At 44.7% G+C, this 66,020-nt stretch overlaps 1 protein-coding gene and 1 long non-coding RNA gene across 3 annotated transcripts; both read left to right on the plus strand.

The window, feature by feature from the left end:
- The first annotated feature begins 3,888 nt into the window (after positions 1-3,888).
- Positions 3,889-13,884, plus strand: LOC126534528 (uncharacterized). The gene is made up of 3 exons (XR_008612927.1): positions 3,889-3,944; positions 9,058-9,117; positions 13,689-13,884. It is a non-coding gene; the product is annotated as an uncharacterized lncRNA (long non-coding RNA).
- Positions 13,885-31,583: 17,699 nt separating this feature from the next.
- Positions 31,584-58,879, plus strand: LOC126533807 (cystatin-1-like). Of its 2 annotated transcripts, none has more exons than XM_055072399.2 (3): positions 31,584-32,258; positions 54,159-54,263; positions 58,678-58,879. In XM_055072399.2, the coding sequence occupies exons 1-3, from the start codon at positions 32,034-32,036 to the stop codon at positions 58,759-58,761; spliced, it is 414 nt and encodes a 137-aa protein (XP_054928374.1). In that variant the 5' UTR covers positions 31,584-32,033; the 3' UTR covers positions 58,762-58,879. The 2 variants fall into 2 exon arrangements, with proteins under 2 accessions (XP_054928374.1, XP_050036968.2); XM_050181011.3 differs by lacking the exon at positions 31,584-32,258 and adding an exon at positions 49,819-52,610.
- The last annotated feature ends 7,141 nt before the right edge of the window (positions 58,880-66,020 follow it).

The following is a 66,020-nucleotide window of genomic DNA, read 5'->3' on the forward strand; positions in this document are numbered from 1 at the left end:
GAATAACAGCAGGAAAAAAATTCGGGCACAACCATTCATATGGTGGCGCATTAACCAGCGAAGCTGTTGACGGCACACCAAGCAACTATGCCCAAACTCTGCGTCCAGAAGGATTCTCTTGGATGTTGAATTCGCCCCGGTCAAACTAGAAGGAGGTGTGCACTCACGCTTCTGCCGCTTGGACGCAGACTCGAACGACCTAGCCTAACGGTTACAAGCGGCTTCCAGTGCGCGATCTTTATCGGTAGCTTTCACTCGACGGCGACGATTAGACTCTCGCATCTGCTCTCGCTGACGTTCTTCAAGAAAGCAAAGTCACTGGCCGCATTCTCCGCTTTCGCACGGGCACTTTGTCGTTGCTGATAGCCGCGTCTCTGCTGTCGACGGCTCTCCTCGTATTCGGCTTCTTCTTCGGCCGTGCGCACAATACTCGGTCTTCCCCTTTCCCCATTTCTGTTGGAGTTGCAGCTTTTGGAATTGTATAATTCTGCAATGCACAACGCGCTTCTCACACACCGCGGCGGCGGCCGCGGCGCACATCGCGGTGTCTTCCCTCCACAAGTACGGTGCCGTTGTATTCAGGGCCGACGGTAGCAGACGCGGCCGGCAGCAACAACGGCCAGCGCGGTTGCACTCGCCGATTGCGCAGGTGTGGCGCGAAGGTGAAATCACGTGTCTTTTCTTTTTGCTGTGCCATAATATAGCTTGTTAAATTTTCCGTTCACTTTACAGACGTTAGCCATCCCCAAATCCCCTTGAGAGACCCCGCCACGACTCATTCATACAGGTCCGTCAGGTAAACAGCTTCGATGTAAAAATATCTTTTCCATGAGTATGCCTGATGGCGCATAAGCTTAAAAACGTGGGTAGCAGGCGCTGTCTAGAAGTAGTTATTTAGGCACCTAACAATATCGGCAACATATTTGCTGCATTGGATGGCGGTCTCCCATCAACACAAAAAAAAGAGATTTGTGTGCATGCTTAAGGATGCGTGGCCCTTGTGTTGTGTGGTTCACCTGTTGTACATGGCCTGCCCCTATCTTGTGGAAGAGCATACATTTGCCAAATGGATCCGTGTGTGAACACAAGACACTTGGAACACAGAAGGTCAACTGCGGCAAAGATTATATTCTCACATTAAAGGACATCGTTTACAATGTAGGTGCTTGCTGCTTTTCAGGGACACCACTGTTCTTTTTTATCACAAGGATCACCTGACCAGGAAAATAATAAAATGTTTCCACATTAACGAAAGAAATAGGGCTGTATGAGTAAACAATCTGTTCTGCGGCTTTGTGAGAAGGCCTCTTTTAAATAACAGTAGCATAAGTTTATGCTTGATAAAAATAAATGCGAGAATATTTCAGCAATTTTTTATATGTAGCCTCTATTTGACACCCGAGACAGCGTGGTGATAAAAATGTGAAGTTTGTTCTTGAATAAAGTACTTGCAAGTTTTTCACTACGTTCTGTCCTTTTCAGTGCGCTGCTTCATCTACTGGGTATGATGATTAGTGAGGAACTCGACACGTTTCCCGCATTACTCTTATCGGCTCATTATTGCTACAACATTGTCGACATTTTGAGATTGTTTTGCAGGTGCCTCGTGGTATTATATGTGTAACCAAAAGTAATATAAATGCAGATACGGCTTTTGCCATGTTTTTACGAGTAGATATCAAGCCTATTATGCATATTTTTCGTTTAGAAAGTTTAAACACTCAAGGAAATGACGCCATCCGTGCATAAAGAAGAACATATGTAGGCCATTAAATAAAATAAGTTGTACAGTTCATTCATACAACCTAAATTTATGAACGAACTTAGAACATTTAAGGATTACTAGAATTACGTTCCAAACAGTGATGTTTCCTAAAGAAACAGTATCACTTTATTGTGTTTAAATCATCGACAGGCCACCCGATATAATTCCCAAGGCGATTGCCTCGTTAACTAGGGCCACGCTGTAAATACGTCTACACTATTCAAACACGTCGTTGAACTAACGGAGTTCATCTTGCTAATGCTTTTATGGTGTATTTCTGTGTCGTAGTCAACGTGATATATTGTCATCCACCCATACATCAACGCCGCAAGTAGTTATTCGAAACACTTCAGGGGTGGCAGTTATTAGACTTGAGGAGTGCTACAAAAGAGGAATGTATTGCATATATGCCGGTAAGTAATATCATAGCTATTGATGCATATGGTAGTCAAGCAGCATCAGTGAAAAATTTTATTGGAAGAATTTCCACTTGCACGGAGTACGTGCTTAATATATGTTTGTCAGGTATCTTCCAGCGTAGTAGGTAAATGGCTAAGCTTAAAATAATATTTCAAAAAGACAAAAAGAATAATAACTCGAGTTACCACCCTGTGTCAGTGCCACATGTTTGGCCAAAAGGCACGGTCAAAATGACTCTAACACAGATCTCTTTATTCAATCATTCGTTTGTTGTCCTACCTTCGCGGAATATGGTTTTCACGACGTCGATATAGTTATACCTTCTGACCAAAAAAGAATATATATTACGAGGAATTGGGGAGAAACAAATGATACTAGGAATTTTCACGTTTTTTTAAGGCATTCGATCTAATTATTCATAACGTTTTAAATAATAGCATAGATAGTCACCGTATTGAAGGCGCAGCCCTTCCTCTCTTGAAGCATTACATGACACATGGGCGTCACTTCGTAATTTTAGCACGATTCTGAGGTAAAACTGGCAGAAACGGGCGTTGCGCCGGGTGAGCATATAGTGTTTGTATATTTTCATAATATACATGCATGAAACAGCCAATATTAATTAAATTACGGCCAGTATATATATATATATGTACTGATTCGAATATTTAAGCAGACTCTCTGTTTTTTTTATTTCCCAAATGTCAGCAACGATTGCAGAGATACGTACATGTCCGGTAAACATTTCTCTTCAGCTTAACGTAGAAAAAACACAGGGAGTATAGTTTCATCCCCGTAGCCAACATTTTCGACTATTCCACATTTCAGCAATACCGTAAAAATGTACCATTATTCAAATTACTTGGCGTATATTTTTCCGAAACTACGACAAAAAACTGCCACATAGATAATTTGTATACTGTCTAGAGCCATAGTAACTATTCGTCGCCAGGGTAATCATCTTCCAAGAATCATTATATCAGTCCATATAAATTAGTATTTTTTGCGATAGCAATTATATGGACATTGAAGGAGCATTTCTACCGTGAGCGTCGCCGTCGCCGTGCAGTTCTGGCAATGAAAAGGTCGCCGCACGCCGACTGCTGCACACTGAAGTGAAAGAGTGCGATGGTGAGCCTTCGAAAACGGCTTCATGTAGCGTGTGCGAGAGAGGAAGGCAGGCCGGAATCACGCCCTCTCGTGTCGCGCGAGGCACAGGGGTGAGGCGAGGCATCGGGGGGCGTCCTAAAAGAAGTGCTCCGCTTTTCGTAATTTGTGATCTTTAATTTCATAATTTGCCATTTTTTTGCACTTTGACTCAATTAGGCTGTTAGATCTGCAGTCCATCCTCTTTCCCCGCGAAGTGCTGTATATTTGCTTCTATTTTGTTCCTGGGTGTGTTTCCTACAATATTTATAGATTACTTTTCAACATTAGTGACCCTAATAGTACTTTCTGCCACGTCAGAAATATAAAAGTTGCCGCACGTATACTGAGCAGCTACAGCGTCTACATACGCATGCTTAGTGCACCTGTAGTTGGAGCCCTGGCATGCGGCCTTTCACTCATCACTCAGCTTCTTTCTCCCTACAGTCATGTGCACATTCCTCTGCGTCATTAAAGACCTCTGCTACGCTGTGTATTCAATATCCCTCTCTCCCACAATGGCATTCCCTTGTATATATGTGCCGGAAGGTGGGCACTTTTTCAGTACACGAAGAAGTCGCTTTTCGATGCACTGAAAGGCACTCAAGAGCAGGTAAGACTTCTTCCTTGCACTGCGGGTGGTTTATTCTTTAGCTGGGATAAATAACAACGGTAACTTTGCCACAATATGGCCACACGGCCCAGCTAAAGCTATGAGTAGGCTGAGCTGTACAGAAGCTGATAGAAAAGTTTCAGGACATCCATATTATTGTGAGGATCGGCCTGTTGAACATCATGTTTAAGCTGTCTCTCTGTTTCACCAAAAAGAAGCAATGCAACTGATTGAGGAATGTTGGAGTCGGTTGAGAGATATGCTCCATAATGCAGATGTTTCCCTCACGCGTTGACACGGGAACCTTCCAATGAACATTAGCCGTAACTTTCAAACTTGATGCTAAAGCACAATAAAAAATTTTGTAAACCTCTATCAGAGCTAAGGCACTAAGACCTTGATATGATATGATATGAATTTGTTATGATATTCCGAAAGCTCTGTTAATAGCTTTCTCTGCTGTCATTTGGTATTTTTCTATAAAACTGACAAAATAATCATATGCAGCAATCCTAAAATTCAGATTCTGCACCTGATCTGAAGGAGTTCGCGTTTGGGCTTGGTTACGTTATAAACGATATTCTTACATCCAACCCCAGAGCACCGATGAGAGCGGTTCCGTGCCCTTCACATTGTATTCGCTCTATCTATGCTGTTTTTGCTCAACGCGCGGTGCTGCAGCCAGCCAAAGAGCACATAAAAATTCCTAGCTTTATTCAAGAAAAATCGCCTTTCTACAGTTAGCCTTCAATTAGCAAGCGCAACACATGAAACAATGGGCACAGCAGAGCTATTTGTTAGTTTGCCGCCATCTTCCATGTTTGCAAGGTAATAAAGGTGTAAATTTTTCCACCACGTAGAAGAACTCTTTAATGGTCGCCTTTTCTTTCGGTGGAAAGGCAGATCGTTTCCTTACTAACCGCAGTTCTTCAGTGACTATCTCGTTAAGCTGGTGAGCATGGTGTCATTGAATAACTTCCTGGCCGTGGGAGCCGTATCGTGAAGAAAGCCTCATGCGAGAGAGCTCATATAGTTCGATCTAATAAACATTGATGAAACCGGAGTTGTGAATACTATTGCTGTAGACGATCCAGACGCGATCACATCGACGGCCTACTCCCCGCTCTTTCTTACATTACAAGGGGTAGTCATCGACGCTCGCAGGTGTGAACACTCGACGCGACTACCCATGCCCAATCAAACCACCAGATCATTGCTGGAATCAGAACCGAGCAAGCTGTAGCCGAGGCAGGCCTCCTGTCCCACTACTGCTGCGCAGAATCCTTGGATGATGCAACGGAGAGCATAAAAGCGTGCTTCACATTTCGCCAGAGCCATTGCTGTGGGCGATCCAGGCACAATCACATCGATGGCCAACTCACCTTACTTTTGCGCATTACAGGTGTGCAAAACAACTTCATTACCTAAATGTTAGCTTCGTGCCTGACTCGTTCTCCAGCTATGGGCGATGATGGATCTGATGCGGGTACCAAAAATACTGGCGAAACAGTATTCGAAAGAAGGCCCACGACAGTGAAAGAACTTGCTGCCTTGTTTTTGAAGCTGAGTACTCAGATTGATAACATGGGTAAGAACGTAAGCAGTGAGCTTGTTTCCCTTAAGAAGTCTACAGATTTTATGAGCGAAAGCTTCGATGAGTTTAAGAAAGAGCTTGGTAATGTGCAGAGGGAATTAGGCAAAGTGAATTCGGAACAAAGACGACTTAAAAGTGAGAACAGCCGCCTCAGTAAAGAGTTACCGGCTACTAAACATGAACCGATGGAACTGCAGCAATACAGTTGCAGAAGAAATCTTGAAGTGAAAGGTATCCCCAGAGTGCCTAAGGAGTCACTGTCGGCAGTTGTTACCACCCTGGCAGCAAAGGTTGCTGCGCAGGTGACAATGGCTGATATTGATGTCGTACACCGCGTTCCAACAAAAAACAAAAATCAACCAAACATTATTATCAAATTAAAGTCCTGCGCACCCCGTGACAACTTGCTTCAATCTGAAAAAAAAGAAGCCCGTCTTACTGCAGCCGATTTTCACCTGACAGAACGTACACAGGGTTCATAAATGAGCACTTGTGCACTAAGTACAAACTTTTGCTCGCAATGGCGATTGACGCAAAAAGCAACACAACTGGAAGTATGCTTGGGTATCAAGAAGACGAATATTAATGAGGAAAGCGGAGAATTCCGATGTCCTCCACATCTTCATGGAGGCTGACCTAGACCGTGTGGCATAATATCCGCAATATCCTGACGACATCTTCTGTAGATAACTTAACAGATTACATAGACCACACTCACTGCTTCAATGAAATGTGAGAAGCTTAGAAAAAGTTTTTAATGCTCTTCTGACGCTGGTGGCACAGTAGATACCACGTATTACGTCATAGGAGTCACGGAAACTTAGCTAAAGCCTTGTGAAAGTTACAACATTCAAAATCACGTTTTTCTCCCGTGTCCTAGAATGGCTGCAAACAGGGGAGGAGGGGTCGCATTCTATTTTGAAAGCTTACTCGGGTGCAGGCTTTATTCTTCTTTGAATGGACCTACTAGCGGACACTCACTCATGAAACGCAAAAATTGCACTTCAGTTGACTCAACAGCATGATTTTTATATAATAGCGGCAGTGATGACAGAAACTTCGGTCAGGTTGAGTGAATTGTTGTTCATTTAGCTTTAGCGTGGTGTCAGACATCGGTAGATGCACAGGAGGGCATGTGGTTTTATGATTGCGTCCCAGTAATATCAAGTGCGGCGTTATCTTTAACCCCTAGAGCTTCTTTAATCCGCCGGACTTTCGGCAGCGTATGTAAAACTTTTTCAACCAGTCGTTATCATCATGTGAAATTTTCACTTCCACAAGAGCGCGCAGTCAATTTCAGAGAGACCTTTAGCAAGAATTTACTAGCAGCGTAATCTATGACCTAAGAAATACCGCCTGTGAAAATGCCATTTTTAAAGACCTTGCAATATTGTGCAACACGGCGCATTACTGCCCAGTACTGTATAAGTACTCTACGAAGCATGTGACAGTTTAATGTCAGTCAAAGGCCCATGATCAGACCACCTTTGAGTAATAGAGTAATCAACTGTGACGAGGCTTGTGCATGCTCTGCAACTTCACAACCACTATTTCGAGAGTGGAAGCAATGAAGTTAAAAAGTTCTTGGTGCAGTACACAAAACGAAATGTTGCCTGTCACGCACGTGCCTACCTTTAACCACATTTATGAAGCCATGGTTGTATTGCATAGCATGGGAATCACCATGGCTAATACTGATGTCAACAAATCCACATGACAATCTTTGGGTGGTCTAATTTGCAGAAGATGGTAACAAGACTCCAGGCGCATATTTCTTATATTTCAAGTTTTTTACTCTCAATTATTTCACTGGAAATAAGAAATTATTACTTCTGTTCATGTTTGTTGAGGCAGCCTGTTTGAAATTCTACATAATCATTATCAAAAACTCTGCGAGCAATAAGGTCGGCTTTACTTCCATTAAAACACCCATGAACATGATACAGTCTAATATACCATGGCATGCGTTGCGACTAGTACGCCTTGAAATATAACGGTGAAACATAAAAGCACCAAAAATGAGACGCATCTCTAGTGGTAAAGAAAGAGATAACAAAGGCAAGGAACACAAGAATCTCCAGAACAATAGATCAGAGTCTTGGGAGCACCTACCACTACTGTAGTACCAAGTCAGGCAGGACACACCCCTGGCGCCTGCCTATGTTTTCTCAATCTTCGAGAGGTGCACTGAAACATGACGAAACGCACGTATAATGTGCAGGTATTAATAGATTAAAACGTGTCCATGGTTTCGCAACCTTGCATGATGGCGCAAACTATTGGTCTGTGCATGGTGAAGTAAGAACCGTGCTTAGGGGTCAATGTTTACAACTTCTCTAGGGAACACGGGTTGGACATGTCCTTCTAATTGCGACGTAGGTGTCGCTTCGACGAACATTGTCAAGCAGTCAAAAAACGCTGCGGTTCTGGTACTGCTGAAAGACCCCAAAAATTTCCAGCCAAATGTATCTGTGTGCTACATATGTACCGCGTAACTTTAGGAAACAGGTAGAGCAATGTGGTGCAGAGGACAAACGGGTATAACCAATATTCTAGTTTGGGTTAAAGTGAAAAAATGGAGCCGCGCTAGCAATGTAATGTTTAGGGCAGCTAACTTGTGGACCATTAGAGTGGCATAATATGTGTGGAGGAAAGGGAAGCGTAGTTAAGGACGGCACAAAATTAGGTATGTTGATGAAATTAGGAAGTAGTATCGCCACTCAGCTTCAGCTGAAGCGGGACAGGGGTATTTGGAGATTGCCACGAGATGCCTTCATCCTGCAGTAGACACAAAAATATGCTGCATCTCCTCCTCCTGATGATTATTATGACGATGCATCGCTTGTCAGTATGCCCATGCTTCATAAGTCAAGTGAGTGATCTAAGAACACATTAGCGTACAAACTTTCATCAAAAGTCACAGTCGACCACGGCCGATTCATGAGAGTTCAGGGTGCATAAAAGCACGGGATATATGGCAGTAATGTGGCAATATAGAAGCCCATACAAGACTCCTTACATTGTTTATTGTTTACATTCTTCTTACATTGCTTACATTGTTAATTTTATAAGTCTAGAATGTGCCGCTTGCGGTCATTGCGCACCTGCAGAGTCAGTAGTCGTTAAAAAGGGCCAGCGGTTAGAAACATCTACCAAAGTGTGAGAAGAAGGTAGGAAAGCTTCGCATAAAAAGGCTATGTGAACATTGACATCATCTCCGTTAGGCGCTGGTAACAGAACAATTAAAGCATTGAAAGCGTGACGTATTCTAAAGATGGAAAACCCGCAACTATTTTCGATTGGCTGATGTAGCACGTTTATAGGTACCGAACCGGAAGCATTATTTTGTTTGTACAATCAGTGACTTGACTTACCTTATGCAATGACCACGTGTGATACCTCACTGAATATTGTTCCGGTATAGTAGTCGCAAGGTAATAGCGAAACCTTCAACTTTATGTCATCAGTATCGTTCCGTCATATCTGTTGTCAATATTATGAACCACCATTATTCCACAGGCAGCTACAAGATGCAGCACAATGTTATTGTATTTTTCTTCTGGGCGACGCTCCTGGAAGGTATGTATGGCAGTACAGGCAATGTGAATATACGTATGCACACGTTCCATCAATAAACTTAGGCTAAATAAAAATCAGATCAATAGCATTGAAGTGTTAGAAACCCATTAAAAACAACCTTTCAAAAACGCCGTTGGCGGAACTTGGCTACTGAAAATTGGTGCGCTATATCGGCTGGCTGACGAAAACTGGGAGTGCGGGGCTGTACGTACCAAAACCACAATCGGATTATGAAGCATGACGTAGTGGCGGACTCCGGATTAATCTACGCGGTGTTCTTTAACGTGTCCCAAAATCTTAATGCACGTGCGTTTTCTAATTCGCTGCTGTCGCAATGCGGCTGCAGTGGTCGGGATCAAAAGTCTTGGGTTGAATATGTGGCGTCGTACGAAGCAGAACATGTTGGACGGGATATACATAAGGACGTCTTATAATTTCAAGGGTGGCAACATGTGTGGTGCAACCACAAATTCGAGTGAACCAGGAACATCTCCACATATATTCATGGTGCAAAGCTTGCCGAGTTCTTTTTGCGAGGTCGCCCATATTCGGCATATGAAAACAATGAAAATGGTGTCACGCAATGTTGAAGAGATCGTTATAAAATTAGAGCAATTCGGATTGAAAGTTTCATTGTTGTTTTTGACAATATCACCGTGAACAGAAAAAGCAGTGGCAATGTTTTCAGAGCCACACAAGCTTCAGGTTGTACACCGCCACCCTGCAAATCAATCACGACCACTGTTCTACGTGGTGGAGGCTGAACATCTTTAACGCATTCTCAATAATTCGATTAAACAGGATCATCTGGGTGTTTGCCTTTTTGTCCACACTTTGACCTACATTCTTACAGTGTTAATCCTGAGCGGACCATGACAGCTTCATTTGCAGACCTTCACGAGCTCCACATGCAGGATTCGTTAAATTTTCTTTTTAATTCTTAATGTATGTCAATTTTTCTTTAATTTAGGAAACCGTTGAGTTCCTAATGCGAGTAATTTGGAACGTCAGAAGATTAAGCTAGCTCTGCAAGTTTTTAGCACACAGGTTTTTGAGGCTCTTCCAACTCACTGCAACTAAGGATTTATCTATCATGCGCAGGGAACGGCAGACATCATCAGAATAATAATTATGTGGTGGAGTATAGTTACCATAAGGACTACAAACAAATGTTTTCATCGCCGAAGTATCCTTGAAGAGCCAATTTCCTGTGCAGATTATAACCCTAAGCTTGAATTTCTCAGTTCATTTGTTACGTGACTTGACTTGTGGGAATTTTATAGATACCACAATGGTGTGTGCATTAAATAAAGAAACGCTTACTGCATTGAGGTTGTCTGCATATTCAGTTTCAGGATTTGCAAAGCACTTTATTGGAGAGCTTGGGCAAAAGAATGTTCTTCTAGGGAAAACTCAGACGGACTCTCTCGAAGTTTGGCCTGCGCAGGCAGATGGCAGGTGGTAACTACCATACATCTGTCCACCAGCTTTATGAAACTGAGGAGAAGAAGCGGTTTCAGAATACTCTCCCAGTGATAAGTTCAAATGCTTTCACGAGCATTAAAAGAAAATTCAGTTTAAGTGCGAAAACTACGATCTGCTTATGAGGCACGGCGTAGAAGGGGACTCGAGTTCTTCAACGTCTTAAATTTAGGAAACCCATCTAAGCCCCCATCAAGATGCGGCCGCCGTGGCCGGGATTCGATACCCCGACCTCTTCCTCAGCAGACCAACAACATAGTCACTAAGCAACCACAGCGCGTGCCTTCGGAGACATTAAAGAGGCAAATATTGCAAATGATGCCAGCACCTCTTATACCTTAACTATGAAAAACGCAGACCTCAACGGACTAAATGCGCAGGTGCCTGTCATTGCATACATTGCTGCTTACTGTGCGTACACTGGACTTAAAGAAGAAACAAAATGCGACAGTTGCAAAGTCAGCTTACGTGTACCAAGATGCGATACTGAGATGAAGTCAGACATGCGTCCACTAGTCTTTCGATTACATCGTGGTGGTTTAAAGTTTCATTCTGTTTCCATGACCAGTAGTGCCACGTATGCGCATGTTATAGTGAGCAAGCTTGTAGTGTTGAACAGTTCCAATAAATTATTCCAAAAATGCAAACAAAGCAAATCCTCAGACACTTAACAATTCAAGCGCTTCCAAAGTTTGAAGAGTTGAAGACTTGTTTAAATGGTCACAAGCGTGACACACGCATGCAACCATTTGGTTGCAAATTATGCTAGAAATATTCTGGTGAATAACATGTGCAAACGACTGAACGCCGTGATGGTGTGTGTTCCCCTTCTCCTTCATCTTTTCGCGCTGTTCTCGTGTAGAGTACGCCCAGAATAACCCAAGCCGCCAAGGCGTTGCAACGGAACGATGTATATTGCACTGTAAAGGAAGAGAATGGCAAAAAAGTGAAAGGCCAGCGTACTTGAGAAATAATTGTTTTTACGATGTGGTTCCTGTTGTTGTATTCGTCTGCTATACTATGTTTCATGTTTTATATGACAGGCTTCACTTCTCATTCAACTTAACAATACTTTGTAAAATATGTGCAGTGTTGCACCCTCGCTTTGCACCTTCAGAATTTTTTTTATTCCTTGTATTGCCTTGTTTATTGTGCTCTGTGTTAAAGTGCTCCGCAACGGCAATATGGAATGCACTGCTTTTCGCTTAATAGATCATCAGATATTTTCCTACGCAATAAAAATTTGTTTTTAACATCGATCTTGCCGCTCTTGTGAGAAACTGTGAAAACTGAAAGCTTCACAGCTTCCACAAACGCAAATGTTATTTCATAATGCGTCGGTCTTCGTTTCATTATAAAAAAAAGTAATGTGTTTAGATGCTGCTGATTTGCGATCTGCGAAACACGGCGAGTTTCCGCTGGAGCCTGAGCTGCACGTTCGGCGAAGGCCGCCAAACCGTCCGAGCGAGCCAAGCGGGAGGGTGCCGGCGAGTAGTGACGTACTCAAGGTAATCTCACGTGACACGCAGGACTGAAAATCTATCTAGAGGGTGTTGACATTAGATTCCAAGGTGGGTTAATGTAAAACACAGCCAAGGATTCGACCGTCACAAATTTTCAGGTAACTTGTTTTTATGGAGGCCAACACTGAAAGAAAGCCTGTAAATAAATTGTCCTCGCTGCTGGAGGTCAAAAAAGTACAAAAATAAATTTTAGAATTAGAATTTTTATTTTTATTTTTGCTTTTTAATTTGCGATTATTCAGGCTATCACATACTGAATCTAAGTAAAATTGTATCAGATATGGTGCAAGTTGTGAAGAATAAAAAAAAAAACAGTGAGTACTTACAAGCCATAAAGACCTCCAAATTGAAATAGCGTGCGTTCTTCTCAATTTTGTTTTATATTAACGCTCTAAAATTTGTTCAAAAATTAATTACTACATTCTGTCTTATAGCATACCAATTTCGAACACTACGTGTGCTTGGGACCAAGGTGAAGTGTAATTGGTGTAAGCGTTTGATGTATCTGCTGTATATTGTAAGGAATATGTGGCCCACTATTTCTTCCTTAGTTAAGCAACATACACTAGCGCAAAATTGTCTACAGAGTTGTCACTACGAATCCGCATGTACGTTCGTGGTAATGACGTTCGTAAATGTGGAATGCTCGGGGCCGCTGCATCGTTGCAGCAGCACACGTGCGTGAGTGCAAACCCCTCGAAAAAAGTGGGATTATGCCTCCATGTCTTCTGCTGCCCTCCAATTAATAATAGCACAATACACAATTTAGACACCTGTGCATGAAGCAACACACACACATTATATATATATATATATATATATATATATGAGCCAACCAACACTGACACCAAGGACAACATACGTAAACTTACTTGTGCCTAATAAATGAAACAAAGAAATGATAAATAAATGGAAAGGAAAGTGGATGAAAAAGCAACCTCGCGCAAGTGGGGAACGATCCCACAACCTTCGCATTTCGTAGGCGATGCTCTACCAATCGAGCGACCACGGCGCCGTTTCGCCATCCACTTTGGTGGGTATTTATGTTGCCTAGTAGAACCTTAGGAGTCTTAGCCAACGCCACCACTCGCAGAAGGTTGTGGGATCATTCCCCACCTGCGGCAAGTGGTTTTTTCATCATCCACTTTCATTTCCATCAACTTATCGTTTATTTATTTCATTTATTAAGCACAAGTAATTTTCCCTATGCTGTCCTTGGTGGCAATGTTTGTTGGCGTATTATGGTATGTGTATGAGTATGACTAATAAAAATCGGGACCCTCGGTTAACCCCCTTTCTTCTCTTAGATAGATAGATAGATAGATAGATAGATAGATAGATAGATAGATAGATAGATAGATAGATAGATAGATAGATAGATAGATAGATAGATAGATAGATAGATAGATAGATAGATAGATAGATAGATAGATAGATAGATAGATAGATAGATAGATAGATAGATAGATAGATAGATAGATAGATAGATAGATAGATAGATAGATAGATAGATAGATAGATAGATAGATAGAAGCAACTTACTCTTGAATCTATTTCTGTCCGCAGGACGAATGGGCCGTGTCCTATTTGATACTGATCCCGCCATTGATGAATGCCAACAGGCACCAGAACAAAAGGACGATTGTCCTGGAGTTGCTAAACTGATGTGGTACTTCAAGCAAAGCGAGGGGAAATGCGTCCTTTCCACTAATCTTGTGTGCGTTGACGTGATCAACGCTTTCCCAGATGAAGAAACCTGCAAAGAAACCTGCGATCCGGGTAACGGACCTCTTTTACTTGAAGAAGATAGGCAGATTGGCGAGCTGGTAGTTTTCCATATTGCTTAAAAAACAGCGCGAATATGTACATTGGACAATAGATTAGGGGATGGCATACATACGGCGCTCACCTTTAGTAACTTCATTTGCCAACATACCTTCAGTAAACAGGCTACATTCTTTAAATACAAAGTACCGGGGTTCTAACATGGAATTTACGAATCTTACGGAATATTCTGGAATCTTTTCACATCATTATTGTCGTTTCTAGGACAGGGATCACCAAAATCGACGACAGCAAGCTCTTTGCAGAGATTATATGTGCCTAATCAGAAATTTGAGAGCTCGAGCGCTGTGTAATTAATTTCTCATTTACGCGAAACATATTGAGTCCACCATGCCAAACTATTCCAGCTAACGTCAGCCATGGTTTAAGAGTATGCCTATGCACTGTAGGTAAAAACGAGGTGAAACATATTGTTGACGACTGTCTAGAGCAAGACGCGCTATCTTTCGTATTCTGCTTAACTGTATAATTGGTAAAGGATAACTTCATGAATATGACCATTAGTTTAGAACTTTCAATGAGAAAGATGTAGAGCTTACTCTAAAGCATCTAATTCAGAGCTTTCTAACTTCCTACTCGTTACATAATCATTTCTTCTGCATCCTAGAGAAAGCCCTGAAATATGAAAAAAAAAGACAACATGCAAGTTTCCGCGCCACGAATGCATTGATGTGAAAAGCGCCGCGCATGAGCAAACAGCGCATTTTGCCACGTGTACTGCCTGGAAAAAGAAATGGGCATGGGCAGGACACGTAATGAGGAGGGAAGATAACCGATGGTCATTAAGAGTTACGGAATGGGTTCCAATGGAAGGGAAGCGTAGCAGAGGGCGGCAGAAAGTTAGGTGGGCGGACGAGATTAAGAAGTTTGCAGGGACAACATGGCCACAATTAGTACATGACCGGGGTAGTTGGAGAAGTATGGGAGAGGCCTTTGCCCTGCAGTGGGCATAACCAGGCTGATGATGATGATGATGACTGCCTGGTCTGCCTATCGCTGTCATGAATCGCCATGAGACTGAGCCTATCACTCGCATGAATCCCACAGCCAGCGCCTGCGTCATGACCTTGTCATATGTTACGCTGCAGCATACAAACAGGGTCCATCAATTCACGGAGTTTCTTACAATAATTAACGCATTTTAGCTGGTCATGAAACTTCCGCGTTTCGCTATGGGAGAGCTTCACATAGACCCTGCATTGGACGCGTCGCGGTGCTGGCGCAAGTTATTGCGCAAAGGTGCACCGCCTGTATCGGCGTGTGATAATTCTCGACACAGCGTGCAAATCGCCACCCGGTTGCTGCACAGTGTTCTGATACTTCAGCTCCGTCAATTTCGACAGTACAAGAGCTTGCTTTATTTCCAATTTCAACTGCGTTGGCAACAGAGCCTAAACTCATAGTTCTGATTTTACACTTGGATCACTCCATCGCTAGAAAATGAGTACAGACAAAGTTGACGTTGCATAATTATGTAATTGCGCGTAAAAGAACCTGCGTCTCGAACAAACAAAGGTAACCTATTGATAACTAATAATTACGACTTTATTGATCTATGCTAAGTATTACTCAATTATTGCTTGATCACCGCTAATTACTAATGCATGAATTCCTAACCTGATTAACATATAATTACTAAACTAATTATTATACTTATAACTAACTGATCAATGTTACTAACTAATCTAACAACATTAAATAAACTGAATAGTAAGTAACCTAACAAACTACAGCTGCCAAATAAGCTAACGAAATATATAAGTTAACTTAGAAAGCTAATTCACGAATCAAACTAACAAACTTAACCAAATGAATGACTCAGTTATCTAACTGAAATAACAAAATTATTCTCTAGCACCCTACTTAACTGTATTGATTAGGCAAGAATAATTACCTTACTAACTAATTTACTAATAATAACAATCACACTGGACTACCTAACCGGGTATAAATGATTTATTCAACTAACTAGACAAAGTGCAAATAGAGACCGCCGAACGAGACACTTTGCTCAAGGAAGACGGCTAGAGGGAAGGGGGCGACGTCAATTATAGAACGGTGCCGTGTATAATTTAAACACAAACGCATCGCACAATAAATTTTTTCGCCAAACAAACATCCGCGGTAAATTACCTCATCGAGCCAATGGAAGTGCCTTCCGACCAGCGCTGTTGCGGCCAGAAAATTGTCCACGTCTACCGGCCCAAGCAGTGCCATGACCCCCCTGTCTTTCTCCTGTCCTTAGGTCGCCGGGTTGGCTACTCTTTCGGTGGGGAGTGATTGTACTGAAGGCACTGGGTAGTGGGCATGGCCCTGGTGAAAGAAAAGACGACGAGAAGCGCTTGCTTCCCGTTTCGATATAGCACTGACCTATTTCAGCCTACCGCTACAAACCTAGAATTAGTGCTGCTAGGCAAACTCCCCCATTGCAATATCTATAGAAGTAATGTTCACTGTTCATGTAGACCGAGAGATATTCAGTGCCATGCCTCGTGTGTCGTTTGTACTAAAGGCAAATCGATCAAAAACTTCCAAAACCAATTGCACTTGATGCTGCGCCAGCGAAATTGCATTCCCAGCCTTCACATTCTGTTTGTAACTAACTTTCACGTGAACTAATTTCTCTGATAATCAGCTTTCTCACTACTTGGAAGGATGCCTACTAAATACTGCGACCTACTATTCCAGCAGGTTATATCTCAGGGTATACAAGCAGGTGGGTTGGTTCTGCTCATTGGTCCGGTTATTTCTGATGCATTTAATATGTGTACAGGCACCACTACATAGAAGCGAGGACGACTTTTGTGAGTCGGGTGCGAATACACAGTGTTCAAAATATAATTTTTTGCGAAAATGGACATCATTTATCCGCCGAGTTCATTGCTGCATGTGATTTGTACGATCACCTTTATTCCTCTTTTTTCGAGTTACAAAATAATGCCCTTACGATCATCTTTAGTCATGTTCCTTTGAATTACAAAATAATCTCCTCGTTGTACCCTCGCAAGCTTTCCGCTACAATATTGCTGACTGAATGTGAACTACATCCCTGTTTGTCGAAAGCAGTGTCTGAACCATAAATACATGAGCGGTCGTGGGTTCTGGAGAATGCACCGTGGATCCTGATTGATAGGTAACACGGGACTAAATATAAAGCTTCCCACTAGGTTCCTCGGTTGTGAGTTACTGGTATTTATGTGATATCATCTGTGTTGATCGTTCTTTCATGTACGAATAGCAGCGTTCCTTATTTTGTTCTTATAGGCCATCTCCTTCGTACTTTGAACACTCGGCCCACACTCCATAGATCAGGTAATATTAGCTTAAGCGCACTTTTGTTTGTGGGGATATTGAATGCTGAATACTTGCAAAAACAAAATAGTTTAAAAAATATCGCTGATATTCTGGCAACTCAGCACGAATTCGCTCATATAAAAATTCAGAGAGAGAGCAGCTTTATCCCTGTTAGCGTCCGAATGTTTTATAATCTCATCGAGCACGCAGCCTATGGGCTTTAAGAGTGCTATTGCTCTTGATTGAGTCGTAGGCGATGGCAGCAAAGTTGAATGTTTCTCAATATTTTTGAAGAGGCTAGGAACGAAGAAATGGTGCAGACTGATTGGGCCTGTAGCACCCGAGGAAAGCTTTGCTAAGCTAGCTCAGACACAAAGTAAGAGATCCGGTTTCAGTGTGACCAAAAAACATCAGGTAAGGTTTAGGGTCACTCTCATAACGCGCGCTACATTCACAAGCACTGTCAAAAACATTTCGTCCCAGATAGATGTTAATTTGCTTTCCTGCTCTTCGAACAGCGACAAAGAATGTTGAATTCCTGCGCCTTTACTATTCATACCGCGTTTTTTTAGCCGAAGGTAGCGCATAACCTTCTATTAGGCCGATGTAAATAACAAGAAGTGAAGAACAATAATGAGGGAGTCATGCTCATTCACGTTTCAATTCAATTTTCTTAAGCATTGTTCATTAAGTACTCCAAGAGTATTGTTACTCAATCTACAATCTTATCGACAAAGTCGCAGGCCCATGTGCCTGTACATTCACTGCTCATAATTAGTACTTAGGTTTGCCTATTGAACTTTTAATAAGCAGCAACGATGAAACATTTCAGTCGAATGGCTCGCCGACGCTTATCCTTGCTATTTCCATCAATGTGGAATTAACACAAGCAAGCCTTTGGTCCCCGGTGACAAGTGCCTCTACAGCTGAGCTCAAAACGCTGGCCCATTTTGCTCGAAACGCTCAACTCTGCGTGGTTCAATTATTCGCTCCAAGGGGGGAGGAGGAAGGGCGGGAGGTTCGCATAGCACTTCACCACACACGATTAAATCCGTATTATAAACCCACAATTACGTAGTATGAATCGCTAACAAATGAAGCCACAAACGTTAACGAAAAGAAACCAGACGGGCAATCCAGAAACGTGCGATCCACATGTAACTTTGCCCTACCGCGACGGCGACGGAAGCAGCGGCACAGCGCAACGAGGATAAAGACAACGGGACGATAGGCCAACTAGTGTGACAAAATGCGGCGATGTAGAGAAGGGTACCAAGACTTCGAGAGCGCCAAGTCCCAAGTGGTGTTCTTACAGTACCCCCTCCTCACCATTCCCTGGTACCATTTCGTTCCGCACATCTCAGCCTCGGTTATATATTTCGAAGATGGCCCCCTCTTGATTAAACTCTGGATCTGGTACTGTTCTCGCAAAGAAATCTGAATTACCCATGTTGGCTTAATCGTAAAGGAAGGGAAGTTTTACAAGTTCGCAATACAGCGTTAGTTGTTTAAGCGGGCAAAAACAACAAAAATGTGTCCTTAACCTTGCGCTCGATGACCATTGCGTCTTTCTTTTTCAGATACCTACTATGACGAAGCAGAGACTGCGTCTCCGCTTGGCCCGTGCGTCGGGCCGCTTTCAAGGGGAAAGCGCTGTCGAGTCCCTGGAGAACCTCGTAGAGGTCGCCGCATAATGTGGTACTTTAACGAAACATCGAACACATGTCGTCAGTTCACCTACCGGGGATGCGACGGAACTCCTAATAGGCATGAGGACCAGGAGACTTGCCGAAAAACTTGCAAACCGAGTAAGTGATAAAGTAGATTTGCACAGATTCTTCCAATCGATATATATATATATATATATATATATATATATATATATATATATATATATATATATATATATATATATATATATATATATATATATATATATATATATATGCTCACGTTCTATTCAGTGAAAACTTGTTCCCGAAACGGAACTGCTTGAGAGCAACCCATATTTATTGCCGGTTTTGGTTTGTTCTCAATAACGAGGCAGCGCTATAGCAATTCCGTTTCCCCGTTATTGGTAAAAAAAAAAGTTCGCCGACGATTACGACACTCCCTAATCCGCAATTTGGGCGCATATGCGTACGTGTTTTAATTTCACTATAAATTGGCGTGCGCAGACAATCTGTCTCGTGCGGCTCGTTGCAAACGTCGCGAAGTGTGCCACGACTGCCCCGTTAACATGGAGATCGCCAGAGCCCGCGCGTGGGTGACGCGTGGGCGCGATTCAGAGCAGCGTGCCCCCGACCAATCTACAACACGACGCGCGCTGCTCTAGCGCCACCTCGTAGCCGCCATCGCGGCACCCTCCTTTCCTCTTAACTAAACGTAACAGCGCAAACATCTAAGACGAGCCACAAAAAGAAAGACAGGACACACACTGGCGCTGAGTAACAACTTATTTTTTTCCTTTCGCCGTCGATGCATATACACACACACACACACACACACATATATATATATATATATATATATATATATATATATATATATATACACGATGCACATATATATATATGCATCGACGACGAAAGGAAAAAACAAGTTGTTAGTCAGTGCCAGTGTGTGTCCTGTCTTTCCTTTTGTGGCTCGTCTTAGATGTTTGCGCTGTTACGTTTAGTTCAGAAGTATGTACCAATTAGGCCCAAATGAAGTGGTACTGACCCTCCTTCCCGCTTAGTCGTTCGTGCGGTCACGTGCTGGTCGACTCGGTCGACTCGGAACGAGCGCATAAGTGCTGCGCTCTAAAGCAATTGCAAAATATGACAATTATAACAAGTGCAAACGACACCAAATCATACAAACCAAACATGCGTGAGTAAGCTGGCGCGAGAAGACGGTAGTACGAAACGAACGGTCCGGCTAAAACAAGATGCCAGTAGGACGTCGAGCTGTCGGGTGAGTTCGCATGACACCAGTTTCCCGCGCACACGTCACTGTAGAGGCTGCTCTCATTGGTCTCCGCCGTTCACGGCTTTTATACCGCTCCGAGTTCGCTTTTTAATTTTTCGCTTTGCTTGTTCGATCGATTACACCACCGCCACCCCCGACGGTCACCGCGGGAACGCCAAAGGGCTGCGCTCTAAAATTATCACGTATACGCATTTGCTCGCGAACATCAAAATAATTGTTTAAAAAAATGCACCTTACAGTAATGTTCCAAGTGGCCTTCAGTGTGGATTTGCATGTATATCCCCTAAAATGTTTATGGCAGAGCAGGCTCTTCACATATATAAAACATGATTTCGCATACAGAAATGGTGCTCATAATTTTCTTATATAAAAATCCGTAACAAATGAGTTCGGAATGGGCGCGTGACTGACAGCGCGAGGCACCTTGCGTGCATTTGCGGGCTTCTTTCAGGACCGGAAAAACACTTTTATTTTGCTCGTATCGAGCTACAGAAAGCTGTGTCGGGAGATTCGCATGATGCTATACAATTTTCTCATTGACAGTTTTCATCTATATATAATATACGAGAACTTGATTAGTTAATTAAGACTGATTATCTAATTAGGCAAAATGCAAGAATATCTCAGTATTTCCAAGCGACTGAAACAATATTACCGTAAGTCAGTCCAGCACATGACATTTGCATATTTTGAATTTTTGGCTAAGGTTACGTAGGACAGCCTGTATATATACAGTGTGTTTCACTTAACTTGGACCTAGCTTTAAATATATACAAATGTAACGTAGCTCGATAGAACGAAGGTGATGTTTAACGTCGCTTGTAGATACTATGATGTTGTGCCACTTCGCATAATCACATAATTTGTGTTAATTATTCAACTTCTAAAATATTATAATTAGATGAAAAGTGCAAATGATAAAATTGTAGAGCAACTTCAAGAACGGGCATTCCTTGCAAGAGAAATTGAAACACCTAATCAATGTTTTACCAGGATTCACTAGATAACTTCTTAAATTATATATTAATGATTTTAAAGCATGCAGCAATTTACGAATGGTAGCACCTGATTTTGCAGGGCATATTACCATTGATTGGAGAATAGTCTAGAGGAATTCGAAATCCCACAAGTAACGCCGGAAGAAGTAAGGAAAGCCTTGGGTGCTATGCAAAGGGGGAAGGCAGCTGGGGAGGATCAGGTAAGAGCAGATTTGTTGAAGGACGGTGGGCAGATTGTTCTAGAAAAACTGGCCTCCCTGTATACACAATGCCTCATGACCTCGAGCGTACCGGAATCTTGGAAGAACGCTAACATAATCCTAATCCATAAGAGAGGGGACGCCAAAGACTTGAAAAATTATAGACCGATCAGCTTACTGTCCGTTGTCTACAAAGTATTTACTAAGGTAATTGCAAATAGAATCAGGAACACCTTAGACTTCCGTCAACCAAAGGACCAGGCGGGATTCCGTAAAGACTACTCAACAATAGATCATATTCACACTATCAATCAGGTGATAGAGAAATGTGCGGAATATAACCAACCATTATATATAGCTTTCATTGATTATGAGAAAGCGTTTGATTCAGTCGAAACCTCAGCAGTCAGGGAGGCATTGCGGAATCAGGGTGTAGACGAGCCGTACGTAAAAATACTGAAAGATATCTATAGCGGCTCCACAGCCACTGTAGTCCTCCATAAAGAAAGCAACAAAATCCCTATAAAGAAAGGCGTCAGGCAGGGAGATACGATCTCTCCAATGCTATTCACAGCGTGTTTACAGGAGGTATTCAGAGACCTGGATTGGGAAGAATTGGGGATAAGACTAAATTGAGAATACCTTAGTAACTTGCGCTTCGCTGATGATATTACCTTGCTTAGTAACTCAGGGGACCAATTGCAATGCATGCTCACTGACCTGGAGAGGCAAAGCGGAAGAGTGGGTCTAAAAATTAATCTGCAGAAAACTAAGGTAATGTTTAACAGTCTTGGAAGAGAACAGCAATTTACAATAGGTAGCGAGGCACTGGAAGGGGTAAGGGAATACATCTACTTCAGGCAGGTAGTGACGGCGGATCCGGATCATGAGACGGAAATAATCAGAAGAATAAGAATGGGCTGGGGTGCGTTTGGCAGGCATTCTCAGATCATAAACAGCAGGTTGCCATTATCCCTCAAGAGAAAAGTGTATAATAGATGTGTCTTACCAGTATTCACCTACGGGGCAGAAACCTGGAGGCTTACGAAAAGGGTTCCGCTTAAATTGAGGACGACGCAACGAGCTATGGAAAGAAGAATGATTGGTGTAACATTAAGGGATAAGAAAAGAGCAGATTGGGTGAGGGAACAAACGCGCGTTAATGACATCTTAGTTGAAATCAAGAAAAAGAAATGGGCATGGGCAGGACATGTAATGAGGAGGGAAGATAACCGATGGTCATTAAGGGTTACGGACTGGATTCCGAGGGAAGGGAAGCGTAGCAGGGGGCGACAAAAAGTTAGGTGGGCAGATGAGATTAGGAAGTTTGGAGGGTCAACATGGCCACAATTAGTACATGACCGGGGCAGTTGGAGAAGTATGGGAGAGGCCTTTGCCCTGCAGTGGGCGTAACCAGGCTGGTGATGATGATGATGATGATGATGATGATGATGATGATTACTATTGAAGAAGTTTTGAGGATGCCATGAATATTGATATACAGAGTGTTTCAGTGGACATTTTGAAAAATTTTTGAAAGTTGCTTGTGCCTAGCAGCACAATTCTACTTCACCACTTCTAACATTTTTGGAAGTGTTCGCTGAAACACCCGGTATGCACCATGAAACGCGCGATGGCACTGTTGTTTTACTTACTCCTTGCGTTTGCTTACTGCTTACTTTTACCTTTTAAATGCTTGCTTTAAATGCGTAAGTATTCTTTGGCGAGCTCCGCAGTCCTGTCACGCGAAAAATGCAATGCCTTGTTTGTGCACAAACATGCGTAATTTGCAAAGTTAAGTCATTTATACGTTCTGATAGCATACATATAGATGATTGGAAGCTTTTAGGTGATAAGAAAATAATTTGAAGCAAGAAAAATTATAAGTAGTATACACATAGAGATACATAGGGCTCCTTGAAAAACGCATGCGGAAGCTTATAGTAGGGGTGGGCCAACTGAAAATGTGTTTGTGGAATAAAAGGGCTTGTCCCTCGGTGCGACTGGTGGAACTTGTGGAACGCACACGGGGCAGACAGAGTCCCTAATTAATGAGCTCATGTTGAACCACGGCTTGAATCAAGAAAGCCTTAGGCTGGTTGACAGTCGACACATCGGGCACAAGACGGGCTGGTGACAATGCTTCTATTTCACGACGAACGATACGTGTCAAAGCGTATGAAGCAGGCGTTGTAAAGTCTGTGGCGGTTCTTCACATTATGAGGATGCGCCTGTGTTGGGGAGCCTGATGCATTGCTCGGTGACACGGCGGGATTTTGCTCGTTCGCATCACCGACACTCTTTCACTATGGCATCCACGGCAGCACGATTACTCAATATCGGAAGGCTGAATGCGTCGTCAGCGATACCTTTGAGTAAGCGCCCGATCTGGAACCCTTTGGACATGCTACCGTCAACTTCGCGGCAAAGCGCTAGAATATCTCGAATATACGAAATGTATGATTCAGTAGATGAGTGCGCACGAGAGCCAAGTTCTTTTTTAGCGGCTAGCTGATGACCGATGTGCTTGCCAAACAAGTCGCCCAGTTTATTTCATTTTTTTTTTTTTTTTTTTGCATAGGTCCCAGCTGGTGAGCACGGGCTTATGCGCCTCATATCAGACGCGTGCGGTTTCCTTAAGATAAAATACCACATTTGTTATAAGGATATCGTCCAACCCGTTCGGTTTGCTGACGCAACCGTACCATCAAATTCAATCCTGAACCAGACCACCAGCGTTTCCCAGGGCACATAGTTGACATTCGTGGAGTGGGAAGAAGTCAGATTCAGCAAGCGCCGGGTACTTCGGTTCGTCCGACAGCCACCTAAAACACAGTCGCGCTTCGTCGCCTAATACGCTGATGCCAAAGCGCAGCATCGCACAAAATGTCCGTGAGGCGAATCTACGATAACAGTAAACAATATATAAGGGCCGATGCCATGTCGCCGTTTCCACACCCTCTAGCACGTTTCTTCAGGTCATTGCGTTCAAGGGCCCTGATGAAGCAGTGGCGATACTGTCACGGATTCCTTCATTATATCATGTTTTCAAATCATATCTATCTATAATACACCTCAACACTCACTGTCATTATTTTAAGTCGTATATCATTACGCACTTTACAGCGACTGTGTTTAGGCCACTATGAAGCCACGCTACAGTGGGCATTTGTCATTGACCGCTGCATCGGATACTCCATATCATTGCTTGGTGCTCTTTGGTCGTCATTGCTCTTTGCCCCCCCCCCCCCCCCCCAAAATAAACCTACCATCGTCATGACTTTATGCTGTTCGCAAACGCTGCATGCAGCGCTTAAATTACTTCTAATACTGAACGCCTGCGTGATCTCTTTCCACTCTGGTGTGAATGAAACATCTGCTGATTATTGAGTGCAGTTGAAAAGAGGAATTAAGTTTTGTCACGTTTCACAGTACTGTGTTGTTCTGTTTCGCAGGATGTATGCATTTTTTCGTCGCTCCTCTGAGCAACACAGTTACCTTATAGTTGACCAGTGAAGCTATGCGAATTGGCTTTTCTTTTGGCAGCGCCAAAAGTACGGCCAACGTTCAAGGCACATTGGCGTCGACAGGTTTCGTAACATCTCCTTTTATATCTGTCCTCTCTCTTGTCCGTGTCCATAGCGCTGTTCACGCTTGAAGTCGTTAAGAAATGACGATCATGCCTGACAATGTATGAACCCAATAACCACTAACTATACAAAGATTTCTTATGTGCTCTCAAAGCACAACTATTAGCCCTCCGAAGACATGACATTTCTCTTTCCTAAAGAAATGTCCACATACTGACGTCAGTTTCTCCTTCCCTTCCAGAGCCGGCGTCGAAAACAAAAGAGAAGCCATGAGCAAAGTACTAGAGATTAGTGATTCACGTTTTCAGCGGATTTAAAATAAAATTTCGGATAGGCGGCGTTGGAGATCTGCGTTGTGCATCACTTGCATTTGTTTAATTCACCTCGTAACTATACTGTCACTCACTCTTCAACCTCTGGTATTTTTACGTTCTGTTGAAGCACACAACACCGAGAGCTACGCTGACTAAGATATTAAATTTGTGCTACGATTTCTATTGAAACTCTTCTGCTTGACGCCCTATCATATGGTCTCTCAAGGACCGGAGAATAGTCATCTACTGTCAATGTAGAAAGGACTGCTATTACGTGCAGAAATCTCGCGAGGGGTCGCAATCTTGGTTATAAAATCTTGGCCTCTCTTTCCCAACCACCGTCTTTCTTAATCACAACAGGCTAGTATCTTGGTTGAGTTAACTACGATCCGGCATGCACAAAATCATTTCTTTGTCTGCATATTGTCCAGAACTGTGCTAGAAAAAAAAAGCGACAGGCCAGAGTGCTTCACAATTTGGCTACACGTGTCCTACCGACCTTATATTAATAATTTAAAAGATACCTTGACCAGGAACGCGGGACTACAAAACAACTCCGCTACCTCTACCACGCGGCTCCCAAAACGTACACAGGCAAACTGACTACAGGCGCTCGACAACGGGCCAGCGCCGCATTACCCTATCCGGCAACTGAGTGATAATTTCCACTCATTTACGAATTCTGCGTACTTTAAGGACCTGGTAGCAACGACAACATCGTCTTGCGGCGAGACTCCTTTGCGCAAGGGCCTTCAAAACCACATGTTCGCAAAACCCAAAGGATTGTTTTCGCCATCACGGCTTACGTGCCTTTAACACCCCTGCATAGCTTCGCTATTCCTTATAGTACTGAAGCATCGGCGCATCTGTAAAACCTTTACATTGACACAATGAAGGAGTGGAAAGGTGAACCGAGAAGCCCGATTTTAAATAGTCATTATCATATGCAGCCAACCAATAATTAAGTAAAGAAAACCGCAGGGGTATTTGTTATTTTAAGTATTTGTGATTTATTTGTATTTGGGGTTTTAAATAAATCGAGTAAAAAATCAAGGTACACAGAACTGAAAGTGCACAAAATAGAACTTGCCGTCAGTCGGAACCGAACCCCCACGCTCCTCTCTATGCTTCCGATGCTGTACAATTGGGCTACAGCGACGGTGGTTCTCTCGTGCACATTCTTGGGTATTTATGCATGTATAGAAGTTCTGGTGCTAGGAATGTTAGCCAGCGCCACTGTAGGGCACGAGGATGGATTTGACACACCCTCGTCACTACTAACATTAAATAACACATAAATTTAGCAGCAGGAAGCATGCTAAGAAAGAAATGTATACTACCTGAAGGCACCAAACTTGCTACAGCGTTGACTGTCACTTTTCACTGAACGAGAATCATCTAGAGGGACGGGGGTTCAAGGCGTCGATTTCATGTTCGGAAAAGCCATATGGTTTCAACCCATCATGAAGGCAGGCGAAGCATATGCGAAGGTAATTGTCAGTTTGCACCCGAAAATGGGAAGGTAAACAGAAATCAAAGTGAACAAAGAGCAGTAGCATACAATGGTTTTTGGCCAGCTGCCTGCTACAAGAGGGCGCGATGCCTACCATTTGCACGTAAACACATACGGGACATGTGCATACAATTCCGCTAATACAAAAGAAATGTACATCAATGCACGAGTAGAACCTGTTGAATGTTTGGTAGCAGCGGAAGATGCAAATCGGACAAATAAAGCCGCTTGAAGCGTGTTGTGCTGAGAAAATTATTTTATTGGGACGACTAGTAGACAGAAAGTTGAGGCACGTTCACGCCTTTCGCACCACTGCCATCGTGCTCTCACTAGAAAACAGCGCTTCAGCGCACCCATGCGTGTATGGAGGTTTACCTTGCTTGCCGTACCTTATGGAGGCTTACCTTGTTTGTATGGAGGCTTACCTTACCTTGCATGGTATGAATAGCGCATGAACGGATCAAGCACGGAGGGTCAGAGACGCACAGTGTGGAAGAGAAACCGCAATGACAATTGCAACTACCGTCACGATCCACAAAATCGACTCTACTGGAACCAGGGCAGCGTTCTGGCGTCCGCACACACAAATTAGCGCTCCCGCTAAGCAGCTGTGTAACTGTGCTTAGTAACTGAGGGGACCAATTGCAATGCATGCTCACTGACCTGGAGAGGCAAAGCAGAAGAGTGGGTCTAAAAAATAATCTGCAGAAAACTAATGTTTAACAGTCTCGGAAGAGAACAGCAATTTACAATAGGTAGCGAGGCACTGGAAGTGGTACTACTTAGGGCAGGTAGTGACGGCGGATCCGGATCATGAGACGGAAATAATCAGAAGAATAAGAATGGGCTGGGGTGCGTTTGGCAGGCATTCTCAGATCATGAACAGCAGGTTGCCATTATCCATCCCTCAAGAGAAAAGCGTGTAATAGCTGTGTCTTACCAGTACTCACCTACGGGGCAGAAACCTGGAGGCTTACGAAAAGGCTTCTACTCAAATTGAGGACGACACAACGAGCTATGGAAAGAAGAATGATGGGTGTAACGTTAAGGGATAAAAAAAGACCAGATTGGGTGAGTGAACAAACGCGAGTTAATGACATCCTAGTTGAAATCAAGAAAAAGAAAAGGGCATGGTGCAGGACATGTAATGAGGAGGGAAGATATCCGATGGTCATTAAGGGTTACAGACTGGATTCCAAGGGAAGGGAAGCGTAGCGGGGGGGGGGGGGGGGCAGAAAGCTAGGTGGGCGGATGAGATTAAGAAGTTTGCAGGGACGACATGGCCACAACTAATAGATGACCGGGGTTGTTGGAGAAGTATGGGAGAGGCCTTTGCCCTGCAGTGGGCGTAAGAAGGCTGATTACTATTATTATTATTATTATTATTATTATTATTATTATTATTATTATTATTATTATTATTATTATTATTATTATTAGTAGCTGTGTGAATACCACACCGTGGTATGGTGTGGAAGCAAATTCAGCGGAGACAGTCAGGTGCAAGATGTCTAGCTGCCGTGGCGTCATACATAAGATGTGAAGCAAATGAAATGTGGACCTATGTTTAACATATGACGAGAACTGTTTGTACAAATTCCAAACGAAGTCACAGGTGGCTTGGCGTGTAGCCCACATCCAGTTTACCGCCTGGTGAAAGCTCCCAGCCCGTATCTGAAAAGGTTCCTACAAAATATTTTCTTTTTCATTGTAGTTATTCTCGGTGTATTTTGCTAATTTAATTTAAAATGACCATTATTTGGGATTATTTATATATGCCGTAAATAAAGAGGTAAAGCTCGCTGAGCCAGGAGTGAGCATTGATAAAAATGTCCTTACAGTATGTATAGTGGACCCACTATATTGCTCATTTTTCAGTTAGATTATTTATTGCTAGGTATTAATTCCGTACTTCGTTACACACCCTCTGTACCTATTTTTTTAAACCTTGCTACTCTCACTTTGCCGTCTGAACTGTATTTTCATCTAGGTTTAATGCAAAAGAATGACGCCAAATCCTTACGCATCATCGCTTTCGTGTTATTTCATACGAAAGACGCAACCACCTAGATTATAACACTATTCCTTAGTGCATGCTTCGGGGAGTGAAGCTCAAGCGGGGGAAAATAAAAAGAGCAATTAGTATTTCAAAGCACACGCCACATAACATCAAGGATGTGTGCAAATGACAGTATCATCTGTCACCAAAGGCAAGGCGTGTGCATTTTTAAAGACAAGTGCATAGCACACGGCGCATGCACAATCTCGCGCGTGTGCGTACTGTCAACGACTGCGCAAGTATCGCTAACAGTGCCTCCGGCCGATGTACGCGTGATATTGCTACGTGTCTGACTGACGCCACTTTCGGCCTCATGAGCGCCTACTTGCACCTACTTCGTCAAAAAGGAATAGTTTCTCATCCCAATTTGCTAACCCAAGATGTCGCCCGTGTCCAAAGACTTCGAGCCACCACTTGAGGCCACCGCAACCAAAACTGCCAGAACATTCTTTTAATAACGTTTATTTTCTTCTTCTTCATCCCACCTGAGAGCACCTATCCTGTTAGCTGTTTGCTTTCTTGCTTGGCCGTCTTGAAGCAGAGCTATGCCTTCTGAGTTGTTATACGAATGTTTTTGGTGTGTAAGATTTGGGAAATGGGCTGCAGTAGCCCTCGAAGCGCTATGCCGAGGCGTGCCCAATCAGATGTCCCCTTTTTGTGGCCGACGGGAGCGCATTGTGCAGTTTATGAATATATTTAACTGAGAGTAGCGTTATGGGCTCCGTGTCGCGCAGAATCCGTTGTCGGAGTCTTCCGATTCATTCGTGAGCTAATGTTTCCGCGTATGTATATGTATCTGTATACGAAAGTGCAGCTTATTCACTGTCGACGGCTCGCCTTTGAAGCAGCACAATATGGAAGTACCCCGTCTCTCGCCACCTGTCGGGTGAGAGAAGCGACCACTACCATCCTTACTCTGCCCCTTCTCGTGTTAAGTGCTGCAAGTAGTCGTCGAAACGCCTCGTTTACTTAGCCGAGTGGACGGCCGCATGCGTACGTGAGATTGTGGAACTACAAAGAGAGAACCGTTAAAAATTATTCTGTATTGTGTTGCCCATGGTGATCAGCAAAACACATCTATCGCGGATAAATCAAGAAAGTTTTTAGGCATGTATGGTTAACAAAATAACCTCCGAAGCGCGCTGCCGAGGCGTGCTTAACTAGATGCCCCTCTTTTGTGATCGAAGCTAGCGCATCGTGCATGATATGATTATTTTTAGATGCGAGTAGCGCTATGGGCTCCGTGTAGTGCAGAATCCGTTGTCGGAGTCTTGCGGTTCATTCGTGAGCGAAAGTTTCCGTGTGTACATACGTATGTGTATATGACAGTGCAGCTTACTCCCTCTCGAACAAGGGTAATGCGAGATCGCAGGGAGAGGCCTTCGTCCTGCAGTGGACATAAAATACGTTGATAATGATTATCATCATCATGAGCTCATTTCTGACCACTTCGCGATGATGAGCGCTTGCCAGCCTCACCCAATTTGCATATTGTCACGTGGTGGTGACGTTGAAGAACACAGTAGCAATACTGTGAAAGACAAAACTAACTTTTATTGGGCGAACTTGTGCCCACAAAAACAGGCTACACGTACAGCAGTTGTCGAATGTTCCAGACTACTCGTTCGGACCCGCGTGCCTTCCACAAAGTTCTACACCATTCGCATCATGCGATGAAATCAGATAACACAACGTTCGTCGACAACAGACAGCCTAATAGAAGCATCGATAACTTTCCAAAGACTTCGGATACATGCAGGCGCGTCCCGCGCTGTGCGATTACATTTGTTAGGCGGCGAAACGTGGTCTCCCGATAAAGATAAGTACACGCGTCAATATTATACACGCCTCATTCTTTTTCTACCTACGCACCTCCTCATCATTCTGTTAAAGACGAGGTTCGAGCATCGTATTCACCCTCATGACAACGCTGCATCAACGTCTCGTAATCCGCCTGAACTGGTGTTTGCATTTCGGCACAGCTTGTCATTAATTTAGTGCATAAACATGTACTAGTTATGACATTCAGGTAGTGACCGGTTGCTGTGTATACACGTTTAATGAGATTACATTGTAAAAGATGAATGGAAAGACCATTGTACGCACCGTATTTAGTCGAAAAGTATCTGTCAACCACATGACGAAAACAATGAGTTATATAGATATTCCAATATCCGGGCAGGAGGTCATATTCTTCTATTTCTTTATAGAATACCAAACAGGATAATTGCTTTCCACATTAAATGGTGCCGCGGAAACAAACACAACCTCTCGCAAAAACATTTTGACTCTTTCTGCAGTCTTCTTTGGGCAGCTGCCAATTTCAATAGAATATGGGAGATAAAAATGAAAAGTAGGCCTCTGAACTCGCAAGAAAGCTACAAGCAAATAAATTGGCTGTTAAAGGCTTTACCTATACGTCAACCTTGTCAATTTAGGAACAAGCGCTCACTGCAGTATACCTATGTCATTGGACTTGGTTTTTAGATAAACAAAATGCTCCAGGGACGTAGACATATTTTTCTTTTGTAAAGGAGCAGTCATCACTGTAAGAGGCGGATTTGTTCATTATTATTTTCTATTTTTCCAGCAGCAGGCGTACGACTACAAGCATTATGCGACCAATTGAGCGATTGGCGCTAAACATTATGAATTATTTTACCTAATAATGTTGCTATTTGTTAATATTGTTTTGCAGTGGCACTGCCGTACTGTGACTGCATTTATTTTCGTATTCAAGGTTTGGCTCTCAGTTCAAACCCGTGCACACGCAATCCTACGGGATCTGTGCTTGAGAGACTGCCGCCACTTCTTTGCAATGTCCGAAGGTATCTGTGCTACTGCAAGTGGGCGTCTTTCAACAGATGCGAACAGATGGCAAAAGACACCTGTGCCCTTTTGTTTGCGCCCAGCAGTGTCATACGTAGGCCACGCAACGCGACCAGCAGATGGCTACAGCTGTGTCGGCTTCATTCTTATAAGAGAAAAACAGTTGCGGAGAGAAGAAATTCGCCATTCTTATTTCATTTGCCCATTTATGCACGTGGTTACGGCATAATGATCTAGATTTCGTCTACGAATATTTTACGAGAGTCGTGTTACAGCAAGCGCTTAGGTCTGCACCCGGAATGCGAGCTGTCAACAGGGCCAATTTTATCCTGTTCGCTCAGGCGTTGGGAACGTTGTTATTTTTGTGCAGCTGCGCAACATCGGCAATGGTAGGAGGCTGGAGGAAGCAAGATCCTCGCAGGAACACCGACTATCTTCGACTTGCTAACTATGCTGTCTCCACGCAAACACGAGGCCTGAAGGACTACCACACAGTCGTTCGCCTACTTCAAGTCATGACCCAGGTCTGGTTGCGTGTATTTGTTCAGTGTTAGTGTCAATAGCAGTCACGCTGGACCAAGCCCCTTCCAATAACAATGGGGCTACTGTTATGTCGGAGTGCGCCGCATGTGTCGAGATTATTAAATATTAAAGAATACTACCGGCATGTAAAGTAATTAACAGCCCTAACCTGAGCCTTGACTGTAGCATGGTTCCCTATTCTAACCATGTAGGTTTTACAAAGACACAGAGTACAAAATTTGTACGTCATTACTTTACGAGTAATGTTGCGTATCTTGGCTACAGCCTTTGTATTGGTCGCGAAGCGACAGGTGCCACGCCTCTAACGTACTCACTTTTCAGCGTTCTGTTCGGTCAGCCTCCCTTTGACACTGGTCTTTTCATAGGTTTATTTCAGTGCTCCAGATGTAGCAATAAATGCAATTTATGTCAAGATCAGCGGCCATGTTATGCATCTATACATATTGTACCGCTTTCTCCATCCTGCGTTGCACCCAGTGGATGAATTTGGCAACTCTGGCGTCGATTCCATGGCTTAGGGTATGAGTGTCACATGTAATATCTGATTATAAAACACGTCTCCCGGATGCCTAAGCTGTTCTTTGAGTGGAGGTTTCTCTTCAGCAGTTCAGTTCTACGCAGCACAAACTGTGCACTGCCCTAAACTTAAAGCTTTAGCTAGAGGCGAATTCCGATACCGCCGATTCAAATAAATGTATAAATGAAAAAAATATGTGCTTTTGCGAGATAAACATTGACTGGCTTTAATTAACTCTTTCTTGCAAATACAGAAAAATTTAATTGCTAGTGACCATTGGTAGCAGAATTTTCATTTATGGCCTTAGTGTTTTTACAAAAATTGCCAACTGTTGAATAGTTCGAAAAACATAGATGCCCGAAATTTACCACATTGTAACTCTGTATCAAGAACAAATATCGCAGTTCTTCAAACTCCATCCGTAAGGGTATTTCAATAGTGATGCACACACATTAGTAGTTTAGTTGAGACCCGTATATATTAAATCCATTTTGTCCGCTTTAGAAACCCTATTAGCTGCAATTTTAAAAAAGAAAAATTGTATCATTTTTCATTGCGGAGTTAGAATGTTTTCTAAAGAAATTCGCAATTTAAGGAATTTTGGCAAAAAATGTGCGGCCCAAATGAAGACGGCTTGTTACAGTCACTACATTCTGACTTCATTTTAATGCGACTAGTCTCATCACTCCGATGCAGGGTTGCCGGTAAAACTATTTCTGCTTCGCCAAGCATTTATACAGGTACTCCCAAGCTAAGGCTTCCTCTAAACGCTCTAAAAATTTAATTCTGGAGTTTTACGTGTCAAAACCACAATCTGATTGTGAGGTGTGCCGGAGTGGGGATGTCTGAGAAATTTGACCACCTGGGGATCGTTATCGTGCACACAATCCGCATAACACGGGCGGTTTTGCATTTCGAACCCATCAAAATGCCGCCGCTGCAGCCGGGTTTAGATCAAGTGACCTCATGCTTGCCAGCGTAATGCCGTTGCCACTAAGCCAGCGCGGTGTGCTCTTACTGCTCCGAGTTTGTTGCTTTTGCATGATGTGATTCCAAGAGACACACTTAACTCGACCATGTTTCATTTTAGTTAGGCAATACCCAAGCATTATCAATCACTGCTATGTCTTTCTTTATATTTTTATTGTTACAACTGTGTCGCTGCTCCCTTTATTGCAACCGTTTTTGTTGACTGAATTTTCATCTAATTTACAGCGAACTAAGAGTGCGATGTAGGAAATGGGCTAATAGTGCAATTCTTTCACTTTTTCGTAACAATCACACTAATGGCGCCACTCGGAAACTTCTGAGCAGTCCTGTTTATTCTTCTGAATAGGTTGTAGCAGGCGTAAACTACAAGCTCATATTCACTACCGCTCCATCAAACTGCGTCATTGGAAAAGTTCCATACATACCCCATGTATGTACGCCAGCTGAACCGGTAGGTGATTGCAATTCCTCATTTTGGTACATAGAGCAACATGACGTAACAATAAATCTGAAACTTTGAATGGTGGTTTCTTGTAAGATCGTTGGGTGGGGCGTGTTTGATTGTGTTTTCAAAGCCTCAATGTTGTTATTGGTTGATAATATCTCTTTTTTTCAGATCACGGTGCGTTGATATTGAAGTAATTGTTGAAGTCAGTGTGATTTGGAGCAGAACTACGGTAGCAAACAACGTGGTGGTAGGGATAAATAGAAAGCGGACAGAGCTTTTTTTTTTATCAGTGGTCCTTTGGACATAGATTTATCGTAATATAAAAAGGAATACCTATCATAAGTCTAAGAAACACGACACAGTAGATATGCTTGATTAAAATAGACAAAGGGAGCTGATGGTGAAAAGAAACCGTCCAAGCACAGAGAAGCTTTGTTGAGTGTAGTAAACAGGTTACGGAGAAGCTTATGTACACATCTTCCCTCTGCTCTAACAATAAATCCGTTAAAATATAGGCCGATGAACGTAACTACAAAATGTGCGCAGGGCTTTGGATAGTTTAACACACGAAGAACTTTCGCTGGATCGCTTCACTAAGCATGACTTTATAGTGGCCCTTCAGGTGTACACTTAGGCCTGCACACGCACACCTCATCACAAATAGAGTAAATGTCTGTCGGCCATGCACGCCTATTGAACTGTGGCATTTTCATTTTCACGATACGCTATGCATATAACAGATCTCCTTATCATAATGCACCCGAGCATGAAATCTTAGGTGGGCTACCGACCAACGGTGCACATAAGCGTTGTACATGGTTCTCATGTCTTCTAAAAAAAAAAAAAGCTATTCTAAACAACGGCGACGCTAAGCTTAATTGCACGATATTGTGAAACTCAATGAGAAAGAACGAGAAATCCGTCAACAGAATACGCTGTAGAACCTTCGATTATGTGTTTGTGTTATGCTCTCTTTTTCTAATAGAAGAACGCATTTCCACACGCCTGCAACAAACCAAATTTAGACTAGTTCTGTTTCAATCTGCCCATATAACATGCTCTGCAATCATGTTACATTTCCTTCTTGATTTCAAGCTTGCATATCCTAAGCATACAAACAACAATTGCTTCTTTTTTTTAGCTTGTCACGTAGCCTGCGTACCTACAATCAATTCCAAGTCCCTTCGAATAAATGCACAGCAAATGTATTGAAAATAAATGATCAAGCAATGGAGCTTATACGTTTAAAGAATCTCTTTCAGTGATACTAAAATCTATATTTACCTTTCATGCCTGTGCCTGTGAGGTTTAATCACATAATTCCTGTAATAAAACATAGAGTAAGCGGGTCAAGTTACGATATTTATACTTTTACCTTAACCAATTGCGATGAAGTTACGCCACACCTCCAAAGGATGAGGTTTCTGGCAATTTTTGAGATGTCTAGCTTGATGAAAGGAAGCAAATCTCGAATTACTTGGGGTTTGCCAAATTTACTGTGTCGCAGTAAGTTGTCAAAGAAAATCACATCTTACATGAGAGAGCTAGTTGTTGCCCACCAAGTGATAAGATTCCCTGCAATTCTCAGCAGCGGTGTATTCAATTTTGCTTGAAATGGTTGCATTTTTCTTGCACAGTGACCACTCAGTTCCTTACCTGTCTTCCAATGAAACTGGAAAGCGAAGTTCAGGGGCCGTCCTGACAAAAAAAGATGCAGTTATCGTTAAAATTGTGAAGAAACGACTCAGGATGCTTATTGTCGTAGGGTAAGAGCAAGATACGTCACGAAAGTTATTGGCTTTATAACATAACGATGCTTATGTTTATTGCAGTAAATATATTTTGGCAGTGCATGTGGTTTTTTGCGCACTTATATAGATAACAGCGCCGTTAACCTGCAAATCTGTAGCAGTAGCCGATTTTTCATATCTACTCGGTGCCCAGTAGCGTGACCACCGGTGTGAAAGGTTACTGCGATCTTCCTTTCGCGTGGGCGATAAAGACGGAAAGCGCAGCGCGAGGGGATGAAGGCTTTCTTTTCTGAGCGTTCCGCCACAGCATTTAAACCTTCAGACGCCATAAATGCTTCGCATGACAGCACGTGTTTTTTAAATCGGCAACCTCACGTCAAGTGTCTCCACTGACGCTTGTTTTTCTCAACCGGAGCAAGGCGAACTCTCAAAAGTAGTCACGCCTGTCCTCTCTGCTCATCGCTTCTCTAGCTGCATCCCGCTCGTCTTGCACCTGGTCGCTTTATTGCTCGATTGAGATGAAAAGATTAGTACTGATTGAAAAAGAAATGTCTCTTAAGCGAGTGTTTCACAACGGGACTTGTTTCAGTGGAGGAGACTTTCGGTGACGCTCGATTGAAACACGTAGCATTTGAAATAGCTGATTTGCTGTGTTGAGTAGGATGACAAAACCCGAAATGTTAAAAAAAAACGACGGTTTTCACCAACTAAGGGAGAGGGGGAGGGGTACGTTGGAGAATGGTAGGGAAGTGCAGCTGATTATTTGTTTTCACAGTAAGAGAACAAAAGATACAAGAATCTTCACGTGTCAGCGGGCCCTGTCAAACCCTTGGGCTTATATTTTCGTTAGCACAGGAACAAGTGATCTACCCTTTTGACAGTCAGAAAACGAGCAATAAATATTAGAAAGAAAAAGGCTAACAGAAAGTGAATTTTATCAATGGACCTTCATTCAAATTTACTGTTTTCATTTCATTCTTGCTCTACGAACTGAATCTGCGTTGCTTAGCACGAAGCCATGGGTTTCAGTACCGGCCACGGTGGCCGCCTTCCTATAGAGATTGAATGCAATATTCACCGATGATTACGATACTCCCTAATGCGAAATTTTGAGCGCAGCTCTCGGGGTGTTTTTATGTCGCCATATATAATCCGTCTCGTACGGCACGTTGCAAACGGAGCGAATTAAGGCGCCACTACTTCGCTAATCGGGAGGTCGTCAGAGGCCGCGCGTGAGTGACGCGTGGGCGCAAATCACAGCAGCCACCTCCGCTTATGCAACGCTTTGTTTTCATATGCAGGGTGTTGCAACTAACTTGGGCTAAGTATTAAACAAACAAACATTCGCTCTATGCGTACCGTACAGGCACAGTATTGTTCAGAGCTATGTGGAGCCCGTCATATTTCTTTCCAATCAGCCAAGCTGAGTAATAAACAAAGATTGCTTAATCAACTTTTTAAGATAGTAACTCTAGCGAAAAATCTTCTAAACAGAGGTTACAGTGCTTGTTCAAAAGCATCGGATTATTTTATCTATAATAACTACAGTAAAGTTTCGTTCGTTCTCTGTCCTCGCTTCACCGCTGGAACTTGAAGCTTCTCGGACGATGATCGGCAGTTGTTGATCAAACGCAGGCAGGAAACGATGCAGATCAGATGTACAAGAAATATTTATAGTTGAACTTTTCTATATACATGGCAGGTAAAACAAATACATTACAAACATGAACAATTGAGAAACAAAGTCTCACTCATCGACTGTCTCAATGACTGTTAGAGCCCAGACTCGTTTTAACGTACATAGTACGGAGGCTCACTGATCTATCAGCAATCCTGATTTCAGCCAAGTTTGAGGGACAGCATGCCGTCCCGATTTTTATAGCCCAAATATACTAAGAAAAAAAGGCGGTAGGGCCGTTGGCCCGTCCCACAGGTTCAGTTGCCAATCAGAGTCAACCGTTTGTTAAGCCACAACCCAGAGGGATGGGCTTACTCTTAAAAATAAACATATTGGAAAACAAAGCTCTTTTCCTTTTTTCCCAAAACTCCGTTGCCCTCTCGTTTCTACGTAGTTAGTGACGGGCTCAGCAAAACACGCCAGGCCCGAACAAGTTATCGCTAGACCGCCTCAAATCCCAACGGCGTCTAGGCCGCAAATGTCTCGGAAGCAGGGGCATCAACACCACGTAGTGCCGCTGTACTCAAAGTTTGGCCGTGTGGGAGACGGATGGCCCTCCTTGCTTTGTCAGATGGAAGAGAGGGCAGCTCAAAAAGTGCTGTCCCCTAATGAGAGTTCAGATCTCAGCCGACCATCATCATCCGTACAACCGCCTCAAGCAAGGTCCCCAACACCGCAGGGGTGAAGGAGATTTGGGGTTCGAGGCGGAGGTCATGTTCAGAACAGGATCAAGCCACTGTACTCTAGCGGGAGCGGCTCTCGACGCCATAGCATCGTATTGGAGCGCGCTGCCGGCGCCTTTGTAAGTGGCGATCGAGTTCTTCAGAACTCCACAACTATCTTTCCTTGTCGTTGTGAAAAAATTATCATAGGTCGGCACCATGTTCGGGAGAATTGGTGCGTACCCAATCGACGTCTCTCCCTCTCCAGGTGGAACCACAGTTCCTTCCTGATTTTTGCCAGTACTTCGTGCAGTCCCGGTTGTTTTTCCGTGAACGTTGCCTTGCATCTCGCCAGCCACACCTGATAGCTGCACTCAATCATCAGCAGAGTGAACTGGTTTATCCCTTCTTTAGGGAGTGGGTTCATGTACCGGACAGTCAGGTATGGCACTCCCGGCAGCTTGAAAATATTTCTCACTCTTTCAATCAGTGCTGCCGGGATCAGGCACTCGTAAAAGATGTGCTCGGGCGTCTCTCTGGCATTACAGAATGGACAGTTCTTGTTCAGACCGCCCGTGGCGGATACAAAGGCTCTCTTCCTTATTGGCAGACATCCGCGTGCAAAGCGCCACATGAATGATGCTCTTCGAGCATCGAGGAAATCTGCCAATATCAAATGCCAACTTGGCTTTTCGGCCGGTTTGTTGAAAGGTACCAGTTGTCGTGGTAGCTTCGGTGACAGGTGCTCTATAAGCACTTTGAGCGCCGTACTCGTCAAATCAAAGTTGGGTATGCTCTTCAATGTGCATAACGCATTTGCGGCTTCTTTATAAAAGGGTAGGGGAAATTCTGAGCGGGGAGCAGAATGCGACTGTGGGGGACCAGTGAACACAACAATTTTCGTACTGAGAAAAAACGAAGTTAGCATCTTGGTTAAGCGAATGCCTGAGTCTAGGGCAATTTGCGTCCACTTGGTATGTAAGGCTAGTGCCATTACATTCAAGTCCGGAACGCCTAGGCCACCTTGAAATCGTGGCAGTTTTACAATTATCCGTTTTACTTTGTCAGGGCCTCCTTGCCAGAGGAAGCGAAAAATTATCTTTTCTAGCTTCGTTTTTACTCCACTAGGAATATCAAGCACACTCGCGGTATACATCAGGAAAGATATCAACAAACTTCTTATTATATTTGCCTGCGCCGTAATGGGGCATTTCAATGTGCTATAATTAATAACTTTCTCTTGGAGTTTTTCTTCTGCATTAAACCAGTTAGATTGGGAGGGCCCCTTCCTGTCAAATATGTAGCCGAGCATCTTAATTTCTTTTTTCTGAGGCAAGCCGTGCAAAAGTCCTGATGATCCAGGCTCAGGGTGCAGGCTCATAATTGCGCTTTTAGCGCGGTTGAGGCTTGCTCCGCTTGCTAGACAGTACCGATCAACTACTTTTAGCAAGCTAGAAACAGAATTGCTATCTGGTACTACTACTGTAATGTCATCTGCGTATGCGAAAATTGGAGTACAGTGCGGACCTACAGGAAGGGGGAATTTGCTAATGCTGTCATCAGCGGCGATTTGTTGTAGTAGTGGATCTATGGCGAGTATATACAGTAGTGGGCTGAGTGGGCAGCCTTGCCGCACACCTCTTTCTATATGAAAATTTTCTGACGTTCTTCCCTGTACTATGACCGCTGACGTGAGGCCATTGTATAAACACTGGATTTGTTTACAAAATTCTTTACTAATGCCTGCCTGTTGCAATACCTGAAAGAGAAATTCGTGGCTTATTTTATCGAACGCTTTTTCTTGGTCTAGTGAGCAGATGTAGCCGGGCAAATTCCTTGATGTAGCCCACGCTAATAGGTCTCTTAATCCTAAGCCGTGTAATTCAGCTGATCTGCCCGGAATACAGCATGCTTGGTACGTCCCGACTATGTTTGTTAGGGCGGGCGTCAAACGGAGCGAGAGACTTTTCGCGATAATCTTATAATCACTGTTTAGCAGCGTAATAGGGCGCCACGCTCGGAGGTCTGAAGATTTTTCTACGTCTTTACATAAAAGCGTGATTAAACCCTGCCTTTGCGAAACTGGTAGCGACCCTTCTTCTAAGGAGGCGTTTACAAGGGCTGTAAAGTATTTTGCCAGGAGGGGCCAAAATTTTGTATAAAAAGCGGGCGGGAGGCCGTCTGTTCCTGGACTTTTGTTTTGTTTCATTGCCTTAAGGGCTTCAAAAAGCTCTTCTGCTTGAAATGGCGTATCTATAACTATGGGGCTGGTTTCTGGGCTTTTCAAAGAGAAAGGCGTGGGAGTGCAATTAGTTCTCTTATACAGATGCTCGTAGAAGGACCTAGCAGCCTCTGTTACATCTTCGGGCTTTGTTTTTGTGACGCCCGTGACTGGGTCTGTCACTTCGCAGAGTATGTTACTTCTTGTAGCAAGGCGGCGGCGTAGGAGATGCCGAGAGCACCATGTTTCTCTCTCCCGCCTTTCCGCGCGCGCTGTAGCTCGAAGTCGGTCCCATCTTTTGTTTAGCAAGCTGTGGAGCTCTTTTCTGAGTTCTACAAGAGCGCCTGCTATGCTTGGCCCTTGCGATAGTGGTGCACTAAGAATTAAAATGGCATCTGAAACTTTCCTTATTTCCTCACGCTCTTCTCTGGCTAATTTAGTGCCCCATGTTTGGAAACATTCCTTAACGTTTACTTTAAAGCATTCCCATGCTGTGGCGGTAGGCGGAGATTTAAGGGAGCTCTTTATCAAGTTGATAATGTCCTCAACTACGCGTGCATCTTCGAGAAGTTTTATGTTAAGGCGCCAGCATCCTTTGGCTCGCGGAGCTAAATCATAATCGGAGAAGCGAAAGATTAAAAATTTATGGTCGCTCAGTGCGGTGGGAAGGACCCACGCAGATTGTAGCGAAGGCGCCAATGCGTTTGAAGTATACAAGCGGTCGATGCGGCTTTCGTAGCCGCGACCCGTCCATGTCATTCCTGAGCGACCAGGCTGTAAGGTTTTCCACGCGTCTATGAGCCCTATTTCATCTACCAAGGAGCGCAGTGTCTGCGCGCTATTGAAGTCTCGCCCAGTACGCGTAGGTGCGCCTCGGTGAGAGCGCCTATCGCTTGCTTCTAAGACACAGTTGAAATCACCTAAAAGGATCACTTTAGTAGGTCCAACTAAATAATGTTCTAATGACTGAAAATATTCTCTTTGACCGCGCTTACAGGGGGCATAAACATTATTTATTCTAATACCATTATCTAAGTCAATGCTCAGCGTGCGACCTGCGTTATCCCTTTCATAACGAAGTACCTTTAAATTTAATTCTCTAAGAAAAACAATTGCGACACCAGCCGAGCCCTTCCTTCCAAAATTCCAGTACGATTTTGTGTAGAATTTTAAGTCGAATTGCCTCATCTGATCGATGTGGTGAATGTACGTTTCTTGAAGTGCCAGTATATCGATTTTCATCTGGCGTGCCAATTGTATTACTTCCGCTTGTTTAGCTGCTCTCGTCAAACCCCGGCAGTTGAGAGAAGCTATCTTTAGCGAAAGAGCCATCTTGGAAGGACGGGAGAAGGTGCGCTTAAGTTAAGGTTTAGAAGGCAGCCTTCCCCTAAGGGGAGGTAACGACCGAGGGCAAGCCCTCACTAGACGACGAGTACGCGTTGTCGGACATTAAGGAGCAGTCACAGCTGCTCAGGTGGCAGAATTCACAAAGCGATTTTGCTCTTGGCATCCCTACGACACTTTCTGTCTCGCTTTCGGAGTTGCATTCGTCACTGCTGCTTGCGAGGATTTGCCGTTTGTGGTGCGACTTATCGCTCGAGCTTTTCGAGCTGGGACTTTCGTTTCCCGACCCTGTTCCTTCCTTCGCAGGGGTGGTGGTCGGGGTGTTCTTTTTGCTCTTTCGCTTTCTTTTGCTTGCCGACTTTGTTGGCTCCCCGGCGACCTTTGCCACTGTCGCATTGTCCGGGGGCGAACTAGTCTTTTCCTCATCATGGTCTGACTTGGTCTCCTCCCCTATGCTGCAGGTGAGTCCCTCGGGCTCCCTGGGGGTGAGGGGGGTCATGTTCGACTGGGCGTCTTTGTCCACAGCTCGAGGGGCCGAGAGGGGGGCCAACCCAAGTGCTGCGGGTTCCCAGTAGTCGGCCACGACTGCATTTTCTTTGTCAGCTTCAAGCCCCTAACTAGTCACGGCAGCGAACGTGCGTTTTGTGCACTTGCTGACCGCGTGGTCTTCTCCGCATTTGGGACAAGGGTCACTGCAGTCCACGTGGCCGTACATTCCACACCTCTCACATTGCGGAGTGTCGCAGGAAGCGCCAAAATGGCCTTCGCCGCCACAGCGCCTGCACACTCGCACGACCCCTTCAAATTCACATTGAACAGTCGTGTCGATAACCTCCAGGAAGTTTGGCACTGGGGTCGACATTTCGATCTTAACTCGGCGGATGCCGGTCGTAACGGAAGGAAACCCGGGTACGCTCTCGCGTGTGACACTCAGGACCTTCCCGTACTTCTCCATCGCCTTCGGCAGTTCAACATCTTGATGCTCAGCGGAGTATCCAAATACTCGCCTTTGGCTCTCGTTCCTCTGTACTCGAACTGGACTGCTGTTTCCCGGATCACGACGACGGGATTGGTTAAAAACCGCTCGACCGCCGCGCGCGTCTTCAGGAAGATTTCATACTTTCCAGCTGTGAAATCTTGCACACCGCCCAACTCACTCTTCGTGAACTTTGACGTCAAACATTTCGTTAGTTCAACGGTGGTCACGCCATGCGGGACTCGCCCGAAGAACGTGAACGGCTTGAGCCGCTTTTGGCTTGCCATCGCGGTTGGGATACCGCGTGGCTAGCGCTTGCTAGACACACTAGAGAGAGACAAACTAGCAAAACTCGAGAAACGCGAACACGGCCTGGAAGGGAAGAGGAATGAGAAGCCGCTGGCTTACTCACCGAACCTAGGAACTCCTAGTACACGGGGTAATCCAAATCCTAGCCCTTGCCGCCCTTGCCACGTCCAGACATCTCGGCTGTTGCTGCTGCTTCGGAGCGAGTTCAAACTTATTGTCTACAAGACAAAGTTCTCCGAGTGCGTGTTTACAAGACGCCGCCGTCCGAATGCACTCTTCACGTGTACACCGCACCCCTACAGCGTGCACTGTAAGCTGACCTTCGACACCCCACAGGCAGTCGCACCCAACAACACGGCTGACGATTGCGTTCCGGACGCGTAGAAGAATAGATTCCTTCTCCGTATATGCGGCACGGGGTCAAGTTTGCTAAGCCCTTCTTAACCTCGCCGGCGCCTCCAATTAGTCAGGCACTCGGGCGCCAGGCCCACGATACCGTGTACCGCTGTCCCTTTCAAGGCAGGTCGGTGCGGCTCGTGTGACCGTCGGCAGACTCCGTTGCCCTCTCGTTTCTACGTAGTTAGTGACGGGATCAGCAAAACACGCCAGGCCCGAACAAGTTATCGCTAGACCGCCTCAAATCCCAACGGCGTCTAGGCCGCAAATGTCTCGGAAGCAGGGGCATCGACACCACGTAGTGCCGCTGTACTCAAAGTTTGGCCGTGTGGGAGACGGATGGCCCTCCCTGCCTGCGCACAATACCGACTTTCCGGAATCGGCGCTCGCCCGCCTGGCGCCTGCCGCGACGCGTCACCCAACACCGCGCGGTCCGTGACCCCACATAATACAGAAACGGTTGCCCCGCTGACATGGGGGGGGGGGGGGGGGGGAGTGAACCCCCTCTCTATACACACCGCACGTGGCCGATTCGTGACACTTAAGAACACGAACAATCAGAGCGACCTTACAACTACCCTGTTTCCATTTTTGCAGCCTTTCTTTAAAGTGCACGAAATGTAAAAAAGTACCACGTGACTACCGGCTAAAGCGCCGCGCCTTTAGTGTCGTGAAATGTAAGTTTATTTAATGATCAAAGGCCCCTACGCATGCAGAGGTCGACTAACAGGCTGTCGGCGCGTACCGTGAAGAAAAATTCTTTACCGAAAATGCGGCCGCCACGTTCGAATGCGATATGGGACCAGAGGCAGCGCGGTTTTTATCTCCGTCCTTCACCACACTATCGGCTTCGCCCCCGTCGTCAGGCTTCTTCATTGGCGTGAAATAAAAAGGAAAAGTGCCTGCGCGGCGTCAAATGCTACTTCCGGTCTCATATCGCACTCGCACGTGACAGCCGCTTCATCGCCGAAAATTTTTTTTATGAGAACACTGCGCCCCTTACGTCACTTAACATCTGTCGCATTCACGGACCGCCTGTTAAATCGTTTTCGTGAGCGGAGCAGCCTGTGCTAATTCGATCAAGTGACATTTGAGGACACTAAAAGGACGGCGCATTAGCCGAAAGTCAGGTGCAATTTTAGAAAATTTTGCGCACATTAAAGAAAGGGTGCAAATATTAAACGGGGCACTTAGCATAGACAAAATATTCTGATGTTGCTGAACAAGCGCTACAACTTCTGTATAGAAAGTATTTCACGAGAGTCAGTATTTAAGAAGTTAATTAAACAATCTGTGTTAGTTAACGAGTTTGGAGGATTCGAAAAAAATATCATCACGTGTTTCATATGGCTCAGAACAATACTGCACCAATTCGACACGCGTAGCGCCAATGTTCTTTTTCTTGTACGTGTCCCAAGTTACCTGACACACCCTGTATAGATAGCATCGTTCGACGCGCTCACCGAATGTCATCGGTAAACACACGACGCGGGCTACTCTGGCGACATCGCGTAGCCATCGTCGCCCTAGAGCAGCACTGCGCTTTTCTTCTCACGCTTTCGCCATGCCCTTCTCCTCCACTTTCCGCCTTATGCTTTCGCTGTAGCCTCCTCTGCCGCTTTCCTCCTCACACCCTTCTTTCCCTTCGCTTTTCATCCGCTGCTGCGCTTCACGTTCGCTCTTCGATCCTTCGCTCTGCTCGTTCGCTCGGTTATTCCGACGATGCCCATGGTGAGGCATGGCGACGCTCAACGCAGGAGAGAGAGAGAAGAGAAAGCAAGGGTAGGAAAGGCAGGGAGGTCAACCAGAACAGCATCCGGTTTGCTACCCTACACTGGGGGTGGGGGAAAGGGGAACAACGCAGGAACGTGCGCTTAAGAGGTGCGCTCTAAAAGTCCTTGTGTGTCCTGCTTTGGGTGCACATTGCGCAACCCCAAGTGACCAAATAAATACAGAGGCCACCACTATGGCATCTTGTCCGGTCCACTTCGCTGTGTCTGGGCGTTAAACACCCCACTTTAATATAACCGAACACTTTTCACTCTGATCTGCACTGGAAGAACAGAACATCTTTACGTAAGCAGGAACACAGAAGAAGATGTAGGGTATAATGTGTTCATTTTGTGTTGGCTCATACGTGTCGCAAGGACAAGCGGAGTGTACACAGTAGTAATGTTTAAATCGCAACACGTGCACTGAAAGCGCGGATTATAATTTCAACACGACGCGCATGCGTTAAATATTACCCCCAGTCACTTATGACTTCTGACGTCTCTAGATTACCTAGACTGCTGGCCGGTGGATGATTTCGTCCACATTAAATTTAAGCGATTCAAGAAGGTGCACGTCACCTGGGCGAATCTCTTGGCATGTTATTAGGGTGCGCTGAGTGGTCTCCGGATTTTCACTGCACGACACATATGCCTCATCTGGTAGAGTGTATTGGCTCCGGTATGTTTTTGTCCCAACACAGCCTCCTCGAGCCTCAAATAGCAAGGCACTTCCCTTGGTGTTATCGTACAGGTTTCCCATTCAAATTTCTTTCTTCTTATTTTTGTAAATGTTCATGGCCGTTATTGTTTCCATTATTTGCATCCAATTCACTGTCTATGTTTCACTTTCTGTCTGATGACTCCTGGTTGTCGATTTACGCTTTCAATTACCCTGTACTTCGTTGCCAAATTTCTTGCCCTCTTCCTCCATTCTGTGTACACGCTTTTCAGGTACAAAAGCTTATGCCCTAAAGCCGCCAATTTATTTTGATGCATGCTCTTCAGTCTTTCTTCAAAATTAGTTCGGCTCTGTGCTTATCGGACTTCAAGCGAGGCAACCCACGTGACCCTGTTTTGCCTGATTTGTGGTCTTTCCTTGGACTCCCAAAGCCAGCTTGCCTGCCAACTTTCTAGCACCGAAAAGATACCCGATTTTAACTACAGCATCGCACTTACGACCGTTAGCGCTGGCACCACTACACATTTCCACATCCCACTCACCATCCCATACTTATTGGTCTATTCCTCTTCCTTCTTTTTTTGGCTATCTTAGTGGCTGCTTGAGTAAATATTTCCTTTACATATACCTCGAGCTACTTTGCTTGGCTATGGGTATCATATTTTTTTTGGCACCACGCATTTAAGCGTCTCTTGATTACAGAAGATAATTCCTGATTTTTTTATGCTAAATCTAAGGCCTAGATTTGTCGCTGCATTGCCACAGACATTCGCAAGTGTCTGTACCCCGCTTGCATTGTCCGCAAGTAACACCATGTCTTCCGCGCACATCAGTCTGGGGACCTTCTGCCACACCATTTTGTTCTTTAGGGATGTAGAAAAAACTCAAACCCTAACTCACTGTTTTCCAGTCGTTTTTCTATGCTCTTAACATAAAGTATGAACAACAATGGAGGCAAAGGACTTCCTTGCTTCACACCTCGTTTAAATTCCACCACTTCATTACAGTTCAGATCTTCCAATATAACTTGTGCTCGGATCTTTCTAAATCTCGCTCTGCATCTCCACGAAGTTGTCATGTATGACTTCGTGCTACACAATGTTCCATAATTCGCTGTCTACGTTGTTGTACCCTCCTTTAATATCTATAAACGATATTTAAAAGGTCTATTCTGAGCTGGGTAAGTCTTTATGCGCTAAGTTAGTACAAACACATCCTCTATGCATCTGCCTGGCTTGAACTCATTCTCCAATTGCCCCAGTATATTGACAAGTCTACTTGTTAATCTTTATCGGGAGACCGCGTTGCACCGACTAACAAACGTTATCGCTCTGTCCAGGGCGCGCGTGCATGTATCGGAAGCTTTCCCTAATGTTATCGATGGTTCTATTCGCTGTCTGTTGTGACCGAACCTTGTGCAATCAGATTCCACATATGCATGACGCGAATCGTGTAGAACTTTCTGGAAGACACGTTTACCCGTCGTGGTGGCTCAGTGGCTATGGTGTTGGGCTGCTGAGCACGAGGTCGCGGGATCGAATCCTGGCCACGGCGACCGCATTTCGATGGGGGCGAAATGCCAAAACACCCGTGTACTTAGATTTAGGTGCACGTTAACGAACCCCAGGTGGTAAGAATTTCCGGAGTCCTCCACTACGGCGTGCCTCATAATCAGAAAGTGCTTTTGGCACGTAAAACCCCATAATTCAATTCAATACACGCGTGCACCAGCGATTACTCTAGAACTTTCGATGACTCACGAATAAAAGCCGACGCGTTCGACCCACTGATCGAATTTTCGACGATCGGCGACTGTGTTCGCCTCTATCGTTGTGCTTTGAGTGTAGCCGGTTTTTCTGGGCACAGGTTCGCCCAATACAGACTTAGTTTCACCATTCACAGTTTTGCTATTGTGTTCTTGACCGTAACTACCACGTGACAAAACCATTTTTTTCTCTACCCACTACGATAGTTCTAATCTTATGGCCTGCATTGACATCTTATGCATCACCGACGTTCATAAAAGGCTCATTCACATTGATTTCGGTGTGGCGACTGTCGGCGACAGCGTTTTTTCCTTCATGCTGGCACCTCTGTCGCACTGTACCGACGCCGAGCTCTCCGCCGACCATGGGAAGATTGTCGCCGTTGGTACAGAATGACAGAGGCGCAGAAACGAAGGAAAGGACGCCTCGCCAACAGTCAGCAGACTGAAACCGGTGTCGTGTTGACCTGTAGTATGGATGAGCCTTGACTGTGCCGGGCGGAGGCGCAGAAGTTCCCACGCCCGAAACTTTTTTGTCTGTAGGTATAATATTTGAAGCGTGAAATGGCGCAGGGGTCAGAGAACCGGACGTGGCGCTTGTCTACGTCGGGTTCGGTGCCCCGTGTGCCATTTCGCGTTTTAACTCCACTCTTGAATTACCAGCTAGGCCTCTCCCAAGCCTTGCTGGGTACCTGGAGCTTGGTATCAAACACGCCTCGGAATTCGGTCACGGGAAAGCACGTGCCCTTCTTATTGGCCGCTTTTTACCCTTTTACCCCTTTTACCTTAACCGATGACCACTCACAACCAATATCCAACCACGAATACGGCCAAAAGAAGCAAAGAAAGCCATTAGTTTAGTTATTGTAGCAGGAAAATGTAGCCTGTGGCAGGGAAACAGTAGTACAGTGTATTCAATTACAGTGGGTATATTTTATACTTTGTATGATATATCATAGCCTCACTTTTCGCATATGTTCATTTATTGAACAGCCTACTGTACCTCGGCTTTCCGGCTGCCTGTGTCATTCGTGGGCAAACCAAAAACTAGTACGTGTCCAGAATTCTCTGCTACATCTATTTTCTGCTCCTGAAAAAAAAAAGATCTAAAAAAAACTACGTAACATATTGTACTCGTACTAGTAACTGTTGACACGCTCTCGTGTTCCTGAATCAAACTATGCACTTTCACTTACGAATCCAACTTTAATTAGTCCGACTTAAAATCTGCGAAATCGCAGTTTACGGAGAGTGATGACAATTTAAACTCTTTATAGTAACTGATAATCTGGTTAGTATGAAGGTCGGCTCGAGTCGAAAAGATATGCTACCTTATTGTTTGAGAAGAAGCGCCTGTACCCGGACCCGCCTAAATCAGTTCAAACGATTTTTCCCTATTTCACTGAATTGCTTGATATATGCTTGAAAAAAGTATGCTCAAGAAAATCCTGCTATCGCAATACTCAACAAAGTATATTTGCAAAGTAGGCAAGAGAAATCTTACCTTTCTTCCCCTCCAGCAAAAATGTTTATTGAGGTTCTTCGGCAAAACTATCCTATCATATATTTGTTGTTATCCCGCATCATTTCACAGCATATTTTTTTCTCCACCACCTTTCGTCTGAGAAGGAATGCTTCAGGCATAAAACCATATTTCACATCGCACTACTCACACAGAGCAACGAAAATAAATATAGCGTCCTGAAAAACACGCTGCTCGAGAATAAATTAGTCGCCATTTGGAGAACTTTGGGAATGCAGTCATATCCAAGTAAATCCCACAAGTACCGGTGCTCATCCACTTCAACGAATCAAACTATTTGATTCTATTAAAATATATTTTCTTCTCTCTTCTTTTCTTTTTTTAGGAAAATGCACTGTGCTCTGCGATCATCTATGTGATTCCCTGGATGAATTCTACCAGCGTGACTAACTACACATGTTCTGCTATTAAACAAAGGCACTTCTCAAATCAGCAAGCACACGTGTCTATGGGTAGGCATAAAGCCAGTGCTTCGACGATATTATAATAGAAGTGGCTTCCGAGGAAAGGCGGCTTGATGGCCATCAAGGTGGGAAGATTTTGCGCTAACAAATGTAATTATTTTTATGTACAATCCCGGCTTGAAATAAAGAAGGCAAAAATTATTTTGTTTTTAATTTATTGGTTCATAAAGAGGGAAATTGTCTAGGATACAAACCTGGAATTTCGAGTACAGATTCGCTACTTCCATTGTCGAACCATGCCAATTTGATTTGCATTACGCTACTACTTGTATTTCTAGCACCAGCGGAGCTGTAATAATGGCTATTCTGTGAACTTAAATCCTAGACTAATGACAGGAGCAAGGTACGACATGCGCACTACCATTAAAAATCGTTTGGGCCAGTTGTTGCAGACCATCTAACACTCGTGCAGGCCCCTAGAATACGAACTTTAACCAAAAAGATGGGCGAATACGCACAGCGCGCAAACGGTTTGCAGCCGTTTTTTGCGCTGCTAGATATGGCGATCACTATGCATGACTTGTGTGTCACTGTGCTGACAGTAACGTCGATGAGAGGGCGCGTTGCTTAATTTTGTGTAATGTCAAGAGGTGTATGTTTATGCTATTCGGCGCACTTATTTTCAACAGATGTTACGGACCCTAAGGAGTGAACAGCACGCATGAAGGTTTATTTCAAACTAAACAAAACTTCCATGGTCCATGGCATGCTAAAGGAATTTATTGAAAGTAATGTTCTAGACCAAACCACAACGTTTATGTGGTGCACATGCTTCGAAAATCATAGAACCTCTGTCGACGACGATGACTATTCGGGAGGACAATCAACCAACACAACAATGAAAATGATAGGATAAGCTCGTGAGGCTATCCTTGAAGGTAGCACAAAACCATCCACAATGTCTTTTTTTTTTTTTGTAGGAGAGCCATACAGCACAGTTCATGTCGTTCTTTTGAAGGTACTGAACACGAGACGCATTTCAGTGAAATTTCTGACAAGACTAATCCCGCGAAGAACACGAGCTCTATCAGCAACTCCCAATCCAAAAAAAAAGGTAGGTGAGAGAGACGCTTAATGAAAGCGACTCTTTGAAAGCGAGCGTTTTACACCAAGTGGTTCTTTTGCTGCTCAAAGTTATTCACCTACCTCCACAGTGTTTGCGTACTTGTATTGGACGTTTCAGTTACTGGATACCAACACTTTTTTAACCCGCCGACTGCAGTTTCTGCATGCAACAACTATTCTCTTTTATGTCCCGTTGTAACAGATGTTCCTAAGTCTGTTACTTGGCCTTTCGCTCTTTTTATTCATAGAACCATTTTCTCCTTAGTATTTCATTGAGCAATATAATATTTCCACAGACCTGTGTTATACACTGGCCTGATTAAGAGCTTTAACGACATTTAATTCTGCAATCCCTGATTGAAGTACGCGTGTCAATATCCATGGCCACAATTGACTTCGAAGAAATTATTATGGCGCAGCTTTCAGAAGTCGGCCTTCGGGACCTCCGGTCCTCATCTACGTCATTAGCGCTGCCCGACATGCCACTTCCATTTTCTTGAGGCACCATCACTTGCGAGCTGCGAAGAGGTCGAACACGCCCATTCGTTTGATTCCAACTCTGCAATCAAGCATTTCACAAAGTCACAAAGTGCAAGTCATACCGAAGTTCGTGCCACGCAGCGTCTCATTACTTCCTGCTTTGTTTGACCGAGTTTGAACTCAGACGTGCGCTACTGGGCTTGCGAATGTGTTCCTATCACTGCTCCAAGACGGCATGACACACGAAGTGGCCATTTCACTCCTTTCGCCCACGTGATGGCCGGTTCGATCACATTCACATCGACATCGTTGGCCCGCTACCATGATCCCTAGGTGCTCGCTACATGTGTAGAACGCGATACTCGCTGGCCTGGAGAATTAACTCTCGCAGACATAGCGGCACTTACAGTGGCTTCCGTGTTTTTCAGTAGTTCTATCTCGCGCTTCGGATACCCAGGCTAGGTGAATATAGTCACCTAGCCTGGGGCGGCTACATATATATTTGTCGCTGCCCTATTTCAAAGGGGATGCCAATAAGTCATCATCATCAGCATCATCGAATAGTGAAAGTTGATGTCCCCCTCGCGGAACCGGCCATGGAACGAGCGACGATGAGGGGGACATCAAGGCCCCAGTGCCAACCTCGGCTTGGCTCGGACGTTCCGCTTCGAACGCTATCTCGTGGTGTCTTCGCATAGAATGTCGACACCTAAATTATTTTCTTGCACGATGTCCGAACCATATCTTTCCCGCTGAGGCATCTACCAGATAAACTTTTTTTACCGCTATCACGTTCCGCAAGTATGCCGGAAGAGCCACTTAGTCACGTTAACTTATCAGTGTCACGAGCGGCCCATTCTAAACTATCTAAGCAACCGACCTCGAGCTTTTGCTTTTCAGCTGTCAAACACAACCGGTCGACGGCTCCGTCCCCTATCTGCCTACACTGGTGCTTCTACCGCGCCTCACGGCCACAATCCTGCATGTCTGTTTTCTACAGAAACGACGTGGCTAAGACGAAATGTTCAAGTGCACTTCGCTCGTGATGCTGTGCTCGGCACTTGTTGCCTCCCAAATGCTCGATTTTTTTGAAGATTGCGTAGGAAACGTGAACCAGCGAGAAAAGGCAGGCCAGTGCGTCCTCGCGCCGCGAAGCTGGCTTCTCTCCAGCACGTACCGAAACTTCGCCCACCAAGTCCTGGAGAACGCCGCTCATCAACCGGACGGCCACAATCTCAACACTCTTCTTAATGTGACGCGAGCAGGAACTCACGTAAGTTGTCCTTATTAGGTTACCAGTTAGCGCCTGCTCTCTATCTAAGTAACTTCATTTCTTTGAGAGTGCAAGCACTTGTATATGTGCGCCGTGTTAATCACTTTCCTATTTCTTTTTTTTTTTGCAATATATTATACGAATCCTAAATTTGTAGCCTCTGATTAATTCCTATACAAGTAAAGAGCGTGAAAGCAAAGTAAACACTAATGTCTACAGTGCCGTCGCTGGCTGCTCCCAGAGCGCGAACAGTTTGGTTGACTCTGTGGTACGCACAGCAGTGTTTTCTCTTGCACAACACGTCTTGCAGAAATTGCAGTGCTACAGTGACCATTACATTGAATAAAGATGACTGATATGTTAGGTAGTTGAAATGATAGGCAAAACTTCGTAATTGAGGGTCTCTCTCTTTATTACCATGTGCCGAAATGGTTGATTTCGCAGCAAGATTTAAGCACATACGGCATTTACAGAGTTAGTGAGACTGGCGAAGTACCAAAGACAGTTCTGAATTTTAATGCCTTCAGAAGTTCTAAGCGGAGGACACTGCTGCATTCAGAACACAACTTACGTACTGTGGTACTCGTGCTGAGGTACTGCGCCAATGGAAGCTGGGATAATTGCGGTGAAATCAGTCAATACACGCGACTGTTTTGCATTTAGCCTGGTGCCTAGCCTGCTCGGCCATGTGCGGCCACCAGAGAAGCACTTCATATGCCTCAATAGCGCATTCAACACCTGCGTCTCTGCCTTGTCATTTAGGCAGGCGTCCCCCCAGGCTAAACGCACATTTTGTTTATACGCCGCACTTTTGTGAGCGCGGCAATCAGGGCCCGCAACTGGGCATATCACGTGCCTCTTTTGATATTCCGTTGACGTCCTTAGGACCCAGGACAAATCGATTATGTAAAAAGTAGAAAGTTACAATTTGCGGAAAGATGTTTTCGAGAACGCTTTACAACCTTCTCAATCGAAGTTTTGCTCTATTGTTACTACCTTTAGAATTGGTCACTTATTCATAGAAAATTGTGCAATGAAGCCGAATCCAAGTAGTAGTTACCTTTTCGATATAACAGCCAACAACATGCATTTGATCGCGTATTTCTCAAGCGATTGGTATAATTTTAAACTTCGACTGAACTTATTGGGGACACGTCCTCTAGATAGATTAGCCCCATTAGTCTTTTCGGCATAGGGGTAATGCTATTTGCAATAGTTGGCGTGGTAAGTTTAGAACTGTGCTCTGCACTGCATTGAAAGTCTTCAAATGCTCTTTTTGCGATTTTTCGTGATTTTACCATTCCTTGCACGTAATCGCACCGAAAGTGTGCACCCTAATAATGCAGAACAGCATTTTCTTTTCTTGCGTCAGAATAGCCTCCAGCGTCTAAGTCCAACTGGTGTCGACGTATTTTCTCGTGACCTTATTCCAGTGCGCTTCGCTTCTACCTCGCATTTATCTTCTCACATAAATTCGAGTAAATATGCGACACTACTCCCGCGTCTTGACCATGGCGCGTTTTTTTTTTCTTTTCGCATCCCATGCAGGTGTCGCAAGGCATCGTAGTCAGAGTCGAGTTCACCACTGTCGAGAGCATCTGCAACAGCTCTGTCGTCTATTCCAAGGACCAGTGCCCGCCGCATGGCAGTGAGGTACGGCTGCCAAGAAGCCACGTGTGAGATATCTAGCGTCAAATGACAGGAGCACGAAAGAAGTACTATCGTGAGCAATATGAGCAGGAACACGCGAGCGCGTGGGAAATAGCCTCGAAACCGACGTGGGGCGATGCGTTGCGGCCGCTGTAGGAAACAAAGTGGAAAGGGCGCCGCGGTTCCGCCAACTGTCGGCACTCCCGCCTCACTAGCGTTACTGCGTAATGGCAGCTGATTGCGTGTCACCGGGCGCTAGCGATGATAAGGCGGTTATGTCATGCAGAGCGTGGACCGTGCTGTCTGTAGTTGAGCGCAAAATATCTCTAGCTCTCTTTTTATCATACTTGCGGAACGTATCGCAATGATACCGGCGTGATATACTGTGGCGCCTGTAATAGCGCTCGCACGCAGGAAAAAGCAGGGTTGTTTTGTTATGCGTGTTTTTCTATGTCTCGGTTATTGTGAACAAAGAAAAGTTGTACGCAGCAGTGAATTTAAAGGTTTTATTAGACGATTGCTTAATGGTAACAAAATTTTCATCCACACAAAAAGTATCCCAATACATCAGTGTTACAGCTTGACCTTTCCTTGCAGGCTTCATGCGTTAATAACGGGTCATGGCTCCGCCTGCTTGAATGACGGCCTCCATTCTTTTTGGCAGAGACACGTAGAGAGCCTCGATGAAGGCTTTGTCATCTTAAAGATGTTTCCACTCGCGCTTTATGGCTTCCCACAGTTCATCACTGGTCGTCGAGTCCAAGGAGAGTCTTGAAAGGTTAGCCTTCATACGTGCCCAAACATGTTCTATGATGTTCATGTCTGCACCCTTCGCACACCACTCCAAGCTCCTTACCCCTAGTTCGCCTAAAAGACGTGCCACGACCTTTGCTGTGTGAACGGGAGACAAGTCCTGCTGGAATAGATAATACCCATCCGGGTGTGGACCATTCAGTGCATAGGGGATCATCTCGTGCTCCAGCAATGTGCAATATGCAGAACTCGTAAATCTCCCAGGGATTCTTACAATGGGACTTAGGCCATCCCGCGAAATAGCCGCCCACACGTTTACTGACGTGCGTCCACTTGCGGCCACCTGCTTGACGTTCTGCGGAGAGAAGCGCGTATTCTTCATGCGCCACACTCTTCTCTGCTGGTCCCAGCGGCTTGAGAACGTAGATTCATCAGAGAAGATGACATATTTCCAATCCTCCACCTTCCAGCTGCGGTGATCGACAGCGAACTTTAGGCGAGCAGTCTTGTTGGCAACTGTGAGAAGGGGCTTCTGAGCAGCGATACGACTACGGAGGGCGGCTTCCCTTAGCCTTCGCCGCACCGTGCTGTCGCTTACATGTTCCAGGGCAAGAGTACTGCGCACCTCCTTCGCATTTAGAAATGGCTTCTCGTTGACTGCAGCAACAATTTGTAGGTCTTGATCCGCCGACGTGGCGCGAGGTCGCCTCTCGTGCGGCGCATCCTTAATGCGTCCTTCATCTCGGTACGCCTGCACTATCCTGTTGACTGTGTTCAACCGGCAGCCCGTCAAGGCAGCAATGTTTCGCTGCGAGTAAGCTTTCTTCCACAACTCAACGACTTCTTCCCGCTTATTCAACGGCACTCGAGACATCGCAGGACGCTGAAACGCACTTCTCACCGCGGGCAGTCGTGGTCTCCCTTATAAGCATTTAACACGAAAAAGAAATTAAAGATGCGCGTCGGCCGTGACGTAGCGTTTTTACTTCTTTTCTTGTTCATCAAAGATTCGAACGTTTCCATGAAAGGTGCGACTGGCCTTACGATAGACCTTTTAAGAAGTCGGCCAGAAAATATTCCCTGTCGCATGCTTGCAAATATCTAAGAATCGGGTCTGACCGCTCCACATACGCACACTCAGACAAAGAAAAAAGGAACAAAAAAGGTTAACAGCGGTATTTTGCGCTGAACTACAGACAGCGCGGTCCACGCTCTGCATGCCATAACCGCCTTATCATCGCTAGCGCCCGGTGACATGCAATCCGGTGCCGTTACGCAGCAACGCTAGTGAGGCGGGAGTGCCGACAGTTGGCGGAACCGCGGCGCCCTTTCCACTTTGTTTCCTACAGCGGCCGCAACGCATCGCCCCACGTCGGTTTCGAGGCTATTTCCCACGCGCTCGCGTGTTCCTGCTCATATTGCTCACGATAGTACATGACACCGGGTGGCAGCTCCGTTCATTTCAGAAAAGGGACTGAATAGTTACCTCCGACTAGGCTCTCTGAAGGCACCGTGGCTAGGCAGTGAACACGTGACTATGTTTTATAAAAGCAATGCTTTGCATTTTAGTTTGCTACAGTGACTTTCCCTTCATGCTGAATATTTTTTGTGTGGATCGAAACCGCTTCTCATAAATTCTATTCCTAATGCGAAAGAAGCTTCAGCCCAAGCGTTTCTGTTTGTTAGAACATACCTGCACTTAGGATATGACATCGCATTCACACGAGCAATATCTCATCCGACGTCGTAGTCACACCTTTCTGCATCATGATATCGCTACGAAATAAATGTAAAGACCGCGTGCACTTTCAGACCGCATAAAGCAATCAAAAAGTTGTCGGCGACCCAACTTAGCTTCTACCACTAGTACAGATTCAGTAGCGCTCTTTCCTTGCACAACTATGGCTCCTTGCTGCGACTCGGTTCCTCGCTTCTAACATATTAAAAGCGGTTTTAGGGTTTATCAGAAGTCTTGAAAGAAAACAAAAATACTGGGAATGTTCTTCGCCGTTCCTTAACAGTGCCGCTTGCCGGCGTGCATGGCAAGGCTTTACTGGGAGCTCGCTGTTCATTGACAGAAGCCGGCACGCCAGTAAGCGGGTTATTGTTTGTATTTCAAGACGTGAGGCTGCTCTACCCCTCTTTGCACTTCTGCCTAGTCTAGGTCATGCAGCTGATTTGTTTTTGCGACCGTAGTAGATTACTTGAACTTTCTTCGAAGGGGATGGCGTGCCAGCAGCCAACGTTTAAAGCATGCACGCAAGCATACCACGGGATCCTATAGGCGATACGTTGTCTTTTTGCCCGTATCTAGTGTATCATGAATTTAAACGCTGTTAGACTAAAAATTATATTTTTGGTAGGCCGTCAGTACGGTGGTGGGGCACGTCATAATAGCAGAGTTGCCGAAGTGAGGGGCCGTGTCAAGGCGGTGCACCCTGTAATGGCATGTGAGGGGGGGGGGGGGGGGGGGGGCTTTTGATTCCATCGCATGTTATATGCACAGAGTTGCGCCAATTGGTACATACAGTACGTATGTATGCGTGCACAAATATATTTTACTTCTTTCCTTTGTAATCATACGTATCTTCATCCACCTAGCAAGAAGAAAAGAACGAAATAATCTCCAAAATGTACACGCGGTTCCAGCCGAGAACCTCGAAGTCGAAAACGCTGTGTTTTCTAACAGCATTCCAATCACGAACGGAAAGAGGCGCTTTTACGCAGGTTCTGCAAAGGCGTCTGTTGGCTGGTCACTGTAATGTCACTCAGAAAGTGAGGGGCCCCTTAATATAGTCACTTCCTTTTTGGTACCATTGCAGCATATCTTGCGAGCTCTATAAAATTTAGATGCATGCTGGTACCTGCAATGCCTCGTGTAGAAATTGCTCTTTGTGGGTGTAGTACATTTACACCTCAACAACTATTCTTAATTTCACAGTCACTACAGCATGTACTTTTGTGTGAAAACCTAAAGATGTTATGTGTATGATGCAGAAAACTAACGACACGTGGTTGGAGTGAAACCTTTGTACGCGCAATAACACATAACCTGTCAAGTGAAGTGTATCAGCATTACACAGGCTTCTCCTGTGCTACACTCATGTGCTCCCGGTCTCGCTTTTAAATGAGTCCGTAAAATTACTTGACAAACCAGAATTGCAGTACCGCTATCACAGTAGTCAAACAATGTTCGTTTCTATCTGCGTGATTTCTTTCTTTATCGCCACGCACCCCGAATTGTTACAGATAATGAATACATGATCATACATGAGCATTATCGATTTGACATAACATTCTTGACATGATAGTAGTGAGCACAGTATTTTCAAGAAACGAAACGCAAGCATAACAGATTACAATTACTACTTCAGGACAAGATAAGTGCTAAAGAGCATAAACGTTCTTGGAGTGCATGCGTTTATATAATAATAATGCTTAAACCGCACAGTCATACTTTGATATAGCGGATCACTTAATGTCGTTCAAAGGGCACACCCATACTTGCATATAGCATTAGTTACCAAATGCGTACAAATTTCAGATGTACACGAGCAACTAGATTTCCGAGGAACATTGCTGAGAAACCAGCAGATATTTGGCGCTTCTGTATCTGCTTGCATTCTTGCCTGTTGCGTTTGCATCTGCTCTTTTCTTATTTCAGGCGAATGGACTGTGCCAGGCAAGGTTCCTGTTCACTGGTAACCTGACGCTGGAAGATGCCCGGTGTTTCCCACGAAAATATTGATTGTAGTTTTCGCAAACGGATGGATAACAGAATCATGTGCACAAGACATGAAAATTGATATAGCGCAACTTATACGTAAGCATATACATATCGAATAAAGTGCAAATTGAGTGTTCTTGCAAAAGTGTATAAAAGTTTTTTGTATGCGAATTTCTCGCAAATCTATGGCCCGAAAGGATCGTACGCTTAGTGATAACGACCAGAATTGATTCATGAAAAACGACGCAAGGAAAGCTTATAATTTTTTTCAGAAAGGTAGTTACATTGACTGGCACTTTATTATATTGTTTTCAAGAATCAAGAAAACCATAATGAGCAGATTTTTATCGCATTTGCGTAGTAGTTATGGCGAAGAGAAATACAAAATAAAGAAGAAACGCAGGAAGTCAAAACAAAACCAGTTTCTACGCTACACTGGGGAACTGAAAGGCGGGGTAGTTTACATGAAATGCGTGAGCGTAATACATACCTGCCAAAACAGGAGAGTCATTGTTAAAAGCGGAAAACCACGATAACTGTCTCACCCGGTGTTGTACACTTTGGTTTACGTTTTGGGGGCAGGGTATTGGGCAGAGGAGGACAAGCATAATGAGAGAGCTTAGCGCAGGCAATTGTCAGCTTTGTGGCGCAGAAAACACGGATGGTGTGACCATCCATGTCTTCAGGGCAGATGTCGCACACTTTCTGGCTTATTCGGGTGGTGGTACCTGTCTAATTTGCGCACCAGCTTCGCTGTTTACATCAACTTTCATGGGGTGGAAAGGAAATGCACTTTCTTTAACACTACATGTAATTGGGGTAAAACTGAAGCACATCTTCATAAAGATTCAGACCCGAAAAGTAACATTTGGAGTATGTTGGTGAACAATTGGCTGTATTTCACTGCCCTGTCATATTAGCGCAACGTGCGTGGTTTCAACTGAACAGTAAGCTATACGAAGCCATAGGGCAACTTGGTAACCGACAATGAAACTATGCCACATTGCTGGCATTGTCAATGCGGTATCAATAGGAAATCCTGCATCAGGCTTTGGGCAAATGATGCGAAAACAGCAGATTACCCTCGTGCTCTGTGCTCGCCGGTGAAGTCGATCGGGCTGCCGCACCTATACAATTTGCGCACCACCTCTCTCTGCTTATCATAATTCTGCGAAAGCAGGTGAAGATGGGATATTCGAAATATTTCTGGTCTTCATTGAAGCGCATGTAGAACCCGTAGGTTGTCGAACAACATTTCAGTTACTGTCCTGCTTCTATACACTAGTCGATCGGAAATTCCTTTCAACATTCTCGTCTTTTTTTTCTGGATATTGTGTCGACGGCAGCTTTACAGTTTCGCTGCAGGTATACATGCGCTCTGCTACACCTGGGGTCATTTCAGACGTGCACATGTTCTTCATCCTACAAGTTTTTCTACCTTAGCCTCTCGATTAGGCCAGCGCCAATCCTTGAATGCCAAAGCTGTCGTGGAAGACTAGGACGTCCAGCGTCAGGTTGCCATACAGGTATCTTTCACTAGACAATTATTTATACTTGTGTTTTTATCTGCATAGCTTCGCTGACGCCAGCCACTGCCAAGGTCGCAACACGGTATGAGCTCTGATGCTTGTATGTCAGGCAGGCCACTGCGCATGCTTTTGACATCTTTGGTTCCCTAAACATGCGACTTGTTGCGCTTTCCAGTCGCCTAACCACAGGCCTAAAGCCCCAACCAGACGTACGCGTTGGAACGCGTTCGCACGTGCCGTGCTCACTCGACGTCGCACCGCGCCCGACGGAGGAAGAGGGCGCGCACCCAAACGATGCACGAGTTGCCGCGCGTCGTCGCAGGTTTAGTCGCGGCGGCGCAGTGTTGCTAGGTTCCTGTGTCGAAGGCGGCCCATCCTTCGCTTAACGGCCACATTAAGCAATGTGCTAAAGATGGCAATAAAACAGAATACGCTTTAACTTAAAATTCGCTTGTATATATAAAAAAACGTGTTGCAGGACTCCTAGTGGTTGAGTCAGCGAAACTGCGACTTAATACGAGTATTGTGAACTTGGTGAAACCTGCAGCAGCATCGGCATAGCACTCGCGTGCTATGTGCCTTGCCCGTGCTGCACGCTGTGTCAGGTCCCGAACTTCGGCGATGAACATTTCATTATTAATGCAGCCATTGAGGCTGAAGACTTCAGCGGCTGCCATCATAAAATGTAACTTGCATAGTAACTTGCGATTCGCTGATGATATTGCCTTGCTTAGTAACTCAGAGGACCAATAGCAATGCATGCTCACTGACCTGGAGAGGCAAAGCAGAAGAGTGGGTCTAAAAATTAGTCTGCAGAAAACTAAAGTAATCTTTAGCAGTCTCGGAAGACAACAGCAATTTACAATAGGTAGCGAGGCACTGGAAGTGGTAAGGGAATACATCTACTTAGGACAGGTAGTGACTGCGGATCCGGATCATGAGACTGACATAATCAGAAGAATGAGAATGGGCTGGGGTGCGTTTGGCAGGCATTCTCAGATCATGAACAGCAGGTTGCCATTATCCCTCAAGAGAAAAGCGTATAATAGCTGTTTCCTACCAGTACTCACCTACGGGGCAGAAACCTGGAGGCTTACGAAAAGGGTTCTACTTGAATTGAGGACTACGCAACGAGCTATGGAAAGAACAATGATGGGTGTAACGTTAAGGGATAAGAAAAGAGCAGATTGGGTGAGGGAACAAACGCGTGTTAATGACATCTTAGCTGAAATCAAGAAAAAGAAATGGCCATGGGCAGGACACGTAATGAGGAGGGAAGATAACCGATGGTCATTAAGGGTTACGGACTTTATTCCAAGGGAAGGAAAGCCTAGCAGGGGGCGGCAGAAAGTTAGGTGGGCGGATGAGATTAAGAAGTTTGCAGGGACGACATGGCCACAATTAGTACATGGCCGGTGTTGTTGGAGAAGCATGGGAGAGGCCTTTGCCCTGCAGTGGGGGTAACCAGGCTGATGATGATGATGATCATAAAATACCAAAACCCGCGCGACACTCCGATCCGAACGCACACAGCATGCCCGGGCTTGCTTGCACGCCGCGCGAAAAATTTTTCCGGAAGTCACGTTGGTTCGCCGTGGTCACGTGAGGCGCGTCGGGCAGGTGACGCGGGCGGCCGCTTCCGGAGCAGGCGCAAAAAAACCTAGCAATGCAAGGTCTGCACGCCGCCGCGCGCCGATACACGATGCAGCCACCGCGCCTGACGCCATACGCGCTCAGACGCGGTGCGGCGCGTGCGGCTGCGTGCAAGCGCGTACGTCTGGTTGGGGCTTAACACTCAATACCTACGTTGGGAAGACGGCGTCAAAGTTCAACGTAAACGCAACTGTCCACACTGGCGCCCGCGAAGTCAAGTCTTCCACAGAATGCGTACAGAACACATTTTTTTTTGCTTGCTCGTTCACTTTAATTACTGCTCTCCAAGAGTTGTGTTCCGTAGATCAGTGCGCTGCACGCCAATAAGAACCTCAGTTGGCGTAAATTAATCGGGAGTCCTCCACTACACCGTACCTCTTAATCAGATTGTGGTTACGGCCCGTAAAAACTCAGAATTTATTGTCTGCACACTGCCTTCAACAAACCTTTCCATTCACTTATATTCTTCGTAATCTGTATAATCCTCGGTTATTGCCCATGCACGACAGCGCAGCATGAAGGGTTCTCTTCTTCTGACGGACAGCAAAGTTTTCCTTGCCGCGAGGCGCAAGCAGCTGATAAAGTTTAGCGTGGCGCATTTTCATTGCAAAAATGGAAGCTGCCACTCATAGTCTTCTTTTTTCCCGCAGCAAGCACTTTCTCTGCTTTTTTTTTTCTTGATTATGATATCTTGATTCAACAGCTTTCAAATTGTCTACCATCGCTGTGATAGTCCAAAAACAAGAAAGGGGCTGACAGATAGAATAGCACACTGTGGTATAAAGTTTGTAAACAGGGATGAAGTGCCTCAGACAGGCTGGCCAACGTTTCGATAGGAGGACCTATCTTCGTCAAAGGCGGCCTCGTCATCCTCGGCGTGCTAGTTTTAAAGGGTTAGTGCAGTGACCTCACGTGCGGGTGTTGTCGCTGGCGGGCGGTTTAAAAGAGAGAGCTTACAAGAGGAAACAAGCGCTGTCGTCCGACGTCTGTGAGCTTCATTCTCAAGACGAGGGGACAAGAGCGTCAGAGTGGGCACGCGGGGCGACAAGAATAGAAGCAGAAAGAAAGGAAAAAAAAGGAAAAAAAAGAAGGGGTGGGGGTGAGGAAAGCCAGGGCGGCACCAAGACAGACAAAAAAGGGGGGGAGTGAAAGAAAAAGAAGGAGAAAAGTGAAATCTAAGAAATACGGGGGCTTGGGAGCGTGTTGGGGATGCGAAAGGTTAGGAGGTATTCAGGGGGAGTCGTTGGCGGCATGTTTTTGAGGCATTAAAACGGCCGGTCAAGCGGTCAGCGCGCGAGTAACACAAAAGAAAAAAAAAAAGGAGAAAGGAGAAAACCCAGACACACACACAAAAAAAAAACATGAGTTGAAAGTGACTTGAGTAGCATAGTAGTAATACGTCGAGTAATTTTGAAATAGTTAAGGTGGCGACGAGGAGTCTGCGGTGCAATGTATGGGGTGACAAAGGCAGCGGCATGGTCTTTCAAGGGGCACTGCCCCACGCGCTTAACGTAGGTGTCGTTACGGCGGCATCCAGAGATGTCGATACTCTGGGTTGAGGCGCCGAAAAAGGCATATTGACTTCGGAATGTGTTGTCGAGGGGATTTCAAGAAAAAAAAGGATTAAGAAAAAAAAGGGGGGGGGGGGGGAAGGGAGAGGGGGAGGGGGGCCGAAACCGGTATAACAAACAGGAGGGTGACGCGCGCAGAAGGGGGCAAGTGTACATGGAAGAAGGGGATCGTACAGTTGGTATAGACGTAAAAACCTGAAAGGGTACATTAAATTGAATAGTAGGCAGGAAAAAAATTTTGTTTTCCTTTTTTTCGAAATGGAAGAGTAGGTGAGGTTAAGAATTAAAGTTGGCTGGTGGCCTAATGTGTTTTGTGTATTGGTTGATGATATGAGAGTTTCAGATTTAAGTTACAGCTTTTAAAGATTCTAAGTTGCCGCGTGCCAAATTAATTCCTGTCGGGTGTAGGCAATTAAACTTGTGTATGAGGTATGATTCCGTATACTTCCTTTCGCGAGGGGAACGGAAATTTGTTTGTAGTATATAGAGCCTTGCTTTGTCAAACATATGTCCATGTTCATTAAAGTGGCTGGCTACTGCTTTGGGTAAATTGTGTTTTGTGTCCGCGCGGTGACCGTTGAGTCTTGTATTAATTTGTTGTCCAGTCTCCCCTATGTATTGTTTGCTACAAGCGGCGCATTCTAGACAGTAGACTACGTTGCTTGAGGTGCAGGTGAAAGCCGAAGTTACCTTGTGTGTGTAATTCGACGCTGTACTTTTTACTGTAGTAGTAGATTGAATGTGTTTGCATGTAGAGCACCTGGGGCGGCCACAGGGATTGGTTCCCAACTTCTTCTTTTTCTGTAGTTTGGCGTGCACAAGAACATCTTTAAAATTAGTGTTGCGTCTGTAGGCCACTCTGGGAGGGTCGGGAAAAATCTTCTTAAGTTTCTGGTTGCTGGTGAGAATCGGGTAGTATTTACTTAGGATGTTATTCCCGTTTGGGAGTGCGTTTGAGAATTTAGTAGTAAGAAGAGGCGTTGTTGTTCTTGTGATCCTCGGGCGGGGCTTGAGGACCTCGGCTCGATCAAGTTTGGTTGCAGCGATGTAAGCTGTTTGAAGGTCACTGTTTGGGTGGTTCCTGTTTGATAGCGTTTCTTTAAGGTGATAGAGTCTATCTATGTAGTCTTGGTTTTCAACGCAAATGCGACGTAGTCGTGTGGCTTGGCCTTTAAAGATGCCTTGTTTGCAATGTCTGGGATGGTGGCTGGTATATTCTAGGTACTGTTGTTTGTCGAAAGGTTTCCTATACAGCGTTGTCTTTAGTTCACCATTGTCAATGTATATTGTTGTGTCCAGAAAGTTTATGCGCGCAGTTGAGGATTCTGATGTGAATTTTATTGTTGGGTGAACAGAATTTAGAAAGGCTACATATTTATCTAGACTGTCTTGGCCATGTCCCCAGATTATGAGTATGTCGTCTATGTATCGTAGGTATGTGTGGGGCTTGGTAGTGCAGCGCGATAGGAAATCTGTTTCTAGAATCCCCATAAATATGTTCGCGTAGGTTGGTGCAAAAGGCGTACCCATGCTTGTACCATGTATCTGTAGGTAGTAACTCTCTTCAAATTCGAAGTAGTTATGTGTGCGAACTAATTCAAGGAGAGACAGGTAGACTTCAGTAGAGTGTTGTGCACTGTGTTTAGACAGCGTTTGTTTTATCGAAGATAAACCATCAGGGATTGGAATGTTGGTGTACAGCGCCGTGACGTCTAGTGTTGCGAGAATTGTGTTGTGGGGTAGTTTGCCTTTAGTATTAATGTCTTCGATAATTCTCAGCAGGTGGGGCGTATCTTGTACAAATGAGGGAAGTGCTTTTGGCAAGTCACCAAGGTAGCGGTTAAGGAATGTGGAGATGCTCTCTGTCGGGGTGTTGTTGTTTGATACTATCGGACGGCCTGGGATAATAGCAGTGTGTAGTTCAGCGGATGGAATTTTATGAATTTTCGGAAGGAGGTAAAAACGTCCGGCAGTTTTGTTGCTTGGTTTAAGAAATTTGTATTCTGATGGTGTTATCAATTCATCAGCCAAAAGTGATTTCAGCCTGTTGGTAATTGTCACTGTGTAGGACAATGTCGGATCGTTATCTAGTTTGCGGTAATGTTCTGGGTTGTTTAGTTGTCTGTAAGCTTCGTGCTTGTATTTTTCTATTGGCCAAATAACTATACTTCCACCCTTATCTGCTTCCTTAATAACAATGTCATTCCGGCAGCTCAGATTTGAAATGATATGACTCTCCGACGCAGTTATGTTTTTAGGTCGCTTAGATGTCTTGGATTGGCTTATAATTTCTTTAGTGATAGTTTTAAGGTATATGTCAAGTTCTATGGCTTGTTCTGGTTCGGGAGTCCAAGTGGATTGCGCTCTAAGTGGTGTCGTCCCGGTGTCTGGTGTGTCTGCAAAAAAGTGTCGGATGCGCATTCGTCGGGAGAATTCTGAGAGGTCCTTGTGAAGCTCGAATTCATTTATTGTGTTGTTCGTGGGGCAAAAGTTTAAGCCCTTGCTGAGTACGGCTATTTCTTTTTGA

The sequence above is a fragment of the Dermacentor andersoni genome, chromosome 7 (genome assembly GCF_023375885.2).
Source record: "Dermacentor andersoni chromosome 7, qqDerAnde1_hic_scaffold, whole genome shotgun sequence".
NCBI classification, from domain to species: Eukaryota; Metazoa; Arthropoda; class Arachnida; order Ixodida; family Ixodidae; genus Dermacentor; species Dermacentor andersoni.

Bases quoted from the DNA above. Each gene is read 5' to 3' on its own strand.
- LOC126533807 (XM_050181011.3), top strand. From the start codon at position 52,359: ATGTTCAAGTGCACTTCGCTCGTGATGCTGTGCTCGGCACTTGTTGCC. The intron at 52,611-54,158 runs GTAAGTTGTCCT...CATCCCATGCAG, and splicing joins TGACGCGAGCAGGAACTCAC to GTGTCGCAAGGCATCGTAGT. The intron at 54,264-58,677 runs GTACGGCTGCCA...TTCTTATTTCAG, and splicing joins GCCCGCCGCATGGCAGTGAG to GCGAATGGACTGTGCCAGGC.